The sequence below is a fragment of the Balaenoptera musculus genome, chromosome 18 (assembly GCF_009873245.2).
Source record: "Balaenoptera musculus isolate JJ_BM4_2016_0621 chromosome 18, mBalMus1.pri.v3, whole genome shotgun sequence".
Lineage (NCBI taxonomy): Eukaryota > Metazoa > Chordata > Mammalia > Artiodactyla > Balaenopteridae > Balaenoptera > Balaenoptera musculus.
The window spans coordinates 17998834-18070922 of record NC_045802.1 but is presented as its reverse complement, the minus strand read 5'-3'; the positions used below and the strand labels follow the sequence as shown (position 1 = coordinate 18070922).

Sequence of the window (72089 nt, the reverse complement as noted above, 5' to 3'; positions counted from 1 at the left end):
GGGATATTTATGTTACTGGAAGGGAATATTACATGTTGTAAATTAATAAATCGATGTTCTGGTTGGTTAGTGAGTGGCTTCGAGTCCTGACAAAGTACTGCAAAGCAATTTAGACAGCTGACAAACTGAACACAATCTTGCAATGAATTCTCAAGGAGTTAATACTCTAATATTTAAAGAGCTCCTAAAAATTGAGAGGAAAGAGACTAACAATTCTTAGAAAAATAAGGAACAGACATGAACAGTCAGTCCACAGATACAGAAAAGCCAATGGTCTTAAACATGTGAAAAGATACTTAACCTTACTTATGATAAGAGAAATGCAAATTAAAGTTACTTGGAGGAAATACTATGTTTCATATTAATGATATTTTATACTTAAAACATTTTTCAGAATAGCTTACAAAAAAAGGATAAAAAATCAATATGCCATTTCTTAACAACTAGATTGTCAAAAGCCCAAAACTTCGATGATACACTCTGTTGGAGAAGCAGTTACTCTCATACACTGCTGATGTATTGATAAATGCAGAATGATATAATCACCACGGAAGGGAATTTGGCCAAATCTAGCAAACGTAAATATGCATTTACCCTTTAACTCAGCAATCCCACTTGTGGGAATCTAGCCCAAAGGTACACCAGCAAAAATGCAAATGATGTTTATATAAAACTCTTTGTTGTGACTTTTTTTGGCCGCTCTACGTGGCATGCGGGATCTTAGTTCCCCAACCAGGGATCGAACCCATGCTCCCTGCAGTGGAAGCGCTGGAGTCCTAACCACTGGACGGCCAGGAAATTCCCTGTTGTGACATTATTTGTAAGAGTAAAAAAGCAGAAACAACCCACATGTCCATCAATAAGGGAATTGATTGAATAAACCATGATATGTTCACATAATGAAATGCTATGCAACTCTAAAAAGGAGTGAGAAACATTCCTATATATTGAAATGAAGTAAACTCCAGGATATATTGTTAAGAGAAAAAAATCAAGCTGAAGGATAATAAAGTATGCTGCCTTTGGTGTAAGAAATAGCAGATGAGAATAAGAATATATAAATGTATATGACTGCATTTTTTGAAGGAAATAATGAAAGGATAAACAACAACAACAAAAAAATAATTACTTATAGCAGGAGGGAAGAAACAGGGTGGAGGGGATGACATGGAAGAAAGTGAGGCTTCTGTGAATGTGCCTTAGTATACAGTTTTGACTTGGGGACCATGTTAATATTTTACATATTTAAAAACAAAATTAAAACAAAAGAAAAAAAGTAATCCCTAAACAAAACAAAACAAAAACTTGAAACTAATGAACCCAAGTTTATGACCAAACCATGTCCCATTCTGGGTTTGGGGCACCTCACCTGGTTGGCCCTGCTAACCCTGGCTGGTTCCAGGTATAAGAGAGAGACTTAGAAAAGTTGGAAGAAGGAACTCCAAAGTGTGAGGTTCCCTGAAACAAGGGGCCCAGAGAAGAGGCTTAAAGGGATGAACTGATTTTAGGGCAACCAAATAGTCAATGATAGAAAGTTCTCCCTTACCGAAGAATCACAGAGGGTAAATGGAAGAAGAATGATACCATTTAAATGTTACCCTTAAAAAAAACACAAATGAAATAAGGGATCAGGGCAATGATCATCAATGAATGCTAAAATTATTAGACGAAATGCTGATGGAGAACTTTATACTGTACTGAAAGCAACTGAATCCACTGGCTAGGCTGAGCATCACTAACACTGGAAAACCTGATGTTACGTCTCCTAACGTGGTGTAATAAAAAGGACACATCACCAATGCAAAGTGTTTCTGCCATAAAGGCTGAGCTTGAATCTGATGAAACTTCTAGATTTGGCTTCCAATTTATAGGCGTAGAGAACAAGTTAAATGACTCCACTAGAGCACCATCAGCCAAATCCAAATATAGGACTGTCAGGATCTGTGCAAGGCCTTGGATTGTACCCTGCTTACAAGCGGTCCTGTTTTGTGGATGCTGGCAGAAGACCCAAAATTCCTGAGTCACAGACAAAGGACTTTATTGCTCACAGCAAAAGTAGTATTCAGAGCTTTATGTTGATTTGTGTTGGTTCTCCATGTCCCACAAGCCCCACAAAGGTGACACAAAGGGTCCATGATGGATGTCTGGGAATGCAGTGGGTTGTACTAGAGGAAAGAATCATGGAGCTGGGGAGATTCTCTGTATAGTAAGTGAAAGCCAGCCTGCTCTTTGTCTGGGAGAGACATTACCCCTTCTTCAAGGTTGCTTGCTACAAATACAGCTCTGAAAAATGGCCCCGGGAAAGAAAGGTCAGGGGTTTGCATTCATGGCATACCCAGCAGGAACATGCAGAGACACCCAGGGCCCATGGCAGATTCCTCTCCACCCCTCAGCCCGGAATAATGCAGTCTTGGCCGAACTTGAGTTTTTACTCAAAGTGTGCCACTCCACCAGCTACTCTGATTAATCTGACCACAGAGACTGGGAGCAAATTCATTTAATTTGTCTCATTCAACATTTAATCAAAACTACTATCAACAGGACTCCAAGCAGCAGGATGGGACCATCTTGCAGTCTTTACCTCAGTCACACTCTTCCCCGCCAAGGGTGCAGACTCAGCCAACTATGAGTAAGTTCCATAGGGGATCAGTAGGTCTTATTTCAGACAGCCAGGATGAGGTCCAAGGTGAAGCTATAATCCATTATGATCCACACAAGGGGGTTTAGACTGACCTTCTGGTCTACAGTGTCATTGCAATAATTACAGAGTGCAGTAGTTGGGCCAAAAGGCAATCCCATCCCCAAAAGAGAGATTGTGGCCCACACTTTCCCACATACAAAAATATAACCTGAGCACTCCACTTTGAGATTTGTCACTCAGCATGGTTTGTATTACCATTACTTTGGTTAAGCCAGCAAACCAGTGTCACTAAGTAGTTATAGTCTTGATCACCATATATGACATAACCAAGGCCACTTGGGCATCAGGAGAAGCATATGATTTTCTTTTTTTTCTTTTGGTTTGCTGGCAGTTTAATCAATGGATTCCTCAAGTACAGTTGAGTAAAAATAGGTAACAAAGGATCATTTGATCTACATTTTTATTTGTCTTCTGATTACTTTAATGGTCTTTCATTATGAGAAAATGGAGAAACTCCCTGAAAAAACAAAAAAAGTACAGTTATCTTGCTCCATTTTACTCATCATTCTGTTTTAGTGAAGAGAATAACTTATTCTAATTGAGTTTGGGAATGGGGGTTCCTGAGGCCTAATTAATGTAATTCTGGAATTCAGAAAGAAAAACTCCCTTTTCCCAGACAAGTCGGACCAAGCTATTCAAGTCATATGCAAGATTAAATGTGTTGAAAATGGCCTGGAGTCTGAAGGGGCGAATCACCATCACCATTGTACTCAGTATTTTGGAGGACCTACTGTGTGCTAAGCACAGTGCCGAGTGCGCCACAGGCCTTCTCCCCAGTCCTCCCACCGATCCTGTAAGGGGAGGTACCAGTGTCCCCATTTACAAATAGATTTCAGAGAGATCGGTGGCTGTCCAAGGTCAAACAGCTAGAGAACAGCAGTGGCAGCCTCATGACTCTGACGACGCCATCTCAGTGCCTCTCAATACTTCTCATACACATGAGAAAGTGTTTGTTTTTCAGTCCCCAAAGATGACCTGAGTCATGGTAGAAATTATGATTTGGGTTATTGAGTAGGGAATTATGACAAATGCTTCATAGCAGTTTCCCTAAGGACTATGTCTCTCTTGCTCATAAGACTTCTGGGCTTAAAACACTTTTGCCTAGTAACTGCATCTGTTTATGGAAAATACAATGTGGTGGTAAAATTGTACCTTAAGCGTCCTCCAAGCTTCTGTGCAAACCCAGTTCCTAGGTACCACCATATATATATAAACAGAAAATTTACCATCTTAACCATTTTTAAGTGTATAGTACAGTAGTGTTAACTATCTGCACTTTGTGGTGTAACAGATCTCTAGAAGGTTTTCATCTTGTAAAACTGAAACTCTATATCCACTGAAAAACAACTCCCCTTTTCCCCTCCCCCAGCCCCTAGCAATCACCATTCTACTTTCTGTTGCCAAGAGTTTGACTATTTTAGATACCTCATGTAAGTGGAATCATGCAGTATTTGTCTTTTTGTGACTGGCTTATTTCACTTAGTGTAATGTCCTCAAGGTTATCCATGTTGTAGCATACAACAGGATTTCCTTTTTTGTTAAGGCGAAATAGTATATATATGAATAATTATACATATACATATATTCATATATATACATATCTATATATATATACACATTATATATACACACACACCCACATTTGCTTTATTCATTCATCCATTGATGTACATTTAAGTTGCTTCCACCTCTTGGCTACTGAGAATGCTCCAGTGAACACGGGTGTGCAAATATCTCTTTGAGATCATGCTTTAATTCTTTTGGAATATATATACCCAGAAAGGAATTGCTGAATCATATGGTGATACTACGTTTAATTTTTTGAGGAAACTCCATATTGTTTTCTATAGTAGTTGCACCATTTTAACTTCCCACCAATAGGGCACAAGGGTTCCAATTTCTCTGCATCCTCACCAACACTTACTCTGTTTCTTTGATAGTGGCCATCCTAATGGGTGTAAGTTGATATCTCATTGTTTTGATTTGCATTTCCCTGATGATTAGTGATGTTAAGCATATGAAAAGATGCTTGCCCATTTTTTAATCTTTTTTTTTTTTTTTTTTGCTGTTGTAGGAGTTCTTTATATATTCTAAATATTAACCCCTTATTAGATATATGGTTTGCAAATATTTTCTCCCATTCTTAGGTTGCCTCTTTACTCTGTTGACAGTTTCTTTTACTGTACGGAAGTTTTAAAGTTTGATGCAGTCCCATTTGCCTATTCTTGCTGTTGTTGTCTGTGTTTTTGGTGTCATAGCCAATAAATCACTGCCAAACCCAACATCATAAAGCTTTCCTTCTAAGAGTTCCATAGTTTCATACCTCATACTGCATACAAAAATTAACTCAAATGGATCACAGACCTAAATATAAAATGCAAAACTGTTAAGACTTGTAGGAAAAAAAAAACCGAGACCTTGGATCTGGTGATTAGTTTTTAGACATGACATCAAAAACACAATCATAAAAGAAAAAGTTGAGAAATTGAATTTTATCAAAATTAAAAACTTTTCTTCTGCAAAAGAATAAAGAGAATGAAATGACAAGCCATAGGTGGGGATAAAATATATGTAAATCACATATCCAATAAAGAACTTGTATCCAGAATATATAAAGAACTTTTACTCAATAATAATAAAACAAATAACTCAATTTTAAAATGGGCAAAATATCTGAAAAGAAACTTCTCCAGAGAAGATATATGGATGACAAATAAACATATGGAATGGTGCTTAACATCGTTAGTCATTAGGAATACGTAAATTAAAATCACAATGGGAGGAACTTCCCTGATGGCGCAGTGGTTATGAATCCGCCTGCCAGTGCAGGGGACATGGGTTCAATCCCTGGTCTGGGAAGATCCCATACATGCCGCAGAGCTACTAAACCCATGCGCCACAACTACTGAGCCCATGCGCCCTAGAGTCCGCGCACCAAAACTACTGAGTCCGTGTGCTACAACTACTGAAGCCTGTGGGCCTAGAGCCCGTGCTCTGCAACAAGAGAAGCCACCGCAATGAGAAGCCCGTGCACCACAACCAAGAGTAGCCCCTGCTCGCCGCAACTAGAGAGAAAGCCTACACGCAGCAATGAAGACCCAATACAGACAAAAAGAAACAAAAAATAAAATAAACAAATAAATTTTAAAAAAATCACAATGGGAACTACTACACACCTATTAGAATGGCTAAAATAAAGAAAAATAAAGAACTGAATACAAAATGCTGCCCATGATGTAGAGCAACAGGAACTTTCATTCATAGCTGCTGGAAATGCAAAATGGTTCAGACAGTTTAGGAAAAAAAATTGGCAGTTTCTTATAAAGTTAAGCATATATTTATCATATGACTCAGCAGCAATCCCACTGTTAGGTATTTATCCAAGTAAAATGAAAACTTATGTTCACACAAAAACCTATATGGGAATATTTATTCTTAATTGCCCCAAAACAAGCAATCAAGGTGGAATGAATAAACTGTGGTAACCCATACAATGGGATACTGCTCAGCAATAAAAAGAAACAGACTACTGATTCATGAAACAACATGTGTGAATTTTTAATGCATTTTACTAAGAAGATAATTGTTGGTGCTGGGTGATGGGTACATGGAGATTCATTATTATTCTCTCTATTTTTGTGTATGATTGAAAATTTCCATAATAAAATTTTTAAAGGATATTTTAATGACATCATAATGTCCAGGTACTACAAAGTTCTGTATTCTGATGCCATAAGCTGCACCTGAAATGTTGTACAGCAAACTGCAAAGTTAAATGAAGATCAAATCTGGTAATGTAAATAATTATATTTTATTATCTTAAGACATATAATAAGAAGCTTTTTGAATGGTTTTCAACACACAATTTTGAGGGGAAATAAGACGTACTGGCTTATTGGTTTTAAGAATTTAACCTGTCTGGGTATTAGAGAAAGTGCAGAAAGCCACCCAGCATAGTCTGGGTCATAGCAATGAGACTCAGGCCGTCTGAGCTCCAGGACACAGGCTGGGGATGTGAACTAGCTCTGTTCCTTCTGTGTGTGTGTCAGTGGAGGATGTGAAAGTAGAAAGGTTTGCTACAAGCTGTATGTTTATATTGGTCTTTTCTTTAACTTGAGGCTGTCTGAAGTTTGAGAATAGCAAGTAATCAATTATTCTCATGGATCTCATTACTGGAGATCATTTCTGAAGGTGATGCTCACGGAGTTCCATTTACTCTTTTTTTTTTTACTTCTGAGATAAACATTTTAAAGTAATAACTAGAATTATGACTTATAACATTATACCCATTTACTCTTGATATAGGACCACCACTAAGTTTTTTTTTTAATTTTAGAATTTCACTTATTTTTGTATACAGCAGGTTCTTATTAGTTATCCATTTTATACATATTAGTGTATATATGTCAATCCCAATCTCCCAATTCATCACACCACCACCGCCACCACTTTCCCCCCTTGGTGTAGGACCACCACTAAGTTTTTTCTAGCTATTTTAAGCTGTAATCAGCCCACACTGAAGTGTCAACACTTCTATTATCCTCCCCTCACCAAAAAAACCCCACAAAAAACAAAAAACCAAAACAAACAACAACAACAACAACAACAAAAAACCTCTTAAAAATTATGAGAAGTGTCTCAGGGGACAGTAGTGTTTTATATATTGAGAGGGATTTGGGTTATGAAGGTGTAAGCATTTGTTAAAACTGGGTTATTTACACTTATGATTTTGTACTTCATTGTATATAAATTTCATTCAAAAATTTTAAAAAATCAGCAAATCTTTAGCTCTAGTTAATGATATGCCAGCTGAACTATTTAGGGGGACATCTCATGATGTCCCCTTTTTAATGCATAAAAAATAAGAAGGATTGATGATTGGATAGAGAAATGAATATACATGTGATAAACCAAGTATAGTATAATATTAATGGTAGAATCCAGATGGTAATTACACAGTATTCACTATAAAATTCTCTCAACTTTACTGTATATTTGTAAATTTTCATAATAAAATGTTTGAAAAAAATATCTAGAAATTTAATCCCATCCTAGTTCAGCAGGAAATGCAAAAGAGGCCACTGTCATGATTAGACCTGTATTCTGATTTCCAGGTTCTATAGCCTTTTAGACGGAATCTAATTTCCTGGATTCTGATCTCTCAGGGTTTTTATTACTTAAAACTAGTTACCTCATCATCCTTCTATTTCGATTTTCTGGTTTATCTTTTTGTTTATTCATTTCAAAAACCAGGCCCTGTTAGGTGCTGGGGATATGGTTTTGTCCCTGTTCCCCTGGAGCTTCCATCCGTGGCTTATTTCCAGCAAACAGTACCTTCGGTCTCTTAATTCTATCAGGAATGCTGGTTCTTTCATCTCTGGCTGAGGCTAAAGCTGACAGAACCATTTTATCCATTGAATACTACAGACTCCATGCCTAGGGCCTAGAAGGTTTTTTGTTTTTTGTTTTTTTTTTGGTGGGGAGGTCATATCTCCAATTTACAAGAAAGAAACTGCAAAATCTTCTATACTCCCTAGGTGGCAGAAACAATTCTTAGTCCCCTTGATTCTCCCTTTTTCACAACTCTGGATCCCAAAGGACTGTCAACCAGCATTTTTGGTCCCAGTGACAAATCCAGCTCTATTGTAGATTCTGTAGGGGAATAAGATACTCCAACAGTAAGATGGGTGCCTAAACTATCACAGCCTTGTGCCACTGTAGCTTTATGCCTCGGACTCACTTGGGCTGACTCCTTGTTCACCGGGCTACCTTCTAATTCCCATGTAGGTCTGAAGAGAGAATGGAGTATTTCTTTGAGTATTTCTGGTCCTTGTGACAGTGATTTCTCAGGTAAACCAGAAAAGTAGCTTTTGATTAAGAGCTGTTGCATCACATGTGCAGAATTCAGGGAGAAAATACACCAGTCATTCCTTCATCATCATCATCATCATCATCATCATTATTTTGGTTGCTTGTGGGCATAGATTCCTCAGTGTAAATTAAACTGGTAATATAGTGACTAAAAAAGGGGGATGGGGAATATTCTGACCCACCTTGTCATCCAGAGCCTTAGTTTTGAACTGTTCTGGTTGATTCAGTTCTCATAAAGCCTTGCTTTATCTTTTCTCAACTTCCAGGTTCTAATCACTACTGTTTTCCCACTGTTGACTTTACTTGCCCTCTGACCTCATGCAAGGCCCATCTTATCAGCTGAGATCTTAACTTCTGTTTCTCCGCTTTTAGCTGTGTTACGTCAGGGTCCCTTGGGAAAGGCCCAGCCTATCCAGGCCCTTGGGCCACAAGGATGCTCCCGTGGCCGGTGCACACTGCACACCCAGAGCTGGGACCTGTCTGGGCAGCTTTTTACACATAAAATTCCATGATTATAAAGATTTCCACCTAGTACATGTTGACAAATAAAGGATATTGGTTTTAAAGACTTTGTTTTAACCAAAGCAAACAATAGAACAATGACTTATAAACCAATATCTAGTGAAAACTGAGAGTATATGTAATATTTTATTTTTATTGGTTGGTAATTATGCCTGGATGATTCACAAAATTATTACAACATTCTTGATTTTATGGTCCCCCCAGGAAATCCTTCCCTATTTTAAATAAAGTGCATTTTATCTATTGAATGCATTTGATACCTCTATCCTGTTATACAATTACAACACTGTAAATAAATATAAAGAGCTATTTGGTTTGACTACTTCAATTATATAGAATTAGCTCCCTGGGAAGAACAGTGTTTTTATCCTTTTCCCTTTAGAATCAAAAGGCGTCTGATGACAGCTCTTTGAAAGGATGATGCTGAGATGACTGAATCTTCTCAAGCCTTCATATCTCTATTCTGTTGTGTTAATTTGTATAACTATGAACAGACTGAAATCTATGTCTCTGCTAGGGACCCCAAAGAGCTCACTGCATAGGACCTACCCCAGCTTGGCTTTATATTTTCTGCATTTTTCTTCTGTTGCTGTTCAGAAAAGCTATGGGGTTAAAAAAAAAAAAAAAAGTGTGTGTTTGTGTGTGTGTATGTGTGAGAAACCATTTTAGTTACCACGTGTTTTAGTATTTAGTATTATTCAAATATATTCATCTAATATTATGACTGCTCTAACTGGCACACAATTTTTATATATACTTATATACAGCCTAATAGCATACAGCTGAAGACTACTTAGCACCTCTGATGTGAAAGGCACTGGGCAATCTTAAATCTCTTGTGCAACAAAGTAGGGTATAAATCAACCAACTAACAAAGTATACAGAAATACAATCTGGGCAATGCAATGAGAGCTGTTCTAGTCCTAACCTTGCTAGAACGTGGTAGATATTCTAGTTAAAGGCCAAACTCATACTTTAATAATTCATAAAGAATTATTATATAAGGGATTATTACTAAAACAACAACTAGAGCTCCCTTTATAACTGCATGAAGGAGAATCTATGTTTACTATAAATATCTATCATTCATTATTTATTACATAAATAGTATTTATCATTATTTCTATAATAGGTAAAGTACTATATGTTACCCATTCTTCGGGATTAACTATTTTATGTTAAAGCTATATGAGAAAATGCTATTTTAACCTCTCTACAGGATGTGTGAAATTCTAACATACCTGTGGAAATTCAACATTTTCATTTATCACCAGGCACACAACATTAGCCTAACACCTTCTCCTCTCCATCCTCATCCTCATTCCCACTGCCACCTCCTGTGAGTTAGGACAGAGGAGAGAGATACTGTATAAATACGACACAACTGGGTGAATCTTCCGGTCTGCTTTTATTACCATACACCAGCTGACCCAGGTCCAGAGAGAGACGTTTGTATATTTGTTGTACACACTTTCACTCAGTTTACTTCACAAAGCTTAATGCGCTCTGTTCAAATTTGCTACAGGTACATTCTTAACATTTCAGGCATGCATAAAAATAGAGGGTTTTTTTTTTTTTGCCAATTAAATCAAATAGGGAGGTGGCTGTTGTTTTTGGCAATAGGTCTCACATTTGCTGAGAATTAGGTGAGGATTTTTAGGGGTGGGAAGCCTGTGTATGGGCTTCCTGTGAAGCCATTAGCTGAAAACCTTTGGTTTAAACCACAGTGTCCAGGGCTGGCCTCCAGCGGGTCAGCGTGCAGCCACTGTCTCAGGGGCACACGGCCTCCCACCTGTCCCCACCCCCTGCACCTCTCCCACCCCTGTTAGTGGCTATGCGCTGAGGGCAGGGAAGAGGCTTTCACTTCGACATTATGCTCTCTGCACTGTCCGCATTTTCACGTATTTACTGTGTGTGTGTGTGTGTGTGTGTGTGTGTGTGTGTGTGTGAGAACACTGAAGTTCTACTTACTTTGCCTGCTTTTTTACAAAGCCACGCATTTCTTACATTGAATTACAAATGTGAGACGCTCACCCTGGTGCAGCCCAACACCCACACTTGCCCCTTTCCACCTCCCACCTCCTCCTCTCTCCCTTCTCACCTTTTGCTTTTTCTCTGCTCTCATGAGGTTCCACTTTTGTCTTTCTTCTTTTGCATAGATTTTTCTGAACTGCACTCTTTGTAGGAACCGTTCTAGAGATTCTTCCAAGGTCCTTATTTGTAATTACATCCACCTTTGGTTGTCATGATGGCTGTCCTTTAGGACTTGATTCCAAGACACTTGTCCAGAGTGACTCCTGCATCGAGTGGCATATTTCTCCACTTCTTATATTTTTTTCCCCCTCATATATTTTGAAAAGAATTTTGAAAAATGTGTTCTTCCTCTTCCTTCAAGTCCTTTTTCCTCTTGGCGTGTAGAGCAGGTTTTGTTACCGGCAGAACTTTCTCTAAAGTGAAAGGAGACAGAGAGTTAACTAAAAGACACAATGAATTGCTGGGTGTGTCCAGAGTCTGATTAGGTTTGAGAAGAGGAACAGAAAGAATTTTTGTGTTTTAGAAATTGAGGAGGCCTCCTGGCCTAGTGTGAAAAACTCAAACAGATAAAATTCTATTTTAAAAAATCCAACAAAGTCTAGTTGGGAAGCTAAGTTAGCATCTTGTTACTAAAAGCATCAGAGGTCTTGGTTATATATTTTTAATGCACTTGTTACTTATTAATTTAATATCAAAATGCTTAGATCTCCTTCTGGCCCCGTTCTTAACCTCTGTTCTTTCCCTGTTAAATCGTGACCTTTCCTTGCAGCCCCTCACCCTGAAGAGCCGGCTTTCAGGACTACTCCCAGGTAGCCTGGGGCTTCAGGGGAGCACCGATTAGACTTGTCGCTCCCGAGCAGGCCGTAGTTTCTGCGCACAGAGAAAATGCTGGCGTGAATCATACTTCTCCTTTCCTAACAAAAGGGCATTGTACTGTGCTGTTTGGTTCAGGCTCTTCCGTGCCACTTGTGGTTGCAAACGTATGGGACAGGAGGCTGGTTCCAGAGACGCACCGCTCCAGTTGTATTCTAGTGCGCTGCTTTGGGCGTGCCCCGATAGACAGTGAGATCCTTTAAAGCTGCGACGCTTTGATTTATCTTCGATCCCCAGCCCTAAATGCACTTGTGCCTAGCTCAGGGAATGCTAAGCAAGTGTGGCTTGGTTGGAACCCTGCAGGAGAAGGGGGAGGGAGAAAGTTTGCTCTGTGGCCCAGGAGCAGAAGTGGCGCCCTTAGGAAGCCTGCTCACCTGCACATAGCCGGCAGGGGGCGCAATTGCACCAGTACTAGATAGAACGTGTTTCTTCGGCCCCACTTGTTAACTTAAGCCTTACCTGTCTGGCGAACCCAAAGGCCTGAGTCCCTAGAAATTTAAACTTAAACCTGCACATACGCATTAGAATATCACCTGTTGTACAGAACAAACCCGCATTATATTTAGTCCAAAAGGCACAAGAATAGTCCAGAGTTAGCTTACAGAATACTGAGTCAGGACATCTCACAGAGTCAGATGTAAAGAGGAAAAGTACCTGGTCAGTCTTCCAGGAAATTTCAATAATTTTGAAGTTGGAGGCTTCTTACACTCACTTGACCAACCTGTTCCTCTAATCTAGCCACCTCATTTCTTAGATGAGAAGCCGAGGTTTATGAAACCAGTTATCTAGGCTCCTCAAGAAGATGTAGCTACAGAAAAAGTATACAGTATTTTTCTGGGTTTTAGGCATGTGTTGAAAACATGCGGAAAGGTGGCCATTTGGAAAAATTGCACCTACAATCCTCCTTTCTCTCTCTCTCTCTCATATTTACATATGTACATACATATACATGTATAAAACATGTAACATTTACACACAAAAATATATGTATATAATATGTATTTTATATATAATAAATACATATTAAAGTATCTATCTATCGATCTATCTATATATTTTTTCAGGGCTTTTACAGAGGCAGCATAGCCTAGTGACCTCAGCATATGGCTGTGACCCACCCAGACTGTCTCAGTTTGAATTCTTAGTTCTGTCACTTAGCTGTGTGACCTTGGGCAAGTTACTTAACCTCTCTGTGACTTAATTTCCTTGTCTATAAATGAGGTTAATAACAGTATCCGTTTCATTAGGTTACTTTAAGGATTTAAAAAGTTAATCTTTGTAAAGCTCTTAGAACGGTACTTGGTACATAAAAAAGTACTATAATAATTTTTAAATAGAATTCATATAATTTTTAAAACACCATTTTAATAATGAATGTAGATAACACTGCAAGGGTACTTTTTAAATGGTTGGAAGTTGGCTTTTAATATATCTTTTTTAGGGAAAATTGATTGTGTCGTAAATGATAGAGGTGTGAGAAAGAATGTGTAGCTAGTGAACCTGCCCACCAGATTGAGTCTGAAGCTTTACATTATGATTCCAGGCGAGGCTCTGGTTTCCAGTGTGCAGAAAAGTATCTGACTTTTTTTTTTCTCATTTTGGAAAGCTTAAAAAACAACCACCCCAAATTCAAATGCCCAAATCTTCAAAGAATTGTGTGCTTGGAGCATTTTAAATGTACCTGCCCGTTGCAGTCTACTGTTTCAGAGAAATCATGACTATTTCTGAAGCTGGCTCTTAATCAGCTTCCTCTCCTTTTCCTGAGTGTCTCCATCTGAGCCCGCCATTGCTGTATTCTGCTTGTCTGTTGGGGCCGCAGGGAGTGGCTGGCAAGAAAGATGAGCAAGGATAGTCTGTCCAGGCCACGTGGGACATCTCGACTCCAGGGTCGGCCGTGGGAAAGGTGGGTCCCTGCCCTGCGATAGGCCACTAGGATCCAGCTGAGGACCAGGTCGGGGCAGTCGGGCCCAGCTCTAAGGGGCTGTCACTGGATAGGTCAAAGCAGCTCTAAGAGGGCAGAAGAGGCAGCTCTTGGATAGGAATTAGAGGCCCTACTTGGGGAGAAGCACAGCAGAAGAAATGCCCTAGGGTCTCGCCTGAGGAGAGGAGTGGGGGGAGGTCTCCAGGAAGAGAAAAGGGTCCATAAAAGAGGTCCTTGCTGTGAGGGGTCAGGGCAGAGAGGGTGTCTGGGAAGAAGAATGGCTGGTCTTCAGTTGGGTGGGGGGCTCAGATCACCAATAATCAGGGAGATCTGGTGAAGCAGAAGAAGATGCTAGCAGGAAAGTCCCTGAAGGGCCCGAAGCAGCCCCTAAATTCCCCACAGGCAGCTCTTCACATGCTACTTGGAGGCCACCACTGGGAGGCTTTGAAAGAAGATACCGGGTTACCCATACAAGCACTCGCCAAGCCAGGGGACCCATTGAGAGAAGCTGCTAATGGTAATAGAGGCAAAATGTTATCTGTACTAAGTTCAAAAGAGTTTTCCAGGGGGAAATGAGGACAGGCCAATGCAGCCAAAAAGAGCTGGGTGTTGGCTTTGCAGAAAGCTAAGTTACACTGACCAAGAGGGTTGCCAGGTGTCCTGTATTGAACCAGACAGCATGGTATTTTAGTTTCTGGTGTATTAAAATGCAGCAAATACCTGTTTTTTAAAAAAATCACTATTATTTCAGATATACTTTTTCTTACATTTTGATTGATTTTTAATCAGCAGAGGTTTGTAATTTCAGCTTTTATTTACTCCTTCTGCTAACTATTAAATGGACAAGCACTACTTAAAGGAGGCTTATGACCCTTTTGAAATGTGAGGAATTCTCTTAGGTATCTGTGTGCAAGTAAACTGTGCCAAGACTAATGTTAAGTATTCTGTTAAATAAAGTAAATGTCTGTCCCTTAGGAGGGGAGGGTACACTCTACAAAACAATTTTTTCCCTCAGTCTCTGTGGTGTGGATATTTTTGTAATCCTAGGAAATAGTTATCTTTAGGGCAATAAGAAGAGCTAACATTTATTGAGTGTTTAGCATGTGCCTGACACTGTGTGAGCAACGGTCGTCCTCTACCCTCTTTCTCACAACAATCCCGAGAGAGATGCTCTAAATATCCTCATTTTACAGAAGAGGAAACAGGCTCAGAGAGATTAAGTATTGAGGCCAAAAACCTAGATGTTATTCTCTCTTTTTTTTTGTTTATTATTTTTTAAAATTTATTTTTGGCTGCATTGGGTTTTCATTTCTGCGTGCGGGCTTTCTCTAGTTGCAGCGAGCGGGGGCTACTCTTCGTCATGGTGCGCGGGCTTCTCATCGCAGTGGCTTCTCTTGTTGTGGAGCACGGGCTCTAGGCACACCCGCTTCAGTAGTTGTGGCTCTTGGGTTCTAGGACGCAGGCTCAGTAGTTGTGGCGCACGGGCTTAGTTGCTCTGCAGCATGTAGGATCTTCCCAGAGCAGGGCTCGAACCCGTGTCCCCTGCATTGGCAGGCAGATTCTTAACCACTGGGCCACCAGGGAAGCCGTAGATGTTATTCTCAGGTCCTCTTTTTTTTTCCTCAGACGCCTCATTATTAACAAGTTCTGTCAGCTGTAACACCAAAATATATCTAAAAATCTGACCTTTCTTCACCCTAGCTCAAGTCCTCATTATCTTTCTTGATTGGATGTTGCATTAACCTCCAACTGCCCCCGAGGCCACTCTTACCCCCGGTACAATCTTCCCTCCACACTACAGCCGGAGTGGTCTTTTTAAACAGTTAAGTCAGACCACGTACTCTCCAACGACTGTCCTTCACATATAAAATAAAGTGGGGGACTTACAAGGCCCTACATGAGCTGGTTCCTGGTTGCTGTGTGCAGTCTTCATTCATTTAACAAAAAATTATTGATGGCCTACTATGTCCCAGGCACTGTTCTACATGCTGGGCATATTGTTCCTGTCCAGAGCTTACATTCTAGTGGGAGGAGACAATAATCAAAGAAGTATGTAGGATGATACCCATTATCTTGTAATAACCTATAATGGAGCATAATCTACAAAAATACTAAATCACGATGCTTTACACCTGAAGCTAGCACAATATTGTAACTCAACTATACTTCAAATAAGAAAAAAAGAAATATGTAGGCTATCAGATGGTGGTGAGTGCTATGGACAAAAGTGAAGTGGGAAAGGAGAATAGGAAGTGTGAGTGGCCCCAGTGAGGGGCCACAGGGGTGGCTGAGCAGATGACCAGGAAGGCCTCCTGAGAAGGTGACAAGGGAGCAGACACTGGAAGAAGAGGAGTGAGTCAAATGGATTCTGGGGGAACATTCCAGGCAGTGGGGATGGCAAGTGCAAAGGCCCCAAGGAAGAGGTGTGCTTGGCATGTTTGAGTAACGGCAAGGGGGCCGATGTGGCGAGAGCAGAGAGAGTAATGCAGGGGGTAAGCGGAGGTCAGAGAGGTCCCGGGCGTGGTCGGGGAAAGGGCAGACCATGTAGGAACTTGTAGGTCCCTCCCCTGCTCCAGTGTAGGCATGGGACTTTGAGTGGGTGGCTGGGCAGCCCCGGGAGGAATATGAGCAGTGCAGTGATGTGACTGGGTAGCAGGGCAGCAGTGGCTGCAGGGAGACTTGCTCAGAGTCAGAGGTGGGAGCGATAAGGGTGGCGTGGGCCAGGATGGTGGCAGTGGAGGAAAAGGGCTCAAAAGTTGGTGATGCGCCTGTAAGTGAGAAGCGAGAATTAACCGTTGGATTTACCACGGTGAAAGATTTAGCAATGGAGGCAGGTTCAGTGGAATGGTGGCTCAAGCTGGGCTGCAGAGGGTTCAGAGGAAATGGGGGGAGAGGAAGTGAAGACAGTGAGTGAAAGTGGTTGTGCTGTAAAGAATGTCAGAAAATGGGTGGTGGCTAGAGGTGCAAGTTGGGTCAAGAGAAGCCTTTATTGAAATGGAAGAAATTACAGTGATTTCTTATGCTGATGGGACTGATGGAAGAGGAGGAAAGAAACTTGCTAGAGCAGGAGAGGAGGTGAGTTTGTGTACCTGTAGGAAGGCCTTCAGCCCCCATGATAGGAGGGGAGGTGGGGATATGGGCACAAGCACGGGTGGGTGGGCAGGTGTCGGGGTGGGAGCTTGAGGACCTCCTTTATTGTTTGCTTCTACATTCTCAGTGAAATAGGAAGCTCATCAGTGAAGATAAGGGTTGGGGAGGAAGTGTTGGAAGTTTGAGGAAAGAGAAAATGGTATGAAGCTAAAAGGAGTTGAATGTTTATGCAGGGGAGTGATTATAATAATGGACCTCATATCTAAGCTGGTTAAAGAGGGAAGTGAGGACATGAGGGAGGAGGGGAGCAAGCAAAAGGTAGTGAAACAGTAGACTATAGGATCGAATGGAGTTGGGGAATTTTTGGAGTTGGGATTGGAAGACAGGAGGTGATGGTGAAAAGTGGGAGCCTTCACGTGCCACCATTCTCTCTCTTACACTCTGTGTCAGCTCACTAGGCTTCTTCGGTTCTTCCAACACTTCACGTTTGTTTCTGCCTCAGGGCCTTTGCACTTGCTCTTCCCTTCACATCTTTGCATGATTTGCTCCCTAACTATGCTCAGCTTTCTGCTCTGTTGTCACATCCTCAGGGAGGTTTTCTCTGCTCATCTAGGTAAAAGGCAGTCTCTGTCCCCTGACCCTGTTTCATTTTTCCTTGTGGCATTTCTTGCCACCTGAAGTTATGCTATATTCATTCATATGTTTACATTCTGTGTCTCCCACTAGAATGTAAGTTCCACAAGGGTAGGAACATTGCCTTGTATACCATTGTATCCCTGATATGTAAAAGGCACTCAGTAAATAAATACATTTAAATGAATAGTGAATACTTGAACTTCCCAAGGTCACTCAGCTAATAGGTGATGCAGTTAAGATTCCCACCCAGCACTCTGGCTCTAGAGCTTTTGCTCTTAAACACTCAACAGAGAGAAAGAAGAACTAGAAGGAGAGAGAAGCTGCTGTAGCCCTCTTGGAGCTTTCAATCTCTGAGATTTTAGGAGCTTCCCTATGGATCGAGTTTGAGGGGAAGAAGGAAAATACTCCTCTACTGGAAGCTTTATTGGAAAAGGCAGAAGGTAGAAAAATAATTTCCTGGATAGAAAAACAGAAGGACAGAAACAAACCAGTAACAATGTACAGGTCTGAGACTGGGGTATTGATCGAAGGCCACTTAAGCCTTATTTATGATTTTTTTTTCCCAAAGAAAATGCATTAAGGCAGTGCTTTTGGAATTAAAAATTAAAATTAAAAAATTACCCATTTTTTAAAAGAAAGAAAACTGCAGTCAATCTGGTGGTGAAAGCAAAGGGTGAAACTTTAAGTTCATCTTTCCTGGGAGAGCAACTGGTTTAGAAGATAAAGCTATGCAGATGTAAAGCAAAGACTTTGAACCATCCATTTTCTGGGTTGCACTTACGTCTTTAGTTTCATGAGAGATGACTTGAAGCAACCACACTTGTGATGCAAAACTTACTCCTCCGTGTTATTTTCCATTTGCAAATTGGTTGGATCCACTTGAGTCAAACTGTGCTTTTGTAGACTTCATTGCTTCTTTTGGAAGTGTTCTTTCAAATTAGGTTACAGAAACAAGAGCTGAATTATGTACACAGCTGCAGAAATAGACTCTACTTTCAAATGTAAGATGAAAAATATGAAAATTGAGAGAGTTCCTTTAGTGTTGAAACTGACCAACGTTCTTGGTAAAGTTCTGTTTCTTAACACAGTCAGAAATTGGTGGGTGGGGTGGCCACATGGCCTGAGGAGTCAGGCAGGCCCCCTTTAGAGCAGAAGTTGCGGTCACTCAGATGCATGTTTGAATCCAGTTCTGCTCCTCATAGGTGGATGACCCTGGTCAAGTCATTTAACCCGGTTACTTTCCTTACCAGCAAGAATCCATGTGCCCAGAGCTCCCTCATGGGGTTGCTGTGAGAATTAATTGAAACGATGTATGCAGTGTCACAGAGTGATTTGCTTGATAATTGGAAGTCATTGTGTAAATTGCTGGCAGACTACTTCTTGCTTTTGTGCACTTGTGTTTTTGTTCTCACTCTGTTCATAGACAGCATGACGATAGGATTTATGCTCCACACTGGGACCCTTTTGAGAATGAAAGGGGACACCAAACCAGAGAGAACTCTGGAAGTCAAGACTCTCCCCCAGGCAAACCAAGATGTAGGGTCACCCTCCCGAAGACTGAGAAGGCTGTAGGAAGGAGGGGGCTGCCACCTCCAGGTGCCTGCCTGAGGGACAGAGAAGAAGGGGATGAGGTGGGCAAAGATGGGTCTTGTCTGTATTGGCATGCTGGTTAGGAACTAGTAGTCAGTTTGAAACATATTAAGAACAGAAGAAGCCCTCTTTCCCTTCTCTCCTGCCACCTAATAATTTGGCGACGGACCTCCCTCTATTGTGCCCAGATTGGGCTGGAGATTAAGCCAGCACATGCCAAGATGGCATCAAATCACAGGGGTAGGCTGGGGACCCCAGCATGGTTATGAGTAGGCCGTTTCTTTTGAGTCAAACTACGGGGATTTATGCTACTGTGTTTATTTCTCTTTGTTACTTGCCAGCACAGTGATACCCAACCCTGCAGGAATTTAAGGATAACTGGCATTACTTTAAAATACCCATTCCCAGGCCCCCACCAGAGAACTGAATCCAAATCTCCTGACATTCCGTATATTTAAATGAGTGTCTGGGGCAGTCTCTGTGACCGGCAAGGTTAGGAAACATTGCCCTTGCCTTGAGAAAGGCTGTTTACCAGTGGTCCCCAACTTTTTTGGCGGCAGGGACCAGTTTTATGGAAGACAATTTTTCCACAGACTGGGTGGGGGGAGGGTGGCTCAGGCGGTAATGGGAGCGATGGGGAGCGGCAGATGAAGCTTTGCTCGCTTGCCCGCTGCTCACCTCCTGCTGTGCGGCCTGGCTCCTAACAGGCCACAGACCGGTACTGGTCTGCGGACTCGGGGTGGGGGACCCCTGGGTTAAACTTTCTGGCTTTGACTTGATTGTGCCACGGGATATTAAGAAATGTCTTTTGTCATCTCACATATGGGCCTCAAGTATGAAAGGAAGAATGGATCCGAGGAGGCTCTGATGGAGCAAAGATAATGAGTGTCCCAAAATACAGACAAATCTCCAGGACAGGGTTTAGGGTTCTGTGGTCTGTCTGCTTCTGGCCCTGCACTCACTGGGGCCTTTTTCAATGTCAACTTTGGAGGAGCTGAGCCTTATATTTATTATAGAAGCAGTGATTCCATGTCCTCATACTTTATTTAGTCATTGCTCTTTCTCTTCTTTCCCCATCATGCTTCCGGAAAGAATTGCTCATACCTCCTGTCTCCATTTCCTTAATTCTCATTCACTCCTGACTATAGTGGAATGAAGCCTGGCCTGGGTGATCTGCCCTGTGTGATCCTGAGCAGCTTAATGAATCACTCCAGCCTTAGTTTCTCCAGTTGACTTCTACACGAGGTAATGCATTTCACGCCCCCTACCCACCTCTGCCCCGCGTAAGGAGATGAACTTTCTCTTCCTGAAAGCATTAGAGACCTAATTGTAAGATTCAATTATTCAGTTATTTTTCAGGGCTCAATTTACTTTTCTCATCAACAGCTAAGACCATACTCAGTTTTTGAAATTATTATTTTTTTCTTACATTTATGTCATTTTTCCCAGTTTTTGCCTCCTGGTTCTTTTTCCTTTACATATACCTGATACTTAGGTGTATTAATGGAATTATGCAGCCATTAGAAAGTATCTATAAAGACTGTGGAAAGATGATTACTTGAACGTCTTAAGTAGAAATAGTGCAGTGCAAAATGCTACATGTTAAAAATAGGTAAGGTGCTGTTGGTCTTAAGAAGGCATTATGGCCACATGACCAAAGATAACAGAATCTTACCCTAGACTGTGGTCACACCCACACTCACACCTAAGATCCCTCAGGGACACAAAGGGAACTAACAAATGAGAATTAAAGTATCCCTTGCTATGTGTACTCTGGTAAGCTGCGCATGAGCACTGCTTTGGGCTTCAGATCTGAAGACTTCCTCTATCTTCCAGGCATAAATAAACTCTTACCTCAGCAGGAGCACATCAGATATGTATGCCTGGTCCTCTGCCTGAGAGGGAACAGATCCTGGTTTCAGCAGTGAACAAAGAGGCAGCAAAAAAGACAAATTCTCGCTTGAGTGTGCTGGAGCAGGCTCACATGACTTGAGAGCTGATTCTGATAACTCTTCCCAACTCTGCAGTCAGCATTCAGTGAACTCAAGCTGACAGCTTGCAGTCAGCCATGGTGGGAGAATTTACAACGTGGAAACTGGTGAACACTGCAAAGTGTGGCTCCCTATCCCCCACCCTTGCCCAAAGCTGCGTGTTAACTGTTGATTAGCACACCACTGGGAGAGGGCAGAAAACATTTTACTCCCCTATCTGAGCTGGCTCTGGTTATGTGCACCACTCTTTCATTACAGGAAGAGAGAGCAACATCTAGATTCATTCTCTGCAATAATAAAGATGATGACAGGGCTTCCCTGGTGGCACAGTGGTTGAGAGCCTGCCTGCCAATGCAGGGGACACAGGTTCGAGCCCTGGTCTGGGAAGATCCCACATGCCGCGTAGCAACTGGGCCCGTGAGCCACAATTACTGAGCCTGCGCGTCTGGAGCCTGTGCTCCGCAACAAGAGAGGCCGCCATAGTGAGAGGCCTGCGCACCACGATGAAGAGCGGCCCCCGCTTGCTGCAACTAGAGAAAGCCCTCGCACAGAAACGAAGACCCAACACAGCCATAAAAAATAAAATAAATAAATAAATAAATAAATAAATAGCATTCCCTTTAAAAAAAAAAGAGATGATGACAATGATGATAAACACTTAGTGAGCACATCTAGATGCTGTGCTTCACTGTACCAAGTGCTTCCCCTGCATAGCCTTAATTTATACTCAAATGACTTTATGAAATAGGGACTGTCATTACCTCTATTTTACATATGAGGAAATTGAAGACCAGAGTAAGTAATTTGTCAAATGTTCCACTGCTGCTGAATAGAAGATTCTGGATTCCAGTCCAGGCAAGTCCTCTCTAGAGTCTCAGCTCTGATCTCCATGATAACCCCTTCCTGGGGAAAGTAGGAAGAGAGGTTGGAAAGTTTCATCCCCAACTAGCAGTTGACAGCATGTATTACTATGATAGAAACATTAGATGTTACGGAAAAACCTGAACGAACTTTCTGACCAACCCAATATTTAAAAGATGCATCCTTGTGTATTGTGATACAACTTTTATATAAGATTTTCAAACTTGCAAAATAATACAACATATTTTCATGGATATTTACATATGTGGTAAAAGTGTAAAAACATACATGGAGATAATGTGGGTACCTGGCTATTTTTTATGTTACCACTTTTTTGTATATTTAAACTATTTTGTAATAAAAATTTAATGAATTTCTATATAAGGTAATCAGATTGGTTTTAATGTGAGATTATAGGAAGTTCTACTCATTTATTTTATGAAAAAAAATTTTTTTAAGATGTTTATTTATTTATTTATTTGCTGTGCTGCACAGCTTGCGGGATCTTAGTTCCCTGACCAGGGATTGAACCCGTGCCCCCTGCAATGGAAGCACGAAGTCCCAACCACTGGACCGTCAGGGAATTCCCTCTAATCATTTATATAAAATTTTTTAATATTGTTGTATTGTCCTTTCTTTTTTTTTTTTTCTTGGCTGCATGGCGTGGCATGTGGGCTCTTAGTTCCCCCAACCAGGGATCGAACCCATGCCCCCTGCATTGGGAGTGTGGAGTCTTAACTGCTGGACTGCCAGGGAAGTCCCAGTATCGTCCTTTCAATTACAAAAAGTTTTAAAAGAGTGACTGCATGCTAAAACTGGTAAAACCTGAATAGCCTGTAGTCTATTTAGTTGTCAATGTTAATTTCCTAGTTTTGGTACTGTACTATGGTTATATAAGATGTCATCATTGAGAGGAATGAGTAATGCAATGGATCATTATTATTTTAAATGGATTAATAAATAAAGGTTATTTTATTTATTATTCTCAAAAAGTTCAAGAATCTCTGTTTTAATGGAAACTTCCTCTAACCCCCAGGTACTGTTAGATTTTTTTTTTTTATGTTCCATCCCTCTATCATAGCGCTAACCATATTGTAGGTTGTTTATATATAAAGTTCTCTATACATTTAAATGCTATTCTTTTTTTCCAGGAAACTTTGATGGGCCGTAAAATTTTTCCATATTTAAGAATTGAGATATAATTCATATACCATAAAATTCACCTTTTAAAAGTGTATAATTCAGTGGGTTTTAGTACACTCACAAGGTTGTGTGACCATCACCACTATTTAATTCCAGAATTTTTTCATCACCCCAAAAAAAATCCTTGTAACCACTAGCAGTAACTTACCATTCTTCCCTCTCCCCAGTCCTGGAAATCACTAGCTAACTTTCTGTTTATATGGTTTTGCTTCTTCTGGACAATTCATCTGAATGGAGTCACACAATATGTGGCCTTTTTGTCAGTTTCCTTTCACTTAGCATGATGTATTCAAGGTTCATCCATGTTGTAGCATGAATCAGTATTTTGTTCCTTTTTTATGGCTAAATAATATTCCATTGTATGTATATACCACATTCTGCTCATCCATTGATGGACATTTGAGTTGCTTCCTTTTTTTTTTTTTTTTTGCTATTCTGAATAATGCTGTTATGAACATTCAGGTTAAAGTTATTGCGTGAACATATACTTTCAGTTCTCTTGGGTATACATCTAGGTGTAGATTTGCTGGATCATACAGTAACTCTATGTTTAATCTTTACAGGAACGGTCAAACTTTTTTCCAAAGCATGGGCCAGCAACTTTAAAAGAACTTCTTTTTTATTACTATAAAAGTAATACATTATATAACCATTATAGAAATGTTCAAAAATTCATGAAAGAATCAGGACAAAATAAAAATCATTCTCACTTTTTACTACTTATGGATAACAACTGTTAATACTGTGATGGCTTTTTAATATGTGCATATGCAATCACACACATACACACAAATAATCAGTATCATGCTACATATAGTTTTGAAATTTGCTTTTCTTCACATAATAAAAGAATTTTTCAAGTTGTTAAATAGCCTTCTAAAACATGATTTTTAAATGGCTACATATTATTATTTTGTTTGAATGTACCAGGATTCATATAACTCATGTCCTTTAATGGATAATTAGGATATTTCTAATTTTCCCTTGAAAGTTCCATAACAATATCCTTGTTATATAAATTATGTTTTTGATTCTTTTCTTAGTATACATTTCTAGAAGTTGAATTAAGTATATATATTTTGAGTGTTTTTGATACAGATTACCTAACTGTCCTCCAAAATGTTGTATCCATCTATGTTGGTTTCCAGCAGCAAACAGGATGGCCTGTACCACTCAATGCTGGCCTACTTGTCATTAAAAAAAGGCTGTATAAGTGTTTTGCTTGGTATTTCTTTATCAATGAGAATGAAATTTTTTTCACATGCTTGTCAGTCATTTGCATTTCTTCTTTTTGTGTCCTGTTTTTCGTGTTCTTGGCTTGTTTTTCTACCTTTTGTTTGATTTGTTATTCATTTGGAAGAGAACATAGTTATATATATTGCATGTATTTGTTCTAACTGAGTTTGTGTTTTTTACAAATTTATCTTTTTTCTTTTTTATACAGTATAAAAGTAATAGACGCTCGATGTAAAAATACAAAAAAATTATAATAATATAAAACATACGTACTGAAAATTTCCCATTTCCATCTTCTCAAATTGATAACTTGGTGTATATTCCTCCAAATGTTTTTTCCTATCAATATATTATGAATTACATTTCCTTTCAAAATTGGAATCATAGTATATATACTGTTTTTAACTTGATTTTTCACTTACTATATCTTATACATATCTCATTGTTAATACGTACTGCTTTATATCTTCTTTTAATAGTTATATACTACTATCACTATATTGTATTTTTAACATAAAAGGTTTTTTTTACATTTTTATTTAGTCATATCATTAAGTCTTTTTTTAATGGCATATTGCTTAATTTTTATGCTTAAAAAGAAGGTTCCCAATTTTTTATAAGAATTCTCTGATGGACTATTCAAGAAATTATCCTTTTAAAAAATTTTTTCTCTATTTTTTTTGGCTGTGCTGCACAGCTTGCAGGATCTCAGTTCCCTGACGGGGGATTGAGCCCAGGCCACGGCAGAGAAAGCACCGAATTATAACCAATAGACCACCAGGGAACTCCCAAATTATCCTCATTTTTAAGAGACAAGCTCTACCGTAAAAGACTAAAGACTACTGACACATCTGTGTAAGCTATAGGAGGAGTCTGGAAAACTTTGCTTTGCAGATAAAGAGGGAAAATATTGTTTTGATAAAATAAAATATATTAGAGTGCCTATTTTAAGTGAATAAAATTCAGAATACATTACCATTTCAGCTGGTCTTAACAGGTAATTTTTAGAAGTTTGAAATATACCACTAATCTCTGAAAAAGAGAATTCTTACTTCCCTAAAACATTCATGAAAAAATAATTATTATCACTGGGTTAGGAGCTAGGGCTGCAACGATGAGAAAACACAGATAAACACACTCACACAAACGCACACAATCTCTGACGTTATGGACTTTACAGTCAAGTGGGGAGAGAAACATTATTAAATTATTACACAAATAAATATATAATAACAAACTGCAGCGTGTGCAATGGAAGAAGAGCATAGGATGGTATGAGATGATCATGAGGGATCTGACCTTGGCCTGGAACTTCTTGGAAAGCTTGACATACCTGGGATGTGTCAGTTGTGCTGTGCTTGGGGGATGAGGATGAGGAGGAGGAATCTGGTGGCCGGTGAGGGGGTTCCTTCGGGAGAGAAGGGACTTCGGGAGCAGGAATCCTGAATCTGGAAGGAGCAGGGGCCTCGAGCAACAACACAATGGCTAACACTAATGCCTGCAGAGAGGGAGGACTGTGGGAGAGGAAGAAGGAGCATGCCTCGCTAAAGTGTATTTAAATTTAAAGATGGTGTAACTACGGGCTAACAGTTTGTGATCCCTGCTTTACAGGGAATGTGAGAGTCATTAAATGTTAGCTGAAGTCCTGACAGTGTCTTGAACCTGAGTGTTTAAAGAATTACAGAACTTAAATGCTGGGTACAACCCAGCAAGAGTCCCTGAAAGAGTTGGAAAAAGAAAAGCCCGGTGTGAGCGTGATGTTACTAAACGCCAGGGAAAGAGGGCCTTTTAAGGAGGAGGCAGTGAGAGCTGCTAAGAGATCAAAGCAAACGAGAACTGAAAAAATGTCCACTGAATTTCACAACACAGAGGTCAATGACCTTCACAAAATGCCTAACCTGTGTTCATATTGTATAACGGGTCTCACACATCTTCTGGGTTGTCTGTGTCTTTTGCCTGACTGGGAGGGGTGTGGGCTGCTTTAGATCCAGCGCAAGTTCCCAGAGATCCGGCCACATTCTAGCAACAATTAGCATAGTGTTATAAACAACAAGACCATTATAAGATAAATACATTTTTGACAAGGCATTTATTACCATATGTTTTGATACCAGAGAGACTCAATTGGACTCATGAAAAAAACAGAAGCATGTATTTCTTGTGCAATGCTGTATAGGTAGGTATCTGATAAATTTAGACCTTCAGAACCAAAGTTCTATGAGATATACTACTGCCTTTACTTAAGATAAAGAAAGTACAGGAATCTACTAGTTACTGAAAACTATAATAGAAAACTGTTGTACCCTTATTTGTAGAAGAAATGTTCTAAAAATGTCTCATAGAGCAGGGTGAGAGTAGTTTTCTAAATTGAAATTATAGAATTTATTATTATAACTGACATTTTTCAAGATAAAACTAGAGCACATAATGATTAGTGAACGCTACAAAAAGATTCCAAAATAAACCGTTTCTACAAATCAAGTTCTCTTAAACAACTGCAAATATTTATACAACAGTAGTCTTTACCTGAATGAGTCATTTCTTAAGGCCCTCATGAAGTGACTTTCATCAAGAATAAAATTCTACATGTATGGGAATTAAGTTTAGAGAAAAAATTATTAACATAATTGAGTGTAATCATTGTTAAAAATATCAAAACAGAACACTACATTTCAGAGTATATGTAATGATTTTTAAAGCTCTAGTGAGGCGTACTCTAAAATGTAGTTAATATTTAAGCAACATACTAACTTTAGTCATACAATATAGTTAAGATCATTATATTAAGATAAATTATATAGGACTGATATATAAATATATATATACACACATAATTTCCTCTCAGAGGACTTTAGGAGTATTTGTCATCGTTAATTCTTTCTACATTCATTACATTTTATTTACAAATTGAAAATTTTAGTAAACAATACACTTGAAATTAAATGGTTCAATGGAATTTAACCTAGGCACATATGTTGTACTTTTATATACATTACTGCATTTAAAAAAATCTATAATTTTCAATAACCTCAAAACTATTAAAATAAAGGAAATTTCTTCTCCCTTAAATCTTGGACCCTGTTATCAGATTAGTCTTCCCCAAATTCTGTTTTCATCTTGTTAGTGCCATATACATAATTATTCAGTGGCTTCCCATTTCCTACAGAATGAAGTTCAACTCTTTATTCTGACATCAAAACATTCCACAATTTGGCCTCAAACTTTTTTTCCAAACTAGGCCATGCTCTTCCCTGACTCAGTATCAGTGAAGCTCATTCCCACCCTGAACTTGTGTTCCTCACCTCCAATGCTCTTCCTCTTACCTTCAAATCCTATGATCTTTAATTCTGTTTGACTCCCACCTCCCCTGTGAAATCTTCGTGATGCTTCCATGCCTTCCTCTGATCTTGTCTTCACCACACCACTCACATTGACTCTTAAACAATCACTATTACTGAACTAGTTCATGCTGTTAAGACTCGTCTCTTCAACCAAATGGGAAATTCCTCAGTTAGTGTCTTTGGTGCCTAGCACAATCCTGAGTATATAATTATAAGCATATGTTAATATCATCTTAATTAACTCTGACATTTTATTCTTATAACTTACTTTTCCATCTAAACAAACGGCACAACTAAAGGCCAAGTTTACTGTTGTTTAAGCATCTCTCTTTCTCTCCCAAAGCTAACTGATCTTGCTGTTTGCTCCATCTAATGCACGATCTTCACTGTGCAATTGAAATATATGCAATCTGTAATTTTCTTCAAACCAAGGACTAATTCCTTTAATTTCATCAAGTCTTAGGTAAGTTTCTGTCTTTTGTGATAAATGTATTTTTACAGGTAGATTCTTTTCCTTTTAATGGAATGTTTTGGATGTTCCAACAATTTCACTGAAATTGTAAAGCTTTAAAAAACACTGCAGAGTCTTCCTTTCATTAAGTGAGATTTTTTTCCTTTTCCTCTCCTTTCCCTAAGCACAAGGAAGGAGGTACAGCAGTGGAAAGATACGTGCTTTTAAAAGGCCACCCTGGGGACTTCCCTGGTGGTGCAGTGGTTAAGAATCTGCCTGCCAATGCAGGGGACACGGGTTCAAGCCCTGGTCCAGGATGTGGAGGAACTAAGCCCATGCGCCATGACTACTGAGCCTGCACTCTAGAGCCTGCGAGCCACAACTACTGAAGCCTGTGTGCCCGGAGCCTGTGCTCCTCAACAAGCAGAAGCCACCGCGATGTAACAAAGAGTAGCCCCCACTCTCAGCAACTAGAGAAAGTGTGCGCGCAGCAACGAAGATCCAACGCTGCCAAAAATAAATAAATAAATAAATAAATAAATAAATAAATTTATAAAATAAAATAAAAGGCCACCCTGGGCTGGGTGTAAAAAAAGCAGAAATTATGGTGCTAGCTTCCTCTACTGCATAGGCAGTTTAGCTCTGCTTAAGACTATCGTGCTTAAGCCTCACATTACAAATCCAAAACAACTGTTATTCAAAACCAGCATGGTTTTCTTCTCCCATATAGCAGTAGCAACCGTTTATTAAGTACCTCCTATATGTCAGATACCATGTTGTTTGCTTTGTATGTTATCTGATTTTCACAATCAAGTGAAACATGATCCCCAGTTTACAGAAGAGAAAACTGAGGCTTAGAGATGCTTAGTAACTTGAACAACTTGTATATGGCAGAGCTAGAGTTTGGATGCAGAATTCATTCCAAAGTGTCTGCTCTTTTTGCTACACCTTGCAATGTCAGTGCCTTGTATTGCCAGGAATTCTCGTTGGGGAATGTTGGGGCTTGCATTCATGACTTTGGCAGCTATTGGGAAGGGAAGGACAGAATAGTAATGAAATGTTCCAGTATATCTAAGGAGGCTCACCAGCACCCCTCTCCTGCACATAACTGCTCCAGTCTTAATTATTAGACGTTCCCCATTCTGATAATTTACATTTCAGTGTACACCAAATTTGGCACTGTCCCTTTTGTTATGGAACATCTGATCATGTCTTGGTAGGTGGAAGGAAAGCTGGTGGATTTCACCTTTGTCAAGGCTCAGGAGAAAAACAACACCATGAAATAAATCACAAAAATAAGAATATATATGTGTGTATATATATATATATTTCAAATATATAACATTAGAAATTCTACCTGTAAAAATATATTTTTCACAAAAGACAAACTTACATAAGACTACATCTTATTGCTGTGGTGACATATGAATTCCAATCTTAAGCTTATTCTGCTTATTTGAAGAACAGTCAATAAAAGGAAATTCCAGTGTGATAAGAATTTTGACAGTCCCTCGGTATGGGATCTAGTTATAGTGTGCTCTTCCAGGAAGGAGGTAGCTGTGTGGGTGGGTTTTAATCCGTGTATGTAGGGTTTTTTAATTTTTAAATTTATTTTATTTTTGGTTGCGTTGGGTCTTTGTTGCTGCGCGCAGGCTTTTCTCTGGTTGCGGCGAGCAGGGGCCACTCTTCGTTGCAGTGCGCTGGATTCTCATTGTCGTGGCTTCTCTTGTTGCGGAGCTCGGGCTCTAGGCACGCAAGCTTCAGTAGTCGTGGCACAGGGGCTCAGTAGTTGTGGCACACAGGCTCAGTAGTTGTGGTGCACAGGCTTAGCTGCTCCGCGGCATGTGGGATCTTCTTGGACCAGGGCTCAAACCTGTGTCCTCTTCACTGGCAGGCGGATTCTTAACCACTGCGCCACCAGGGAAGCCCCGTGTATGCAGGTTTTAATCTCTTTTTCTAGTCACACTATATGTGGTGATTCCCTGATTGGCTGATTTATTAGGACCATGGGAGGGAAAATAGGTTATTCTTCCTTCCCTATTTTTCTACACTTAAGAGAGTTTAATATACGATGGTCACTTAGTAGTTAATTTTTTTTTAAACAATCTAGGGATTTCTATGCAGATTTAACCAATGTTTTACATTTAGTTGGTTAGAAGTTAATTGCTATCTACCAACAACCAGATACACATATGTATTATATAATTACATAAGGACAATTTCTGATTTATGAGTTAATAACCTTTCACTCTTGTATCATTTTAATATTAGGGTATTCAAAATGTTTCTACAAATCAGGTGTTTGATTTTCTTTTAATAACACTTATTTAGTAGGAGACTGGGGTGCAGTTTTCGTTGGCACTGACAGTTACCGTGCCGTAGAAAGACCGTGTACCTGGAATCTGACTTGAGAGTCTCAGCGCTGCCTCTTGTTTTTTGCCTTGGAGAAATCACTTCATCCGTTTCCTCATCTATAGGATGAAGATCATAATTTCCATTCCACAGTGTTCTTATGAAGACAAAATGACATAAATATAGGAACTGTTCTTCAAAGGCAAAATTGGGTTTAAGGAAGACACACACAAAACTGGATTTAAGGGACCCCGGGCATGGTGAGGAACTGGACATCTCAGAAGGGAGTGGGGAGGAGCTTTTTATGGGGTTTGAGCTAGCATTATTAGTCACCGGGTCCAAGGACTGTAAATAGACCTCGAATACCTTTTCCCCCAATTCTACTTCCAAATCCCAGACTTCCCCAAGTGGGGCGGGGGAGGGGGGGCGAACTCAACCCCAGGGCATATTCTGTGATTTTTGTCCTTGCTTCACATCCCCCAAGATGGCAAGTTTTGGAGAAGCCATTCTTTCATCTTTGCAATCTTCTTGCAACCGCTCCTTGGTAAGTGCTTAATGCGTTTGCTATTAGAGAAGGTCCCTATACAGAGCGCCGGACGTCAGAAGAGTGAGTCAGGCTAGCGGCTGACAATTTAGAGCCATACTTGAGTTTTTCCTTCTCTCCAAAGAAAAGGGCGGTGGTGTTTTTCCTAAAAAGAAACCTTGAATTGGGTGGCTAGTGTTCGGCCTAAAGCCTGCAAAGAAATACATAGATGCAAGGTGTGGGTGGGTGCAGTAGTTAACTATTTTGATTGTGCTGCGGCTGGAGCAGCGCGGGCGCCCGTCCCACCCACCCCGGGTTGTGGGGTGCGGGGCGGACAGTCGTCTCCGTCCCCCCAAGCCGCTGTGGCCGGGCCTCTGGTCCTGAGAGATGCAGATGAAGCGGTGTGAAGGGTTGGGCTTTTTTTTTTGTTCCTAAAAATTCAACGAACAAAAAAAAAAGTACAACAATCCAAACCCAACCATCTTGTTGCGCGCCGGCTTTCTTCCCAGGCGGCTCCACCGGGGACAACGCCGCCTCCCGTCGCCCGCGCTCTGTCCAGGCCGAGCCCGCGGGTCTGCGCGATCCACGTCCCCTTCTCGGCGCCCGGGGCACGGCGCTTCGCGGGCGCGCGCAGCCCCTCTGGAAAGGAGAGAAGCCAGCAGCCAGGAACCCTCCCCTCTCCCAGGCGCACTGCGGCCAGCGGCGGTCGTCGGTGGCGGTTAGAGATACCGGAAGGACTCCCGCCTCCCCTCACCCACTCCCTCCCCGGGGGAAAGGGGAGGCCCGGCCTGGGAGGCGGACCGAGGTGCCGGGGGAGGAGGGCCTTGGGGCGGGGCCCGTCGGCGCCGCGAATCCATTTTGCAGCCGTTCCGGCGCGTAGCGCGCGGTTCCCGCGGCTGGAGGACTGGTCGCTGCGCGGCTCCCGGCGGGTCCTCTCCAGCGGTCCCGGAGGTCCGAGATAAGTACCCGCCGCCCGGGTCCTTAGGGGGAAGGGGGGTGGGGATTTGCCCTGGCCGGGCAGGCACCTGCGTGAGTGGTGGGGTGGGGGGGGCCTGGCGGAGAGCTCAGTCGGCGCTCCAGTCCCGGCAGCACAGCCGAAAGCAGCCAGGCCCCGGAACGGGGGGATGGGGAGCAACGGCGTGCGGGTGGGCGGCGGGGGCAGCGCGCCCGGGCTGCTGAAAACCAGCTCCGCTACCCAACACGCCTGGCTTCACTTCCAGCGCCTCGGAATCGCCTACAAAAGAAAAGGCGACCATGAACCGGAGTCAGAGCACGCGACCATCCCCTGGCACTGAACCTGGGGAGGCTGCTTGGCCCCGTGGGAGGGCGCCCTAACCGAGAAGCTCCTTAGCACAGAGATGGCCAGCCTCTCCCATGCTCCTGGCTTTTTCATCAGGTCCTAGCAGGCTGGCTTTATTTGTGGGGAATGATTGAAAAAATTGAGGGTGAAGACTTAAGGACCCTGTGCACATAAATGCATAATACCCTCGTTCTTTGTTCTTTCTTTACAGTAGCCTCCTTTGATTACCAGTCACGACGTGCAAAAAAAAAAAAAAAAACCAAACAAACAAAACCAAAACCTGATTGCTCTGCCCTGGGAAATAGTAACCCTGACCAATACACCTGCTTGCAGGGGACAGAGGTAAACTACAATACTTTTCCCTACGTTAAAAACAAATAAACAAACAAACAAAAACCAACAAAAAAAGAAAGCATCCAATTTCGTCAGGCCCAGAAGCTTTCAAAATTGAACTGTGTGTAGAATGTATGTGTTCCCACCCTCATGGATGGTCTTTGTTCTTTTCATATTTTGTCAAAACTCAGAAAAATTGATTCCATACTTGGAAATTCTTTATGTGACAATTATTTGAAACATACTATAATCCAAAGATTCATACTGCAAAGGAAAAGAGGCTACAGCAGCTTTTCTTTCTTTTTTTTTTAATAGGTTTTTTTTTCCTTCTGTGTCACTGCTGCTAGGGCTTATACAACAGGGCTTCAGTTTTCTTACTCTAGAGACCTTTATATAAAAGGTATTTTAAAAGCAGAATTTCTTTTACATAGCCACTCCCTCTGGTAGAACTTGATGGAGCTATTGATTAATTGGTTATACTTCTGTCTTGCACAATAAGCACATATGTTTCTTCCTGCTCTCCTATCTTTCCCTAAAAATACCATCTTTTTTGCACCAGCTGATGTACTAAACCTCTCTGGCAAGTCCTTCCATAACACCAGGTTATTTTCATTCTCTACATTTATTGGTTACCTGGCCCTACTTATGCCATAGCTGTTGTTCAGCTATGCCCATTTCCACGAACATGCTTTGTACCTGCTATGCTATGTAATACTTACTTTGTCCTCCCTTGAAATTACAGTTCAAGGGAGTCCAGCTCTCCTTTAGGACCTTTCTTGGTTAATACACTCATCCTCTAACATAACACTGTAAATGAGTATTTACAGTTTTCACAGTATCTGTAGACATATGTAATTAAATTACCTTACACTGATGTAGCTCAGTAGTTTACAAAATTGTCACACATTACTTAGTCTTTCCAAGAACATTATGAGGTAGGTACTGTAAAAATCCTCATTCCATGAAGGGTAAAACTAGTGCTTAAAGCTAGGTATTCAGATGCAGGTTTAGTGCTCTTTACCCTTCACTGGAGAACCTGTTACAACCTACTTTGTAAAAATTATAGAATTTTAGAAGGGATTTAGAGAGCTCATGATTAAATTTCTCCATTTGATGGATGAGGATACTGAATTCCTGACCCACTTTCTGGATAGTGCTAAGGTCTGAGAATTGGGAAACTCAGGTCCTATGCCTTGCTTGCTGTGTACAATTTGGGGGAGCAGGGGAGGCTCAGTATTTTCACTTGTAAAGTTAGGTGTTTAGCTAAATGATCTCTAAGATGTTTTTAAGCCCAGTACTTCTGTTTTATTCCTACCCCATAACTTTTAGCAGCATATATTTCTTATATATTGGTAATACGTAGACACATACTAATATTAACTGCCTTAAACTGTTTTATATGTTAAACTTAGGTAGGTATGGTAAAAAAGTGTATGGTAAAAAAGTATGCCTTTTTCTTATTTTTTTACTAAGCTCTATAAAAGTATGATTCTGTTGTAAGGTTGGGAATTGCATGGAGAGGTGGAGCAGTGTCATACATCATTGGTCAGAGTTCAGAAAGTGGTATGCCCTTTCTAGAGGGAAACTTGGCAGTCTTTTCAAGAGCCTTAAGAATGTTCCTACTCTTTGACCCACCTAACAATTGGACTAAGACTTTTCTACAGAGTGTTCATTAAAATGTTATAATCCCCCCAAAACAAACAGTCAATAAGAAACAGCATATCCATAAGATAGACTGTCATGTTTTAGAAGAATTTATAACAATAGGAGAAATGCATATGATAAAACAAGTGAAAAAAGTGGATACAAAGTTGTGTTATGCTTCCAGTTTTGTTAAAATATGTGTGTGTGCAAACACACAGGATTGGGAGGAATGTGCCAAAATAATGTTAGAAGAAATATACCAAATAATGATAATGGTTATTCCTTGCCGATGTAACTATGGGTAATTTTTTTCCTGTATTTTCTGAATTTTCTATAATCACAAATTACTTTTATAATTTTAGAAAAACAAAGTCCACTTGCCTGGATAACCTCTCCAACTTCGGTATGGTGTCAGCTTTCTATGTCCTTTTGTAAGGCAGTTATCACACCTTTTATAGTAACAATACCTTTTTAAATGTGCTATATTTCTGAATTTAGGGCAGGAATTTTGGCTTATATTTCATATTTTAAAATATCATTAGATCATTGGATTATCCATTTTTGTTATTCGTGAAAGACATTGCCATTGTCATTACCTTGCCTTGGGACTCTTAGATACTAGAATGGTGCTAGAGGAATAGTACTCATAACAGTTAACCAAAAACAGGTGTCCTTTGACATACAGAATAGTTACATTCCAGTTAAGCCTTCTGTAAATATAAAGCAAATTCCCATAATGTGAACGCTTTCTAATTCATTTGCATTATAGATGTAAATATATTTCTAAGGAAATGTTGAACTGAAAATTTTTGCCAATAGTTTAAATTATTGTCTTTCCTGTGGCATAAGCACCACAAGTATATCTCCTTGGCAGTAACCTGGCTCCCCATTTAAAAGTCCCAGAGGAGCTCTTCCTTTCTTCCCCTGCATATGTGCAGTATTGAATATGAGTGAGGAGTGCCAACATAGTATATAGAATATAGCCAACCTAAAAATTGCTTAAAGTTTAGCATAATTAGCTTTCTACTTGAAATATTTTCTAGATCAGTTTTACTTAGAATAAAATGCGTATGTAATTCTACACTGAGCAAAAGGAACTTTGTTCAGACCAATTACATTTCCATCTCAGAAGTTCTTATTAGCAGGTAGGTAGTACTTATTAGTTATCCACTAAATACTTGTTTTCACTTGGCACAGTATTACATACTATGTAAATAATTTCACTTATCTACGTAGATCTAGCTTACTGTGTACTGAATGCTAGACTTTGACAGTACTTTCTGAAAGCTGGAATTAACCTCAAATGCAGAGCTACATGATGAAAACTTTTAATAGATACCAACCTGTTGGGGATAATAATTTAGGTTAATGATTGCCAAGTTTATTGTTGTGAAAGAAGACAATTTGTTCTAGGGGTAGAATTTTGCCACCTTCATTTAAACCTGTTTATATTTATTTGGGAGAAAAGAAACCAGACATTTCTAGTTTGTAAAACCTTTGCAGAAGTCAGTAGTTCCAATTTAAGTTAATTTTAACTCTTAACAGGTAAAGATAAGTAGTCTGGGTTTGGTTCGTACCAGACCAGGAGAATAATTTGGGCTATATGTATGTTTCCTTCAAATTCAGACCCTCATTATATTCAAATTGATTTCATCTGGGTGGGAGAGAATGGGATTCAACACCATTCGGTGTCCTTTTAGATTTCTCAGTAGTTGTACAAAAATGGGATAGGGATATCTGATCTAGCTGGTATCCTAAAACTATTGATTTAATGCTGCTGATTTACAGGATTACAGAATAATATCTTGGGTGATTATCAGGTGATACAGGGAAAAGAAAATAGGGAAAGAAACATAAGAAGTAAGGTAAAGAGGAGGTGTGAGATAAGGAAGGAATAAGAGGAAATCAAAAGATTGCATTCCTTGAAATAGAATGGGGAAGATGAGTTAAAAGAAGAATAAACAAAGGAAAAGTCGAGGCAAAATAGTGGCACAGAGAAGAGAAAGAAGGAAAGGAAAAAACTAATTTTTTCCAAGTTTTTCTGGACTATGAAGGTAATGACCTAGTTTTTTGTTTTTGAGACTGTCACCTTAGTCCAAAAACTTGTGAATTTTCTGAGTAGGTAGGCCTTCCAAGCTGCTGGACCTTCTGTACTAGGTTTATTTTGCCCTACTTATCAGGAATTCTACTAGAAATACCTTGGAGGAAATTTTGACTACTACTTATTCTAGGATAATGCCAGAAAAGGTAAGTTACTTATGTCTTATATGGACACAAAGGTAAATTATATTGTGTTTGCAAGGGCCACATAAAAATTAGATAAGCTATTTTAGATGCTATATGTGGTATATTTATTTTATTTTATTTTTTATGGCTTCTTAAATTTCTTTTTAAACATCTTTATTGGAGTATATGGTATATTAATTTTAATATTCCTTTTTTAAGTTTTCAGAAATTTTGTCTTTTTCTTAAATCTCACTTTATCCTGTTTGGATCATACAAGTTTTGGAACAGTCTAAAAGCCAGAATGAGGTGTTAATAACACATTGATACAGAGTATTAAAAAAAAAACTTGGTAAATAATTTTCATATATTGTTAGATACCTTTCAAAACACTTATTCAATGAGGAGAAAGACTAATATGTATAAGTGGTTTGTCAAAGGTCATAGCCTGAGAGCAAAACAAGTACGTCAGTCTCATCACAGGCCTTGATCCAGAGATTCCAATAATATATTTTTTATTTTATAAAAGATAAAACAATATTACAGCAGATTAAGCTCTCTCTGAAGCTTATCATAGTTAGCTAATGTTTTTGAAGTTTTACTTTTTTAGCTCAATATGGTTTTCTTATTATTGGTCCCCTCTTTAGTTTTTTTTTCCAACTTTTTATTGTGAAAAATTTCAAATATACTGAAAATTAAAAATATATTACAATAGATATCCTTACATCCTCTACCTAGATTCAGTAGTTGTTAATAGATTCTTAGTAAGTTTCAAGAAACGATTATTAGTGGATCTCATACTAAAATATCAGTATACTACTTGAAAATACAGTATACAACTTGAAAATAAGATTAACTAGTGGGATGAGAGGAAGTGATACTTTTTAAAGGTGAGCTCTTTTATTCTAAGCTTTGTTCCAAGATAAGGTTGATTGGTGGCTGTCTGTTTAGTAGAGCTCACATAATTTAGTTTTGTCTATGAAGTGAGTTTCAGAATTTGCTATCTAGTTACTTGTTAGGTATTTAGATACTGCTTTAAAATTCCTGAATTCAGAGATGCCTCAAAGCAGGATGGAAATTTGATTTAAATCTCTCAGATATAAGGTATAATATATGGGCTTTTCTTTTTCTTCTGTAATGGGATTTGGAAAAGAAATCATGGGTATTATTTTGAACTTTATATTGCTATCAGCTAATGAAGTTCAAAGATTTAATAGGAAAGTTTCTTTTAATTAAAAGGTTTTATTTATTTTTAAAATAAATTTATTTATTTTTGGCTGCGTTGGGTCTTCATTTTTGCACATAGGCTTTCTCTAGTTGCGGCGGGTGGGGGCTACTCTTTGTTGCGGTGCACGGGCTTCTCATTGTGGTGGCTTCTCTTGTTGCAGAGCACGGGCTCTAGGCGCGCGGGCTTCAGTAGTTGTGGCGCACGGGCTTAGTTGCTCCGCGGCATGTGGGATCTTCCCGGACCAGGGCTCAAACCCGTGTCCTGTGCATTGGCAGGTGGATTCTTAACCACTGCACCACCAGGGAAGCCCAAAAGGTTTTATTAAAATTACCTTTTAAGAGTGAATAAAATGAGTACCTGTTCAATTGTAATCATTTTGGGTTGATCATATAAAAACAAAAGGGCTTCCAGGAGGGAGAAGTCATATATATTAGCTTTTACTTCTATTTTATGACTCCTTTGTAAGTGTTGGCTTTTCCATTTTTAATATTCTGGTTATTGTGTTACTGTTTTCATTTGCAGAGACTGTTGTTGCTATATACCCACTCAAGGTAGTATTGATCAAACAGTTTTCATAGTCTTCCTTAAGTGTGGATATCTTGAATGTTTGCTTAAAAATAAATCTGTGGTGGTGTTATACAACTGTGCATTTGTCAAAACTCATAGAACGGCGTACTGAAAGGAGTGAGTTTTATTCTACATAAATTAAAAAGTATATTTTAAAGTATAAATATGGTAGGAAAATAAAGTTGAAAACCAGAGAGGTGGTAGATAACTAGGTATGTATTTGGCTACTTTCTTTGTTGGTATAAAACTTGGGAAATTGTTGGGAATTCCCTGGTGGTGCAGTAGTTAGGACTCCACACTTTCACTGCTGAGGGCATGGGTTCAATCCTTGGTTGGGGAACTAACATCCCAGAAGTTGCATGGCGTGGCCTAAATAAGTAAATACATAAATACATAAATAAGTAAGTAAGTAAATAAATAAATCTTGGGAAATTCTTAATTCAAAAGAAGAAATGAATCTTGGAAAACTTATTTGCCTTTATATACTTAATTTGACATCGGTTAAGTTGAAATTTTATCACTGGTGAACAGTAATTCTGTTCACATAAAATTTCTTGATATCTGTATTTGTCCCCCAGAAGGGGGGGATATGTACTTTGGTTTCGTCAAAGGAGTAAGCTCAATTGATTTATTTAGATTTTTATGTGTTAGCCACACTTTAAGAAAAGGATCTATAAGTTCCTTTACTGTGAAAAGCATACCCTTCACTTAGTGAGACTAAAAACCTTATTATGTATTTTCCTTTAAAACTTTTAAGGCAACAAACTTGCCATGGTTTCTTGGGTTGTTAGGCTATATGTCTCAGTTTTCTCTAAAAATCAACTGTGGAAGTGGTCACATAGTTTTGTGATTGTAGTTTTGAGTATAAAGCTAAGAAAAGAAAATAGTGTTTAGTTTTAATGTGGATTAAAATGAGAATCTTTAAATTATAAACCAAAATTCTTAAGTTATATCACTAAAAGTGGAACAATAGGATCTACCATGATTTTGATGCAATTTTCTTAAAAAAGGGACTTTCCAAATACCAACTTTTTTCCTCTGGTTCATTTTAAGAGCTGTAAATTGATTGTGGCTTTGGGATGACTGTTTATTATTTCTAAATTTTCCTGTGTGTGACATTTTCCTTTTGATCATACTTGATCGCCTTAAAATTCTTCTTGGTCCCTCAGTTTTCTTAAAAGTTTCTCTTTGTCTTGTGTGCCCTTTTTCTCCTTCTCATTACAAAACTTGGTATCCTTTGTTTTTCCTTTTATTTATTTAATATGCTTGGATAGGATTCTCTGGAAGTATTAACCTTGCAAGGATGAGTAAATTAGGTTTACTTTATTGAATGCTGCTGCCACTACTTTCCTGTTTCTACAGTTTACCCCAGAATCTAGCCTTAGCATAGAATTCTTAGGTGAAAGATGACAGAGATCAATGGAGGTGATAAAGTGTAGAACCCCAGGACTAGTGATGGAAGATCATCAAAAGTTTTCCTTCTTTGCTCTAAAGAGAATGTTTTATAGCTGCTTGATAACTTCTTAGAGAGCACACTAACCTCAGTCTCTGTAGCCGTTCTCTTCTCAATGCTTTTCAAAGGTTGTATGATTTGCCATGTCACAAAAGATTTTTCAGAAAAATAAGCTTCACCATTTTTGCCGTGTAACACTAAATTTGACAGAATACTCTTTGCTTTAATTCTACATATATATGTATTATATATTTGTTATACATATATCTCTCACAACCTAATAGAAAACCATAAACTAATTAGTCTTGCAAGGTCAGCTTATCTTTTAAATACTACTTCTAGATTGTAGCTCCAATTGTGATTCTTAAAATTACTGTTAAAATTTATTTACTTACTGGGACTTCCCTGGTGGCGCAGTGGTTAAGACTCCGTGCTCCCAATGCAGGGGGCCCAGGTTCTATCCCCGGTCAGGGAAATAGGCCCCACATGCATGCTGCAACTAAGGAGCCCACGTGCCGCAACTAAGCTGGCAAGCTGCAACTAAGGAGCCCGCAAGCCGCAACTAAGGAGCCCGCGAACCGCAACTAAGGAGCCCACCTGCCGCAACTAAGACCCGGCACAAGCAAGTAAATAAATAAATAAATAAATATGTTTTTAAAAAAGTATATAATAAAAAAAATTATTTACTTTTGGTTATAAGATGGCATAGAGATTAGTAGACCCTATTTTGTTACTTTGGTGGTAATGTGATATGTGTGTGTGTATATATCAGTAAACTGAATGAGGACATATTTAGCACTATTTTTGGTTCTAAAACTTCAGGGATAAAAGTTTTAAAATGTACATTTTAAAAGAATAAACTTGTATTGAGAATTGGTATTCTCTATGGTATTCTCTAGGTCAGAGATCTCAAATATTTTGGTCACAGGACCCCTTTACACTTAAAAACTAAGGCTCCCAAGAGCTTTTATTTACATGTGTATTATATATAGATATTTAACTGTATTAGAATGTATGATTTATAACATACATTGGTGATTTGAACCAATTAGTTCACTGTGTAATGTAGATCTCCAAATAGTGACATATTTCATTATACATGATCTCTCCTCTAAAAAAGCCAAAACCCACATGTTAATTTCACCACTTGTTTCATTACAAGCTCTTAAGTGGCAAATATGTTTTCCAAAATCCAATTTTCACTCAAAAATTCAACTTTTTATCATTGGTGAGAAATACTGTCATTTGTTTCCCTTGAAGTGATGGGTTCATTTTGTTCATTTTCAAAAAAATATCTGCCAGATACCTAAGTCTGCACAGCCATAGTTCGTCATTTGTTGTTTCAAGTAAAAATGGTGTTCCATGAAAAAAGCAGCTGATTTAGCTTGTAGCTCAATCAGCTAATTGCTTTTCCTCCAGACAGTATCTGCTGGTATGCAGTAGAAATGCTTTGTGGTTACTTCATATTTTGTCACACAAAATATTAAAAAGACATGTCCACAAGGATCAAGATTTAGTAAAATGAATAATTTTTACTGCTTCATCTAGAACATTCTAAAATGAAACTGGCTGCCCTCACCCCTGCCCCCACCATGGGTACGTGGTGGTGAAGAATACAATAACCAGGAATCCAGTTTGGTGCTACCTGTTGCCTTGTTTGATTCCTGCTAAGGCTCCAGCAGTGTCTACTCACCACTGCTTTTTTTACAGTGCACTGTCAACATTGTGCCAAAAGTAAATAACATCTCAGTATTACTATGAAAATAGTATTGTCCTCACAGATGCCCTGGAAGAGTCTTAGGGACGCCCAGGTTTGTCCCCACTGGCTTTGATTACTGTTCCAGTGGTTTGAAAAAATATTCACTTAATTATCTAGGGAAGAATGAATTGCAGCGCTCTCATTTTATGTTTTTACCTCTGATTTTAATAATTGTAATCTTGCCTTTGAAATAGAAAAATATGCCAGTTTTTAATAAAAGTCTACGTGACAGTGCATGCTTGGATTTATATTTCTGTGCTGCTTTCTTTAAATAGCATACCATTTTATAATTGTGGGCCCAGACTAAAGAGCTCATTCTCTTCAGACACTGAGTGGCTTTGTTTCTGACAGCTAGTAGTCAGCTCTGTTTTAAAACAAGCAGTTGGGTCCTGCTGGCTCAACTTGCAGTTGTCCTAGTCCTAACCCTGTCTCAGCCAAAGACTGTTGTTGGAAAGCCCACACAAAGGCCTTGTGTACAGGGAGCCCTACTAATAAGGAGCGTGTTCTAGTCCCAGCAGATTAAATCTGCTTTGGTGTGCATTCCCTTCACAAATTTCTCACTTATTTCCTTTGTTTGGTTATTTCAGTGAAAAATCATTTTTAATGGCTATGAAGATAGTTTCTTCTAACTAGTCCATAGTCCAAATGAAGGGGTTACAGGAGTAAAATAAAATGTTTCTTTCTCTCTGGTAGGAGATGTGATGGAGCTGCTTGAAGAAGATCTCACGTGCCCAATTTGTTGCAGTCTGTTTGACGATCCTCGAGTTTTGCCTTGCTCGCACAACTTTTGCAAAAAATGCTTAGAAGGGATCTTAGAGGGGAACGTGCGGAATTCATTGTGGAGATCATCTCCATTCAAGTGCCCCACATGCCGCAAGGAAACTTCAGCCACCGGGGTCAGTAGCCTGCAGGTTAATTACTCCCTGAAGGGTATTGTGGAAAAGTATAACAAGATCAAGATCTCTCCCAAAATGCCAGTGTGCAAAGGACACTTGGGGCAGCCTCTCAACATTTTCTGCCTGACTGATATGCAGCTGATCTGTGGGATCTGTGCTACTCGTGGTGACCACACCAAGCATGTCTTCTGTTCTATCGAAGATGCCTATGCTCAGGAAAGGGATGCCTTTGAGTCCCTCTTCCAGAGCTTTGAGACCTGGCGTCGGGGAGATGCTCTTTCTCGCTTGGATACCTTGGAAACTAGCAAAAGGAAATCTCTACAGTTGCTGACTAAAGATTCAGATAAAGTGAAGGAGTTTTTTGAGAAGTTACAACACACATTAGATCAAAAGAAGAATGAAATCCTTTCTGACTTTGAGACCATGAAACTTGCAGTTATGCAGGCCTATGACCCAGAGATCAACAAACTCAACACCATCTTGCAGGAACAACGAATGGCCTTTAACATTGCTGAGGCTTTCAAAGATGTGTCAGAACCCATCATATTTCTGCAACAGATGCAGGAGTTCAGGGAGAAAATAAAAGTCATCAAGGAAACTCCTTTGCCTCCCTCTAATTTGCCCTCAAGCCCTTTAATGAAGAACTTTGATACCAGTCAGTGGGAAGACATAAAACTAGTAGATGTGGATAAACTTTCTTTGCCTCAAGACACTGGCACATTCATTAGCAAGATTCCTTGGAGCTTTTATCTGTTATTTGTGGTAATCATTCTGCTTGGCCTTCTCATTTTCTTCAGTCCTACCATATTCCTAGAATGGTCTTTATTTGATGAAATCACAACTTGGAAAGACAATCTTTCAAACTTTAGTTCCTACCTGACTAAATCAGCTGATTTTGTAGAACAATCAGTTTTTTACTGGGAACAGTTGGCAGATGGGTTTTTCATTTTCAGTGAAAGATTAAAGAATTTTACTTTGGTGGTGCTGAACAATGTGGCAGAATTTGTGTGCAAATATAAACTGTTATAAAACCTGTTTAAAGTACATAGTTCTGTGTCTTTTGTTAGAAATTTGTCAGAGTACAGAGTGGTAGTTCAGATTTGGTCAAGATTCCAGTCAGATATTTTCCTCTACAAGTACTCCTTTCAAAAACAATGTCCTACACATGTTGTTGAAATTAGGTAGTATAAAGATAAAAGTGAAATTTAATAGTGTAGTCCTGAACCCTCCTTCCTTTTTTAAGTGCTTTTGAAATAAGCATCCTACCCCTAATACTGGTTGTGTTTATGCTATGAAAAAAGGGGATGTGAGAGAGTACATGATTTAATATTGATGAGGTAGTGTAATAATGATTGTTCTTAAGCATGTAATAAAGACTACTCTTGTAAAGCAACTTTTTTGTTTTGAGTGAACATTCTTTAAAAAAGGAATAAGATATGGATTGAATTTCCAACTTTTTCTGCAGAGGGTTGATTTCTTTTTTTGGTACAATGTAAATCTCATGTAAACAAAAACTGGCATTACCTTGTGCGAAGTTTACGTTTTAAGGAGGGTGGAGATTTATTTCAGCTTGCCTTTTATCTGCTTAGGTTTTGTAAATTTACCACCAAAGGAGTTTGGAGGTAAACTACAAAACTGTTAGGTGACTGTGCAAGCAAAGGCATGGCTAAAAACAAACAAAAAAACACATTGCAAGAGCAGGAAATGGAAAAGCCACCTTTTTACTGGCAGCTAAGTGTTGTTCCAAAGTATCATGGCAATCTTAAGAGTAGTAAGATTAATTTAACGATAGATGAAACTATCAGCTATTATAAAGTACAAAATAATCAGCTAAACAATAAGGCTGTCCTATCTGCTCACATGAGATAAAGATGCCCTGTCTCCCACAGAACAAAAATATTTAATTTTTTCACCTTGTTTAGAATTCAGATGAAAACAAGAAGTGACTTTATCTTAGAACTGCTTTCAGTCAACCTTATTTCTGTCATGGGACAAGACATTCCTTGACAGTCCAGAGGGTCTTTACCCCAGTCTATTAATTTGGTTGAGAGGAGGTAATACAAGCAGGGACAGGAAAAGAAGGTGGCAACTAAATTTCAAGTACAGAAGAATCATTCTAGTTATGAGAAGAGTTGTCAAAATAAGCTGCTAGTTGAGGTAATGACTGCCTTATCCCCAACTGACAATACAAGATTAGCCACTAAATTGCTAAAGGGATAGAAAAAATTAAGACAATGTTTATCTATAAATATTACCTCTGCCATGAGGACTCATAGTAGATAAGAGGTTTGGAGAGGGGGAATGCTTTTCTGCTCCCAGTATATATATATATATATATTTTTTTTTAAATATAGATTTACAAGAGGTTTTTATGAAGGTTCTTTTTTTTTTTTTTTTTAATGGGATACAGTAAAGGGATCTATTTGACACATGTCCTCAGACATATTGGCAGTTTTCCTTAAACTATGGAGTTCCTCATCTGTTACTTTTTCATTCTGTATACTGTACGTTCCCAGGCAACTCTCAAATTTGTAAACACAGCTATGGACACACTATTTGCTTTAACAGTAGTTACCTGGAAATCGAGGTCTCTGTTTCTGTCAAATTCCCCTCCCCTACATTTCTTAATCATATGTAACATTTGTGGTTACAGGTTGATTTTCAAGTTCCTAAGTCTGTGCCTGATGGTTTGTAGCCTCTAGTGTGAAGCAAGAGGAAAATGAGTAGTCAGGAACTGGTCACTTTGAACGTGGGAGGGAAGATATTCACCACAAGGTCTTCAACCTTAAAGCAGTTTCCTGCCTCTCGGTTGACACGTATGTTAGATGGCAGAGACCAAGAATTCAAGATGGTTGGTGGCCAGATTTTTGTGGACAGAGATGGTGTTTTATTTAGTTTCATCTTAGATTTTTTGAGAACTCACCAGCTTTTATTACCCACTGACTTTTCAGACTATCTCAGGCTTCAGAGGGAGGCTCTATTCTATGAACTTTATCCTCTGGTGGATCTCTTAAACCAAGAACACCTGCTACAGCCAAGACCTGCTCTTGTGGAGGTACATTTCCTAAGCCGAAACACTCAAGCTTTTTTCAGGGTGTTTGGCTCTTGCAGCAAAACAATCGAGATGTTAACTGGGAGAATTACAGTGTTTATAGAGCAACCTTCAGCACGGACCTGGAGTAGTAACTCTTTCCCTCCTCAGATGACCTTACTTCCACTGCCTCCACAAAGACCTTCTTACCATGACCTGGTTTTCCAGTGCGGCTCTGACAGCACGACTGATAACCAAACTGGAATCAGGTATTTTGTATTTTGAAGCCTCTATTCTACACTGGTTCCTGATGTTTCCCCTCAAAATTGAAATTTTCTCATTTCAGTTTTGGAAAAGAATGATTACTCAAAATGATTTTTTGGGGGGAGTAACCAGCAGAGTTGGGTGGAATGACCAGATAATTATTGTCCAAACTGAGATACTTTTCAGAGTGAAAGAAGGAGTTGTTATTATGTGGGACAATAGGAATAAATCAAAATTGTCCAGGGAAAACTGGGACTATGGTCATTCAAGTTGTAGGAGGAAACAATTTTATAGATTATGTTCCATTTCTATGGAATGAGAAGCCTTTTTCTCCCCAAGGGTTTCTTTTCGTTGCTGGTATATAGTAAAGGCTCAACAGTTTGTCATGATTTCCTTACACTATGTACAGTTCTTTCAGTCCTTCTGATTTGGCTACTGATTTTTCTCCATTCCACTTTATTTTTAAACACCATTAAGGCAGATATATCTCATGGCAAATCTGGTCTTCTGTTACATTATTGGCACTCTTACACAACTCAAAATATTGGGATAGGCTGTCAGTATATTAAGGATAGTTGCTTCTGAGTCAGTCACTTTCTACCCCTGTTATTCTTGGCTGGACCCTAAGGTGGATTTCCACTCTACTGTCACGGACACTTTTTTTTCGCCCCTTAGAAATGTCTTAATGCTGTCCCACTATTATTTTACTGTGAAAGCTGGCTTTAATTTTCAGGAAGGGAAAAAAAAAAAGTCTGCATATGTTCTTTACTGACAGTATTTAAATAAGATACACGTTTTTGGGGTCAAGGTAGACAGACATATTTTGGGATATTTTCTTAACTTTTGCAGTAACCATCAGAAACGATCAATGTTTACCCCTCCCACAACATACCCCTTGGTCCTGCATACCAGCTGAAGAACCCTGGGCAGTAGGACAATTCTTAAGTTTTTACGCTTTATAATTTCCTGCCTTTCCAAAGAGGCATGAAATGTCATTTTGGGGAAAGAGATCCAGCTAACAGGCTGATTGTGGAGAAAACCTAAGACCCTATCTTCACCTCAAAATGTTTTAAGATACCTCTGGTCACAGTTGGTGGGGTACTAACATAAATAGAAGGGAAATTACCAGTTTTTTGTTTTTTGTTTTAAATTTGTGTGATTAAGATCTTTGGGGATCCCTTTCTAAAAAGTTAAAAAACTAAGAAAAAATGGTGTCATTGATTTCAAGAAGGAACATGCAAGATAAAAAGGTATCCTGGAAATACTAAATGCTCTTTAAAAGCTATGCATTTGGAGAAAATGACTATAATCTTGAAAAACATTAGAAACTCAAGTTGGGATATTCTTTGTGTGTACACAGTGACAGTAGTTTTCCCTTTGCTGTTAAGTGTTTGTGTTTTACAAATAGTACAAAAAAGTTTTTTCATCTTAATGAGAGAATGACATATTTAAATTCCAAAATAGATAATTCCAAATCCAGAAGCTATTTTTAAAACTGACTTTTTCTTGCATCACTAAAGAGTATTCTTTTCAGTTGTTTGAAGTTTAGAATTTTTTTCAGCCTATAAGTGGTCGTGATTTTTTTCTATAGTTCCAATTTCAAAGTAGAGGTAGATAACCCAAATAAGGTGACATTATTGGGAGTTCAGGTGATCGGATGAAAACTCTTGGTCTTAAGAGGCCCACCTTAGGTATATAATTATTTAGCTAGCAATCATTTTTATTTCTTGCTCACTCCTTGTGGTCTGAATCTGTCCATTCAGATGTTTTTTTTGAAGGTGGAAAGTGGAGGAGTAAGCTTGAATGGCTCCTCAGAGTCTGGTGTATCATCCAGCTGTTCAGTATGTTCTACTAATATGATTTATCACTCTGAGGTCTTGGTAACCTAGCAAGTTGCTCAGTTATTATCTCTCAAGTTCACAGTACTAGAAATACTTGGCGTGCATATTGCAGAGGGCCATTCCACATTATCAAGTCAAGTTATGGTCACAGGATTCTAGAGTCTCTTCGGTAGCCATCTTCTATCTGACCTTTCCTTTATAAGCTAGCTCAAATGGAAAAGTGTACTTGCCTTTTAAGTTTTTAAAATAAGTTTTGATTTTCCATTTCCCATTAGTTTCTTTTATCTTTTTCTTATGCCTTGAAATCTTCCATTTTTCATTTTGGCCTCTTAGGGAATCAAATATTTAGGCCAAGTGATTTCTTGCAAGTACATTCCACTTTGTTATCACCTACTATATACTATTTGCATCTTAATTTTGTGAGATGTTCTGTAACATTTTTTCTCTTTGACAAAAGTTTCTAGGCTATAAAATCAAGATCTGGGGTTTGCGGGTAGATGAAATGATTTACTAATGTTAAAAATTTGCTGTATTAAACATAAATGTGCTTTTGATATGTACTTTGTAGTTTTATAATTCTTACATTTTATTATTGAATTTTTTTCTTTGCCTAGAATGAGTTTCTAAATGTGAGCTACAATAACCACTCTATCAATCATAATTAAAAGGAGGCCAGGGATGACCCCAAGGCTCTTTTTATCCCATAAAACCACAGATAGTTTAGGTTGCTGCCTGGAACTAAAGCCTTTTTTTTTTTTCACATCTCATAAACAAATGGTGGGAGGACACAAAGGATATAAAAATATCCTGATGGTAGATAAAGAAGGGGCAATATAGCTATATCTTTATGGACATGTTATGTTGACATTATTAAAGCAACATATAGTCAATCTGAAAAGTTCAGGTATATTTTTCTTGAATAATGTGTATCAAGTTTTCCAGAAAGTTTTGTCATTTTGACTCCAGAAGCCTTTTGACCCCATGTTTTGCTCTTCAACAATGGACAGTTATTGAGAAAAATTGACAATAAAATCTTCTTGACATTTAACATCTGCAAAATTTCACCTGAAAAATGCATTTGATAGGAGAAAGTCACAAAAGAAAATCTGTAATGTCAGTGCTGGTAATGGGTAAAATTAGATCTAGGGGGAAACTGTAAATGTATCAGATGTTCATTAAAATGATTGAATCAATTAATTAAATTGATTAAAACAATATTTAGTAAGTTGAAAACAAAATTTGGAAATAGTTAAATTACATTATATGAAAATTAAGCTAATTTAATTGTTTGATCAAATTGTTTGCTCCAGAAAATAATTTCTCAATGAAAATTCATCAATGTTAGCTATATTCCTAAATGTGGAATTAAAATGACTTTGGAGATCACAGCAAGGTCTCTGTTTTCAGTAGCCTGAAAGTACTGGCTTGGATTTATAAATGAAGTCTTTAAAAGTATCTGATCAAAAAATGGTTTGATACCTTTATTTGAGGTTATAAATCAAATATTTCTGTTTAGTTTTGCTGGTTATTAAAGGGCTGTTTTATAATTGAACATTTTTGTGTGTCCTAGGTATGTTTCTATAAAACCTGATAACCGAAAACTGGCCAACGGAACTAATGTCCTCGGCTTACTGATTGACACTTTATTAATGGAAGGCTTCCATCTGGTCAGCACCAGAACAGTATCCTCTGAAGACAAAACTGAATGCTATAGCTTTGAAAGGATAAAAAAGCCTGAAGCTCTTGCCATGAACAAAACACTGAAACCAGAGACTACCCTCATGCCAGAGCAATCTCAGAAAAAGAAATGAGGTTCTCTGTTCTCTTTTAGAGTAAAAAGAAATTGCCATTTTCTTGTTTGGAAATTCCATATTTAGGGCATATATGTTAGTCAAATATGTACTCACCCTAACTTTCTGGCCTTCTACCATGCCATCTTTGGGCAACCACAGCTTAACAGTGCTTAAGCCACACTGACTACTTGCTGCTCTAAACAACACCGTGCACTTGGTGCTTTGGCGCACGTTCCTTCTACCTTCAATGCCTCTTTCCCTTTCTCTTCTTCATGAACACTTATAAAGCGTTCAAGAATGGACTGTGGAATCAGACTGCTTGATTTCTAATCCCAACTAAGTCACTTACTAGCTATATGGCTTGGGCAAGTCATTTAACTTCTCTCTGCCTCAACTTTTTCATCTATCAAATGAGGGTAATAAATATATCTCCCTTATAGGATATATGAGGATTAAAGGAGATAATGTAAAGCACTCAACACACTGCCTGGCACATGGTAGGCACTCAGTAACTATCAGTGGTGATAATGATGAAGAAGATGGGTGACCCACTTTCAACTGTACCTCTTCTGTAAGGCCTTGTTTTCCTTCTTTCCTAGGCATAGTAATCAGCCCTTTCCTCTATCTAGACTTACGTGCCATCATAAAAACAAATTTTTCTCACTTGAATGTGAGCTCAATCCACTCAACAGTTTTAACTCTACTATGTGTAAAGCACTGTGCTGAACACTTGGTGAGAAATACCTTTGTTACCAATTAGCACCTACTCTGGTAAAAAGCTTTTGCATATAACTTCTACTAACATTTCAAATACACATATTACTTTTTAAAAAATATTTATTTATTTGGCTGCGCTGGGTCTTAGTTGCAGCATGTGGGATCTTTTAGTTGCGGCATGCAGAATCTTTTAGTTGTGGCACGTGAACTCTTAGTTGCGGCATGTGGGATCTAGCTCCCTGACCAGGGATCGAACCTGGGCCCCCTGCATTGGGAGTGCAGAGTCTTAGCCACTGGACCACCAGGGAAGTCCCCTACACATATTACTTTGACTTAGTGAGTCCTCTTGTAGGAATTTCTCTTATATACATGTCTTTAAAATATTAGGATAGGGCTTCCCTGGTGGCGCAGTGTTTGACAATCTGCCTGCTACTGCAGGGGACACGGGTTCGAGCCCTGGTCTGGGAAGATCCCACATGCCACGGAGCAGCTGGGCCCGTGAGCCACACCTACTGAGCCTGCGTGTCTGGAGCCTGTGCTCTGCAACAAGAGAGGCCACAATAGTGAGAGGCCTGCGCACTGCGATGAAGAGTGGCCCCCCACTTGCCGCAACTGGAGGAAGCCCTCGCACAGAAACGAAGACCCAACAGAGCCATAATTAATTAATTAATTAATTAATTAATTAATTAAAAGGTGCTAATAATTAAAAAATGATGTTTTAAAAAAATATTAGGATAAATATCTAGAAAGGGAATCATTAGATCAAAGAGTACCAAGTACTCTGCACATAGTAGGGTTAAAAAACATTGAGTGGAAGCAGTTGAGCAGCATTTTAAAAAGTACCATTCATTCATTCAAAAACATCTGTTAAACATTTGTTGAACACTATACTAAGTTTTCAGAATTAAAACATTTACTCATGACAAAAATCCTTATTCTGGGCTTCCCTGGTGGCGCAGTGGTTGAGAATCTGCCTGCCAATGCTGGGGACACGGGTTCGAGCCCTGGTCTGGGAAGATCCCACATGCCGCGGAGCAACTAGGCCCGTGAGCCACAACTACTGAGCCTGCGCGTCTGGAGCCTGTGCTCCGCAACAAGAGAGGCCGCGATAGTGAGAGGCCCGCGCACCGCGATGAAGAGTGGCCCCCGCTTGCCTTAACTGGAGAAAGCCCTCGCACAGAAACGAAGACCCAACACAACCAAAAATAAAAATAAATAAAAATAAAAATAAATCCTTATTCTCAAGGAACTCACATTCAAGAGAGACAGTGTATCATCATAACAGCAAAAATTGGAAGTAAACTCAAAGTTCATCAACAGGGAATGGGTATAAATTATGGTTCATACAGTGAAATACCGTGCAGCCTTTCAAAAGAATGAGACAGCAGTTTATAAACTAAGAAGGAAGGATTGTCAAATATATATCAGTTGAAAAAAAGCAAGGTGTAAGACAATGTATAAAGTGGAAAAATATACTTCCACTTTATATGCGGTACCTAGTTTCCATTTGCGGAAAGATATATAATACTCATATATCTATATTCATGGAATTTTCAGCAAAGATATGTGTCACCTGTAGAGAGGAAACTGGGTGAGTGGGGTTTGGTTGTGGGAGGAAGATTTACTTTTCATCAGACCAGGTAGGTCTTTTTTAAAAAAGAAAGAAAAAGCCATACCTGAAAGATTGTGTGTGTGTGCCAGGGTTGGGGGCATGTTATGGCACAGTATGGCCTATTAGCTCATACTGACATAAATTTTACTCTTCCATCCTTTCTGTGAAACCCCTACACTTAGTAAAGAAATTACACTCCAGAAATTTATAGTAGTTACTTATAGATTTGTGTACTAAGTTGCAGGGAAGAAAGATTAAAAAAAAAAAATTTCCTAATAGTACCTCAAAAGATTATGTATAATGGAAAAGTGCAAAATACTTCAAGATTAGTAACGTTAAGGTTAGCAACGGAAAATAATGACCCAAATAAGAAAAAAAAGCCTTATGAATGAGTGTTTTGTTTTTGGTGGCACACATCCTCTCTTTACTGCAGAAAAAACCAACTTAGTTGTTTTAGTCTGTCATCTTAGTTTTGGGGATGATGTGTCTGGCCTGGTTCCCTTGCGAGCATCATATTCGAGGGCACAATATTTCTATTCTGCTAAGTTTTGGGCACGCGTGTGATTTAACTAGTTGGGTGTAGTTGGCATGGTTATATATGTTACACTGTTTAATTCCGTATAGGGCTTTGCTGATAAGATGATTCAAAACTGATAACTGGTTAAAAGAATAGTGAAGCAAAAAATACTGTAACTACAGGTTGGCAAGGAATAAGACAGGAAATGTTTAAACTGCTATTATGTGTTCTTAGTCATTCACACTTGCCGGAAATTAGCTTGAGATGAGAAATAAAATGTTCTTTTTAATGTGCTAATAGAAACATTACCCTATGGAAACATGTAATATATATACGTTTAATTAATTCAGTCAGAAAATATTTATTGACATCTACTGTGTGCCAAATACTGTCTAGACACTGGGGAGCAAGGAGCTGCAAGGAGCAAAATAAGGTCTTCCCTTCTAGAGCTTACTACAATTACAATTCATAACATTGACAATGGGTTTAAATTAAAATAACTTAAGCCTTTAATTAAACAATTCCTCAAAAGTCATGGGTTTACAATCCAGAGGTCTTTAGAAGGAGATAGATTACCAAAATTTAAAAATGTATATTATTCATTAGGAAAAGTGTACTTTCAGAGTGGATTGAGTTTCTTATTTTAGTAAATATTTTAGAGATGATATTATCTGGAGACACATCTGTCAAGATTATCTAAGTAATAAGCCTCTTGTCTTCACTCCAACACAGAGTGGGGCACTGTAACGGGGATGTCAAGACGTGCAAAAAAGAGTCTTGTTTTAGAAAGGGAGGCAGGCATATGGTTGGAAGAAAACAGGCTTATGTTAGATGCACCACAGGCAAATTTAAACTCTTGCCTGCTTTAGAAAAAAAAAAAAAGACTTTAACATCTTCATATGAGCATCACTTAACTTCTCGACTGAAGTGATTATAAGAAAATCATAAGAAATTATAAGAAAATAATGGCAGAAGCTTGTCTTGGCCAGCCAAACTGAAAACTTTGGTCTATCAAATCATATATTTCTATCAATCCATCTCAGATACACAGGTATGAGTCATCACAAAGCATGGTTTGTCAGTCTTAACAATACCAGTGATAGTTGGGCCTCCCCTATTCTCCCACTTATGTTTGTTTCAGCCTCTTTCCATCACCTACAGTTTCATTTCTGATAAGGCACTAAAGATTTTAGCTTATTCTTGAACCTCAACAATGTAACCTTATAAGTTGTTGGAAGTTCTCCCTACAAAGATTTTCTGAAAAAGAGCCCTAGTGTTGAATTTTACTCTCGAATTTAATATACAAGTCATAATTACAAAGAATCTTTAGGTTATGTTAAAGTCGAAATTAATTTGGGCTGCTTTCAAAATATATCTGAATTCAGGAGCCTGAAGTAATATAAAATGGTCAAGGGAAAGCAGCTTGAGAAATATATGATTTAGGGAATTGTAAGCTGTTTCTATTTGTCTTGTATTCTGTTTATATCTGACAAATGTCAGCTTAGTTTTATAAGTCTTTGTATTGGTTCTCTATCATAAATAACAGAAATGGTCACATTAACAGAGACCTTGCTGGAATAACAAAAGACTTGCTAAGACTTCTAACTATCCCGTATTCTACTTTTATTTTTCCTCTGTGCTGGGGAAGTTGACTCTGTAATAGCACACTTAGCAATGTAAAAGCCACTAAGAGGAAATTTTTAAAAAGAAATTTGGGAAATTTTATTACCTTCCTGGAGCCAGTGAACCCGTGGAAAACACCAGTGTGACATCAAACTTAGTGTTTTAAACAAAAGTTCAAGAAGTATAGAGATGAGATGAAAATATATTACTTAAAATACTTAGATTTCTGGAAAATCAACAACATCATAGAAACCATAATTACTCACCAGCTTGGTCCCAGAACAGTTTTGTCATGAATTGTTCGGCCTTCTATTGGATCTATCTGAGATGAAAAGTTATGTGCAAATTTCACCAAAAGACTCATCATCTCAATATTTCTGAGCTCAGAAAATGCCTTAATATATATCTAAGCTATGAGGTCGATCCAACTCCCAAAATATTTTAATAGATAAAGAGCTAACACCTTACATGGTGAAGGGGAAATGAGTATTAAGCATGGCACAGAATAAATAAGCAACAAAATACAGCAAAATAAATAGGAATTTGCTCCCAAAACTGAAATGTGCCTAAGACTTATTTAATCATACAGAGCTTTCTGCACCTTCAGATTTCACACCAACACCTCAAATCTAGAAATCATTGTTTTAAAGTGGTTTTTTTACTCTATCAGTTGAGTAAAACACACCAACTACCAAGTGTTTCTATTTCATGTTACTTTTCTCATTTCACAATCTGGTAAGAATTTGAATGTCTTTGAGTTCCCAAGTTGGAAGCCAAACAGGAGAGGTTTATCTTACCCTTCTTGTAATAAGAGACCCCAAGAAAGTCTGGCTGCAATGTCTGAGGTTCCATGAGTTCTTCTAAGATGAGGACTGGGATTGAGCTTTATATTGGTCTTTATATTCCCCCACAGTGCTGGACATCTAACAGTCTTAACTGAACTGAACTGAACAATTTGGAACACTATAGTCTCAGTAAACAGGCACTTGGAAAAACAAGAATTATAGTAGATTCAAAGATAGATGAGGATACTTTACATAAAGAGTCTGAAAGAGTTGATTCAAGTTAAAGACTACAGAAAAAAACCCATGGTATTTTCTACTAGAAGTTTATGTGGGTAATCACACAAAAAATGAGATGAAAGTCTAGATGTATATAGAAATACTAAGTAATTGAAAGTTATGCAAAATTGGACTTTCCTGGTGGGGCAGTGGTTAAGAATCCGCCTGCCAATGCAGGGGACACGGTTTCGAGCCCTGGTTCAGGAAGATCCCACATGCCGCGGAGCAACTAAGCCCGTGCGCCACAACTACTGAGCCTGCGCTCTAGAGCTTGTGAGCCTCAACTACTGAGCCTGTGTGCCACAACTACTGAAGCCTGCACGCCTGGAGCCCGTGCTCCACAACAAGAGAAGCCACCTCAGTGAGAAGCCCGTGCACCACAACGAAGAGTAGCCCTCACTTGCTGCAACTAGAGAAAGCCCGCACACAGCAATGAAGACCCAACGCTACCAAAAATAAATAAATTAAAAAAAAAAAGTTATGCAAAATTATACATTTAATCAGAGTAAAATAGCTCAGCCAAAACTGGAATATACCATAATTTGCTAATAAAAATGCAATGCTACAAGAGTGCTTAGTAATTAAATAAATATTACAGGAATACAAATTCAGAATGAATGTTACCTGACTATAATCAATATTAAATCTTGACTTACCTCCATAATTTAGGAGTCATGAAAAGATAGTTGAAGTCATCAGACCAGGCACATAAGTCAGATGCAACTAGGATGGAAATACAGAAACAAATGTTCCCAGTTCTGGATAACCTGCCTTGAAGACATAGGTTCACTGAATTCGGATTAATCAGATGGTTCAAGGATTTAGGTAAAATGGTATAAAAGACTCTGGTATATTCAGAAGACATGTTACTGAGTTTTTTAAAGGCTATTTTGGAGGCATAGATTAACATTTTAGGTTTCCTTACATATCATTAAAGCAGAACATATTAGAAATTTAAAATGTAGAGTAATGTGGTATTTCTGTCTCATGATGGGCATGTAATTACTAGGTAAACAGATCAAGATACTTTGACTTTCTAAATAGGAATCCTATAAAACAAGGTTTAGCTCCTAGAAAATCAAAATACTTGCTTTCAATTAATTTAAAAAAAATTTTTTTTTTTGCTTTGGTCACTTTTTAAACTTCTGGCTACAATTTAAGCAGTACTGAATTCCTATTTGATTTTTTTTGGCTAACACTTTTCTTCAGACGCAAACCCAATTTAGGGTGAAAAGGAGAAAATGTTTTAGACCTCTTAGACAGAAGCTTCATTTCCTCTTAACTGTATTTCTCCATCAAAAACAAGTATTCAAATAAGGAATCTCAATTATCTAAACCTATTTTTGGACATCTTCCGGAATTTCTTGTTATATCTCTTTTGAAATGCCACAGTTGCACTCTTGGAAAACTTGTCTTCCTGGTTTTCAAATTTCTGTTTATTATTACAACTCTTCAGCCAGAATGCCAGGTCTTTGTGCTGTACTGTGTCTTGAAACTGGAGACCAGCACATTTCCCACAGTTCAATTACTTGCTTTTCCATTTGAGAAATTAAAGCCATGTCAATTTTACAGTTTTAACTGACTGAATTATTTGGACTTTAAGTTCTCAATTTCATTCCTTCAATGTAATAACTGGGAAAGATCTTTGTTTAATGAATAGAAGCAAAGGGAAGGTTCCAGAATAATTAGGGGCTTCCCTGGTGGCACAGTGGTTAAGAATCCGCCTGCTAATGCAGGGGACGCGGGTCCGAGCCCTGGTCCGGGAAGATCCCACATGCTGCGGAGCAACTAAGCCCGTGTGCCATAGCTACTGAGCCTGTGCTCTAGAGACCACGAGCCACAACTACTGAGCCCATGCGCCACATCTACCGAAGCCCGCGTGCCCTAGAGCCCGTGTTCCACAATAAGAGAAGCCACCGCACTGAGAAGCCCATGCACCCGCAACGAAGAGTAGCCCCCGCTCGCCACAACTAGAGAAAGCCAGCGCACAGCAATTAAGACCCAACGCAGCCAAAAATAAATAAATAAAATAAATAAATTTATAAAATAAAAGAATAATTAACACATTTTAGTCACTGACCTTCATAACTGATACCAGTGCAGGATTTTCCTATAGGCACAAGCTTGAGATATGACACTCTAAGAAAAAAAGGAGAGTTTTAATTCCATTTTGGAAATGTTTATTTAAGACTACATACCCAATCAAATAATTTTTTTATGTAAATGTATGTGTTTATGTACTTCTTTTTAAAAGAAAGGGATATACTGTCTTTAATAAAGAACTTCAGTTAGCTTGTCTACCCTTATCAGTTTTGAGTGGATAACTGACGAATTTACCTCTCCAGCCAGACTTTTACATTGAATTCCAGTTCTGTATATTCAGCGACTTTTAATCAAAGCATTTCAAAAGGAACGCCTGGATATCATCTTAAATTCAATATTACAAAAATGGGACTCAAAATCTTTCCTTCTCAAACTAGCTTCTCTTAACTCTCTCCTTTCAGTGATACTATCATTGTCTTCCAGTACAGAAAATGTGTAATTTTGGACACCCCCCTTTTATCCAACTCATCATGATGTTCTACAATTTTTTCTTTTGAAATATCTTAAATTTATTCTCTTATCTCCATTCTCATTGCCACTATTCTGTTCAGGTTTTCTTCACTCCTAGATCACCACAGTAGTCACATGCCCAGTTTCTTTGCCAATAGACTTTCTTAGAATCCTTCTATATATAGTATAGCCACATTTAATTTCCAAAAATTCCATTATTTTGTAAGTTTTCATTATTTTGTTTCAAGAGGCCATAATACCTCCCTATTCCTTGCTATATCAAGACTAAAAGTCCTCTAATTGGTTATCTAGGCAAAGGCCCAATAACTTAGTTCTAACCTGGTTATCTAAATTCATGTAACCTTTGTCTTAGGTCTTAAGGCAAAGGTCCCAAGTTACTTTTGGGGGAATACTGCATTCTATTTTGGCTGCATTCTATTTCTCACCCACAAACCAGAAAAGTCCACTACTTGACAATCCAGTGCATCTTATTTACAAGCATACAGGCCACAAATTACAAAATGAAGACATTTTTTTATTGAGTCAGCAGAGACAACTGTCTAATCCCCCTGCAATTCCCTGAAGTTACTTACAGTTTTGAACTGAGGAGACCATCTCATGTGGCATTTATCGCCCTTTACTAGAGTGAGCTGTTGTCTGGCACTTTGCTCTGTACGGACAATGTGTTTTCTGCTTCCGGTCTCAGTCCTTTCTCCACATGGTCTAGGTACCCGTGATATAGTCAGTTCTCACTTTTTTTTTTTTTTTTTTTGTGGGGGCAGTGGTGATGTCAAAATAAGTGCCTAGAAAACAGGTCATAAAGCAAATCAGTGTAGAGGGGAAAATGCTTCACCGTGGGAACCATTATTTAATTGCTGGTTGAATTCCTGACTTCTGGCTAAATGTTAAGTATAACAAATACGTCAACCTCCCTCAAAGCCAAACCCAACCCAACAGCAACATTAGACTTTTCAAAAAAATGTAATTTATATATATATAGGTTCTGGAAATCAGACATAAATGTCCTATAGATATTATTTAAAAGCTCTTAAGGATACATAAAAATAAATCCTTATCACATTATAAATATGACTTAAATGTCCTAGCAGAAAACAAATGCTACATATTTGATCCACAATTTTCTTTGCCTTCTGAGATTTCTGAAAGCTTTTTCGTGTGACTTGGATACTGTCTTACAAAATTGTCCAAGAAAGTTTATAAGAAAACCCATTTCACTCAATAAGGTAGCTCTAGTAAGCGGAGGGATTCAGAAGCATACAATTAACTTTAGAGAGTCACTTTAAAGAATTGCAGCAGATGTTCAATACATTTATTTTTGTGATTATGGTAACGATGCTTCTTGAAAAAAATTTTTTTGAAAAGTATTTTTTAATGTAAGGACTTTTCATTCTACTACCATCTCCCATCTCCTCAGAGAGACAACAAATAAAAGCCAATAGGAAACAGTTAAATTATACTTTGTTGGAAAGTTTTAGATGATCAATCAGATCATTTATAACCCTCAAAATTTCATAGGCTTTCCAGCTATTCATACCCCCACCCACAGGTTTCTGGCTTTGATTAAGTTTTTTTAAAAAAACTTTAAGGTAGCTAAGACTTGAATGTTAATAGGTAGCATAGAATGAGAGGAGCCCTGAGCCCTGGTAAGTGAAACAGTAAAAGGTGGAGGACTTCTAAATTACCAGGCAAGAGCTTGGGCATTTCTATATTTATCTGGCTGGTATTCAGTCTTTCCAGAACATATTAATTTATCACCAAATCACTACTGATTTTCAGCAATCAACTGCCATTTATCAAGCACCCACTATGTTAGACTTGTAGAGTATACAATAAAAAATAAAATAGCCTCTGCCCATAAAGCAGGATGTGTTAATTGTTCTAGATCAGGAATAGGAGCACAAAAGAGAGAAATGGTATTTCTGGGAGAGGAAGAAAAGTGAACTGGGAAAATTACATGCAGGGGCTAGATAGCCTAAGAATATTTAGACAGCTGAAGATGAGGGAAAGGACATAACTTGAGCTAAGGCTTGTATGCAAATTAGAGGTTTGGAAAAGGAGTACAGTGTTTTTATTTGGCTTAACAACAGTACTGTGGTATTTGCGATCAGTCCCATAGTGATAAGGTCAATCTCACCTGGGCAAAAAATATCCCTGAGAGTAGACTTTTGGCTATGCAACGCCTGCCTCTCAAGATTTCTCACTTGATTTGCTCAGTTAAAGGCTATAGACCCCCAGTGTTTCAGGTAAACTCATCTAATTTAAGCCAAGATTCCTTCCAACATTTCTTACAAATCGTGATTTTTCTTCAAATCATCACACCTTGATTTTCGAAGGGCTGCAGGCAATCCGAATATACTCTCATTTTCTTCAATTAGAAATTAGGGCATTTTATGCAAAGGAAGGAAAACAATCTCAACCATGGTTACACTCATTTCCCTACCTACTCCCCAGTACCAATCTGTTTTCAACCCAGTAACTCTACTTTACTCCTTCCTACTTGATCATGCTTTGGTTCATGTTTTCTGCACTTGTAAGTCTCCAATTCCTTCATTTCACTGAATTAATCCTATCTATTCTTTAAGCCCAGCTCATTTTCAACCTCCTCTAAGAAGTCTTCTCTGTTGTCCAAATCCACATTTCCTTTGAGCTTCTATTGCACTTCAGGTCAGCAAGACAGACTTTACACTCCACTCTTCTCTAGTTGTTTCCTGTAAGTTAGTATAATATTACCATCTAGGCCAGAAGTTCTTTGCCGACAGTGACCATCTTTTTTAGACTACAGTGAAGTACTGGGCATAGAATAGGTCTTTAATAATAAAAGATTATCTCACTTGAAAAATGCAAAAAGAAAACTTTCAAGGCATTTTAAGTATTATTATAATAAATATTCTTGATGAGATGAAATTATATTCACTCTCATTTACGGAATATGACACCTCAAATTATCACCACCTCAGATTTTTCACACTATTCAAAAATAGATTTGCATATGAATAAAACTGTGCTACTCTACTTCGGTAGAGTATATAACATACATTTATGTACATAACCATGATCAAAACCAGTAGCCATTCTTGGGACTTCCCTGATGGTTCAGCGGTTGAGACTCTGTGTTTCCACGGCAGGCGGCACGGGTTTGACCACTGGTCGGGGAAATAAGATCCCCCATGCCACAGAGCCAAAAACAAAACAAAACAAAACAAAACACCAGTAGCCATTCTTGATAATTTAGTCCCTTCTGATACAATTTCTGGCAGTAGGAGAAATTTACAAGTACATGGCCTTGCTTACAACCAACAGATTATAACTGAAAGGTTTGTAATTTGAATCCTTTATAGTGTACACCTTTCAAGTGTGTTGTCAAATTATGAATACAACATAATTTTGTTCAGTTTGAAATAAAGTAAAATTTTGCTGAAAGGAAACTGGAATTCTTCAAATTGAATCCTTAGTTAACCTGAATTTGTCTCTTGCACTCTACTTCAAGAAAAAAGAAGTTAACTTTAAGAAAAATTATAATCAAACACCCTCTGGATGTTATGGCTTAAAATACATTAAACACTACTCTTGAAACTTCTATACTTATTATTACATAATACTTTATATGACTTGATCCTTACATAAAATTTAATAATATTCAGCATACTGTTTAAGAAAATATACTGAAATATTGTAATTTTTATTAATATTTTACAAAATATTCAAACAAGGTTCAAGATCATTGTAAACGTCAGTTAACTAAATCATCTGGTACTCCATAGTGTCCCATTAATTCAATTAAATGCTTTCAATGAAATGCTTTCTTTATCTGATAAACATTAAAAGATTTCTTATTTTTCATTTACAGTGCCTCTCCTTCTTCAAGTTTCTATGGGGGTTGTTTTCCTTTTGTTGGCCACGTCTCATACAGTCAAGGTGACAATCTGACAAAAGGGTAGGAAAAAAAATCTAATTTTTTTTTCTAGAATGGAAAACTTAAATATATAATATCTAAAATTCTAAGGTGATAACTAAGGTTTCCACATAAATCTACAAGATTATTTAACTTTTTTTCCTTTGCTTTAATGAGTAATATGTCAGTGTACAGAATTATTCATAAAATAAATACATTGGAGGCTGACTCTGTTCTAGGATTATAAAAATTTGGGACAAAACAGATCCAAGTTCAACCTCTTACTTAAAATTTACAGCTGAGGTTTGGAGAGAGCACTTTGCTTAAGGTCACACAAATTTAAGTCGAGCCAATTTTTAAGTATTTGAATAGGACCACATTTAACTTCTCTAGGATAGGAACAGTTTAAGCTTCTGTTTACATTGTCATTCCTCTGGCAAAGTAACCAAGCTACCTGAACACTTCTTTAGGATAATATTCACAAATTTTATTATACTGAATTATAACTTTTCATTCTGCTTCATTTCATGGTCTTCTAAACCAGTGGGAAAGCTTAAGCTTCTCCTACATGCTCAATTGTCATCTTAATAAAATGCATTTTGATGACATTGAAGATACTAGTATCAGAGGCAAATGCCTCTGAACAAAGTGACTTGTTGAATGAATGAATAGCTGTATACACATTACTGAATGAGATTCAAGTGATGGAAGCTGCATTGTCTGAGACTTTAAAAATGAGAACAAAATGATAGAAAATAACTTACAGATTCTCATGTCTAGAATCATCAAATTAATCTAATGGACATTTTCACTTCTAATTTATATTACTTGATTTTCTACAGTGTTCTTAATTCTTGTATGAATTCTTGAAGGAATCCTAATCCTAAGTTATTTCTTTAGAAATGCCTATTTTATTGCAATTTCTTTTCCCTAGGAGCCAGTAACAGAACCAAAAACATAGTCTAAAAAGGATTATTTAATCTAAAAAAATTATTTTGTTTCTATGAGAAGCTTCATCTTTTCAACTGTGGGAAATTAAATACAAAAATATTGAGTATTAAAAGTAAACACTTTGAAAACACAGAGAAGTTTGAAAAGTTATGACTATTTGTCGATAACAGAATTCTAAAAATTCTGACTTACTACCATGTTAAATAAATTAATTTATTAATTCATTCAATATTAATTTAAATGTTTATTGGATATCTACTTGTGTCAGTTTAATTTTAATGTTGTTCTTATATGTGTAAGGAAATTGTTACTTGAAATACATCAGGTATCACAAATTATAAAATTACACATTCTACACATGAATGAATTAAAAGTATGAAAATTTAAACAGCACAATTTCATATAAAAAGATTATCATACTAAGACAGGAAATGAAACAAGATGAAAAGTAAACTTAGCCAAAAAAAGGAATTTCCAACAATTTTAGACTTCTCCGTGGCAAGCAATTAGGCAGGCCTGGATTGAAGATGAGGTTATAAGATGATTTCATCATTCTCATGCTTCCTTTCGTAGGTCTCTGGATAAATTCTACTGAGCAATTATCTATTTAAAGCTAACTAACTGTTGACACTGTGCCATGTGTTGTATTTAGAATCTTGATGCCAAAATCCTATACTAATGCAACAGTATCTTAGGCTTTTTCCTTATTTAAAAATGAGGGTAATGAGTATTACTGGCAGTGAGCAATTGATTTTCGAAAACATCTTAAAGATTAAAAACAATCTTAGAGTAGCAGACATATCAGGTATATTATCAATGCATACATTTATTAATTATAAAACACCCAAATATTTTATTGACAGGTAGGCCATACCTAGTTTGGAAGGCATTAACTATGAAGAGCAACAGAGGCCACCATGTGAAATCGATCTGAGAGCAAGCAGAGTATTAAGGCTAGAGCTTCAGTTAATTTGGGAATATACTTGGGTCCTCCAAACACAAGTAGAGCCCGGAAGCCAGATGATTTCCCAATGCAGGACAAAGCATCTGAATGACATGGATTTAGGCAGGTAGGATTTAGAGGCTGGGTACTGTGGGTTCAGGAAGCTGGTAAAGTTCAGAGTCTGGGAGAGAGCAAGAAAAGAACACAAATACAGTGCTAGGAAAAAAGGTCACACCCTATGACCTCAGTGTGAAAGATTAAAGTGAAAACTATTTCTTGATGAGGTAGAAACAGAGGCAGTCACAAATGGTTGTTCTGGTTGGATTCTTACATACAAGCTGGTATGAATTCATTGGCCTAAGCAAGGTTGACTTGGATTTTAAAGCTGTCTTAAGCAATCAACTGTAGGGTCAGTCAGATGATGAAGTGGGAAAAACAGCCATTAAATAATTTTAATACTTTTAAAAGCACTTAATATTTTTTAAAAACCTTGAATCTTGAGATGGTAGCAAAGCTAAATGGAATTCCTGACCTCCATAGTGTTCTTGTGACACTTCAGGAAGAACATCTGGGAAACAATTTCAATCTGCTAGAGACAGTTTTCCTAAGACTTACATAAAGCATATTGTCAGTTTCTTTTGTCTGTTACCTAGGAGATAAAACATACTCTGTGAAATTTTTTATTCCTTAACTAATGCATCATCTCAGTAAGAGATAAAGAGCCTTCACAAAGACTTATTTCACATATAAAACTTGCTATTACCTGGCAAGAACTATTTCATGTTTCTCATTTCTCTTTCCTTGTGATCCTTCAATGAAACTGTGATATTTGTGATCTGGAAATTTCACCTAATTGATCCTAGGAGGATTCCACTGAAAAGATCTATCTTCTGGCTATCTAACAAGTGAGTTGTTTTGAGTAGCCATACTAATATTGGTATCAATGTATTCCATGATAAGGAAGGGAAGTAACATAATACTGAGTGCTATGTGCGATCATGGGCTCTATTTACTACATCAGTCACCAAATGAGCTGAGTTAAGATACAGTCTGGGCATAAGCCTATTAAGCTTGCAGGTTAGTCATAGAGAAATAAGAAAAATAATCACAATATGATGTAACATAAGCAATAATGAAACTACTATAGGGATGATAGAACAGAAAAGGGAACTATTAATTTTCTGTGTATGTGAAGGGGGTGGGAGGAGGTTGCCCTTCTGAGGCAATACCCGAGAATATTTCTGAAGGCTCAGTAAGAACTTGCTATACTGCCTGCAATTGCTCTATAAGACAGAATGAAGTTAATGATTTTTAAGCCTGCCAGAAGTCCAATTCTTTAAATTAACATGAAATACAAATAAAATGGTATGTCTCATAGCTTAGGAATAGGTAACCTGCAAAATAAGTTTACAATTCAAATGTATAATTTGTCTGCAGCCTTTTAGTTACAAAAGGTTTATTTTCTCTTAGATTTTGATTAGCTTCCAAAGAGACATGTGAAGTGAGATAACAATGCTGTTTGATGCTTTGACACCTTAAAAACAGTACAACCAAGTATGACCTATAGATTGTGTAGACTTACTCTGGACAATTAGGTGGGGCAGTTTTCTCAGGGGAGGACAATGCTACTAAGGGCTGACTGAATTCATATAGCTGCATGTATATTCATGGACTACACATACATACAGAAGGACATGGACACATAAACACCCACGTCCAGTGTTACCAAAACACACTTCTCAGAGCATGCCTCCTTGCAGTGGGATAGTAGCACCATCATGGAATATTTGAGAAGATAATTTGTGCTTAGTATAGTACTCCCACATACAAACCTATTTTAAAGTCTTAACATTCTTTGGAAGGTATCACTATCATTTTCAGCATTTTAGGGCTTAATATTTAGTTTTCTCTCCCCTACCTTTTGTTAACTATAGGACAGAGGTTGTAGATATATTAAGAGCATGAGCTCTGCAATGAAACTACCTGAGCTTGAATCCTGACTCCCCCACTTACTAGTTATGTGACATCAGGCATGCTATTTCCCTGTGACTGTTTCCTTACCTTATAACATGGGAATAATGACGTACCTCCCCCATAAGGTGGTTATGAGAATTGAAAGGATTTTTAAATGTAAAAGTTTCTGGCAAAGGACAATGTGTCAGCAGTTATTTCTGTCACTAATAGTGCCTAAAGCTTGAGTGGTTTCCATATGTACTTAAAAAAAATTCATCCACAACCCAAGGGGTGGTATTTAAATGTTTTGATTTGATTGATTTGGGTCACTTTCACTAAAATAAGCACTCAAAATAAATAATAAAAATTTACAGGCCTATTTTCCAGAGGGGCAAATAAACATTAACAAATGTGCCAGACATTTCTCCAAAGAAGACATACAGATGGCCACGAAGCACATGAAAAGATGCTCAACATCACTAATTAGAGAAATGCAAATCAAAACTACAATGAGGTATCACCTCACACCAGTTAGAATGGGCATCATCAGAAAATCTACAAACAACAAATGCTGGAGAGGGTGTGGCGAAAAGGGAACCCTCTTGCACTGTTGGTGGGAATGTAAATTGATACAGACACTATGGAGAACAATATGGAGGTTCCTTAAAAAACTAAAAGTAGAATTACCATATGACCCAGCAATCCCACTACTGGGCATATACCCAGAGAAAACCATAATTCAAAAAGACACATGCACCCCAATGTTCATTGCAGCACTATTTACAATAGCCAGGTCATGGAAGCAACCTAAATGCCCATTGACAGACGAATGGATAAAGAAGTTGTGGTACATATATACAATGGAATATTACTCAGCCATAAAAAGGAACGAAATTGAGTCATTTGTTGAGATGTGGATGGATCTAGAGACTGTCATACAGAGTGAAGTAAGTCAGAAAGAGAAAAACAAATATCGTATATTAATGCATGTATATGGAACCTAGAAAAATGGTACAGATGAACTGGGTTGCAGGGCAGAAGTTGAGACACAGATGTAGAGAACAAACGTATGGACACCAAGGGGGGAAAACTGTGGTGGGGTGGGGATGGTGGTGTGCTGAATTGGGCGATTGGGATTGACATGTATACAGTGATGTGTATAAAATTGATGACTGATTAAAAAACAACAACAACAAAAAAACAACAAAAAACCCCCCCCCCAAAAACCCCCAAATGTGCCAGGGCTGATGTTCCTTACTGTATTAACAATTCTCTCCTATCAAGAATCTCTATATAAAATTGAAAGAGAACCAGAGTAATCTGAAAAGTACTTGAACTGTAAAAACTAAGAAGCCTGCATTAAAAGATGTCATAAAAACTATCTTCTCAGCCAAGGCGTAACACTTCTTAATCAAGTCTCAACTATGATTTAGGCTCAAAAGACTGGCAAAGAATATACAGAATGATTATTTCCTGTATATGTGATGACAGAATCAACTAGACCCAGTGCCAATTTCAGAGTGAGATTGATCTTCCTAGGAACACTCCACTTAATAACTGAGCACCTACTATGTGTCTAGTAAGGTAAGAAAAGCTCCAATTGAAGCTGAATCCCCCTATATTTAACTACAGAAAGAGAATTCCAAAAGTGGCAAGTCCAAGCTATGGCGCAGCAGTCTTCTGAAAAATCCAAGCACCCTGGAATATAAATATCAGAGAATGTCACATTGACACTATGATTCAACTCTCTTCAAATCAAAACGGTATTATTAAGAATTTCTCTGGCATTGGTTCCTTCCTGTTAGTTTATCCAAATTCTTCAACTTTTTTCTCCTTTGAAGTCTTAAGAGGAAAATGAAAACTTAATGATCCAGTTCTATACTGGATTTACCCAACAGCCTTGATAAAGTAATCTTTCTTGAAAACAAATGCCAACTTATAAGTTTTTAGTATTCAAAAACTATGTTCCAATTTCAGTAACTCATTAACATTTATTTTCATTATTTCAGTTTTCAGACAAGTGACACATACTTCTTGAAACCGTGATCTTGAACTTCTTAAGGGAGTACCTTCCTTAGATACTGTCAGTTCTGTTAAAATAAGTTTTCAGTAAAAGCTGTGCTAAAACAAAAAATCTAGAAATATCCCTGTAGCTTCCTTTAGTCAAAAATTGTTAGCACAAGTGCCCTCATTTTAAAGGCAAGAATTTGTTCCAGCTGATGTATTGATTTTACTCATCTCAAATGATGTCTTTAAATCTTATTCCCTCCCCCGCCCCCATTTCATCGCTCTGAGGTCCTTGGTAAAGCAGTCCATTTCCATCATGCACACACACATCCATAGTTGGTAGAAATCCCTTGCTTAAGAGTTTATATTTGCATCCCTGAAACTCAATCTCCCCAGTTTTGTCCTTCTGTATTTTGCAATACAGAATAAAAGTCTCAATATTGTTCTTTTTCAAGCAAGCTTCTTAATACCTCCACCCACCCCTGAGGACATTTGACATCTCATATTTTTTCAGTTCTCTGTATGCCCTCTAAAACTGGTTCACATCCATAGTCTGCATGTGTCCTGACATGAACCATACAAACCAAGACTTTCAATCAACAATGATTTGGGAGAACACGTGTTTATTAGCATATAGCAATAGTTTAGCCTAAATAAATGAAGAATTTTCATGCTAGTTTTGAAATCTGTTGAACCTTTACCTAAATTCCAAACTAAATTATCCAATTTGGCTACCCAAAAAACCATCCACAATTCTTTTTTAAAAAAGGAATTTAGTTTAATGAATATAGAAGTATTGTAAACTCATCACAAATTTTTTCCTGAACAATATAACTATAAGGAACTTTTTAGAAAGAGTAAGTCATCAATTTTTAAAGATCCAAATTCCTTGGGTTTTAGGGGTAAATACATCTAAAGAGTTATATTCATAAAACTGGTCTGATAGCTTAACTATTATGGACCTGAGGCTTTACTTTTGGGTCCTTTCCCTATTTTTTCAAAGGATGCAATGCCCACTAAAATGGTGACAAAAGTGGCATAACAGAGGGTCTAACTTGACATCTGTACCATAGGTGAGTTCTGGCGACAAACACCCCTCTGAGTCAGATTTTTAGACTCCCAAATGTTTCTTTGATTAGCCAAGTTGTCAGATTCTAAACCTGCCTGTCTAAAACTGTTAAAGAGTTTTAGTTAAATTATAAAATATTGAAATGTGAGAAAAATAGGTTGAGACACACTATTTTTACATTCTAAATGGGTCACTGTAAGAGACAGGTCATACACTATGAATTTATACATGTGTCGTGTTTACATTTTGATAACCATAGCCATGTGTTTGAACTGAAATGTCCATAATTAGTAAATGTTTTTTGAATATCAAATGTGAATTCCACAGTTTTAGAACACCAGCTCAGCTTTTTGATAAATTTGATGTGAGTATTGGGGTACAAAAGAAGCACATAATTTCTCTAATGGTCTTAGATTTCCTTCAGCAAATCTTGAGCAATACATTTTCAGTAATTATTTTTCTTTCTCTTCCAATGAAAACCCTTTAATGACCTCCCTTGCTTCAGAATGGCTCTCAAACTATGCAAAGGTACACTTGGGGATGACATGCAGGTGTGAAAGAGGAAGCCAGAGGGTCAACAACATGCATCTTCTCATGTACTCAAATTTACTAAAATATCTTGAGAAAAAGAAATTTTAAAATGTACGCATTTTTACAGTAAAACATTATGGAACAAATGATAAAATTAGTGGTATTTTTTGGGTACACAGTTGACCCCTGAACAACAAGGGGGTTAGGGGAACTGACCCACCTTGCAGCTGAAAATCCACGTGTAACTTTAGAGTTTGCCCTCTGTACTCACGGTTCCTCATCCTCAGATGGTGTAGTATTGTAGTATGTACTTATTGAAAAAAATAAGTGGACTCTCACAGTTCAAACCCATGTCGTTTGGGGATCAACTGTACTTTAGATAAATGTAAAGAAAAACTTTCTGAGCCAGGAGCATATCTCATATCTCTTTTCCAGAGGGTGATGTTCTTTCCAGTTTCTGGCATAGTCATGAATTAAGAAATAAATTTGCTAATCCATCTATACAACTAGAAGGAAACAATATACTGCTAATAATAGTTGCCACTGGATGGTAAAAATGTAATTTTTAAATAGAATTTTTTGCCTTTTTCGAGGTTTCTATGCCTATACATTATTTTTATGCTGGGAGAAATTAAAACAAACTTCATTTTAAACAAAAATCCTTTTAAGATCTGAAAGTCAGTTTCACTGTGTTATTAAATATCTGTAACTATAAAATAAACCAGATTTGTTTTTCTTTACAGCTTATTAATATAGTTTCAAAATTAAAATAGATACCTACTCCTTTTCTTATACTTACCTTTTGAGGTTTTGGGGGCTGGAAGACCGGGGAAAAGACAGCAAAACCTCTCAACAGAGAATTCAAGAAGTGATTCTTGACTTCCTTTTCACCATTCCTTTGAGAACACAGAGTAGATTGCTCCCCTGAAGCTGATTTTAAAGTTATCTGATTTTTGAAATTACCTGTTCAGTCCTTCCCATGGTAGTTAATTCTTCATTATCACTTCTAAATTTCCTGAACCCATAGGAACTTAGGGTTTCCATTTACAGATTTCTAAAGGAGGTGATTAAGTGGTGGTAAGGCTGCTGCAAGTAACTGTTGTTATTTTTCAAGGAGCTCTCTCTTCTTTTCAAAAAAACAAACTCCCCCCCTCACTCACAAAAATCATACATGCTTATTTATCATCAAGAATAAGTAAGATTTATCTCACATCCATAGTGAACCAGTAATAGCATTTTAGCATATGTATTCTTTTAATGAGTCTGTTCACACTATTTGGTAACCTTTTTTCACTTAACCATGAAGTTTCTAGCTCATTAAAATACTGATTACATTATTTTAAACAGCTGCACAGTATTCCGCTCAGCATATTATTTAATCAGTTTATTATTGGACACTTTAAAAACTTTCAATCTTTTAATATTATAAACACTATAATAAACACATGGATTACTTCTTAAATGAGTATATTTATTAATCGCTTTTACAGTATTAGAAAATTGAAATAGAGAATCCAGTATTCTTTAAAAAAAATTTTTTTTTTCTCAATCATTCAGCTCTTTATTGAATGCCTTTTTATGTGCTGTGATGCTCTAGGTCACTCAACTTTGGCCAGATACAGATCAACTATAAAGCTTTAAAATCATGATGCCTGGGTCCTACTCACAAAGAATTCTTTTAATTCTTTAATTCTTTTAACGTGCTAAAATCCTAGAAATATATTATGACTGGTCCACACTCTACTGTATGTGATATATATTTTAATACAACCGAGGAAAAAATCAACTATATCACTTGTCAGCATAAAATTAATATTTGAACTTTGGGACCTAATATTTAGGCTGCTGTTTTGAAGTTCTGGATGTCTTAGTCCACTTGCTTTTTGTTGTTTCTTAAATTTAAATTTTTTCTTCACATTGCCAATACATTTATAAAAGGTTAATACACATGAATAAATGAGATACAATTAATGATTAATGATAATGAATGTTCTTCTCTGTTAAGTGAGAGAAAAAGGTTCAGAGCTACAGGTATGAACCGTTCGTAACATGGGAAGGAGGGATAATGCCAGACTGTTAAAGTAAGGAAACACTCAGCACACACAAGAGGTTGGACCTGCTTTTTAAAAATGTACAGGAATTAGTCGGGGGAGAACTGGGGTGGTGAAATGGCATAAATAAGGGCACAGAGATAGAAAAACAGACGGAGCAGGACTAGTTTGCTTGAAGAAAAATGGAAAAACTTAAGGCTGGGGCAAGATCATGAGGTCTAAGTTAAGAAGTCTGAATTTTATCTTATTAGCAAAAGCATGATGAAACAATTACAGGCAAAGAACTCTTCAGCTAAAATGCTAACAGAATAGGAATAAGTGAGAAAAATGGCAGCAATTCCTAGAATGGAGGAGTTGAAGACAACTGTGGTTCGTTTGAGTAAATGACAAATGTGAACAAGTTCAGAGTGTCTCTTGGAGCTATTAGCTTTGACTAGCTAAACTGAGCAAGTAAAAAACAATTTCAGACCAATCAAAGCACAAGTCATAAAAACCTGATCATCACACATACACCTATTAACCATTTAAACATTTTGTTTATGTTCTAAATGGTCTCAGTTCTAACCTTGAGTGAGATCCAAAAAAATATTCTGTTCTATCTACAGAGGTCAAATAGGCTGATGCACATACAACTGTCAAGTTTCTCTTAAGGTAAGGAAAATTAAATCTGTACATTAAGCTAAGAACTTAAACAGCCCTAAGATATGGCTCCTATAAACTTTTTGAGCTATGATTCTCCCTCTTGTATATTTGATCATAGCCATCCAGACCTTTTTGCTGCTCTTTTTGGTACACACCAAAAATGTTTTAGCCTCAAGGTCTCTGTAGTTGTTATTTCACCTGCTTGAAAGGCTCTTCTCCCAGAAACCTAATGGTTTGCTCCCTGTTTTTTAGATCTTTGTTCAAATGTCATGTCTGTGAGGCATTTTTGGACCACACTATTTAAAAACACATCTGCCTGCCTTCCAAACACGTTTAACCCATCCCTCCCACTTCCCTTGCTTTATTTTTCTTCATAGAACTTATCACCATCTGACATACCACATATTAGTACCTATCA

At 38.0% G+C, this 72089-nt stretch overlaps 2 protein-coding genes, 1 long non-coding RNA gene and 1 other non-coding gene across 12 annotated transcripts; 2 read left to right on the top strand and 2 right to left on the bottom strand.

The window, feature by feature from the left end:
• Window positions 1-32013: 32013 nt before the first annotated feature.
• Window positions 32014-43992, top strand: TRIM13 (tripartite motif containing 13). Of its 9 annotated transcripts, none has more exons than XM_036831510.1 (3): window positions 32041-32147; window positions 32708-32838; window positions 42397-43992. In XM_036831510.1, exon 3 carries the CDS (start codon window positions 42405-42407, stop codon window positions 43626-43628), a length of 1224 nt encoding a protein of 407 aa, XP_036687405.1. In that variant the 5' UTR covers window positions 32041-32147; window positions 32708-32838; window positions 42397-42404; the 3' UTR covers window positions 43629-43992. The 9 variants fall into 9 exon arrangements, 6 of the variants coding, with proteins under 6 accessions (XP_036687410.1, XP_036687405.1, XP_036687408.1 ...); XM_036831513.1 differs by having other exon boundaries at window positions 32124-32147; window positions 32711-32838; XR_005017193.1 differs by lacking the exons at window positions 32041-32147; window positions 42397-43992 and adding exons at window positions 34836-34876; window positions 36654-36894 and having other exon boundaries at window positions 32223-32838.
• Window positions 43993-45283: 1291 nt separating this feature from the next.
• KCNRG (potassium channel regulator) lies at window positions 45284-49546 on the top strand. Its single transcript, XM_036831945.1, has 2 exons — window positions 45284-45899; window positions 49306-49546. Exons 1-2 carry the CDS (start codon window positions 45319-45321, stop codon window positions 49544-49546), a joined length of 822 nt encoding a protein of 273 aa, XP_036687840.1. The 5' UTR covers window positions 45284-45318.
• Window positions 49547-50480: 934 nt separating this feature from the next.
• TRNAG-CCC lies at window positions 50481-50553 on the bottom strand. Its single transcript has one exon. It is a non-coding gene; the product is annotated as a tRNA-Gly (tRNA).
• A 3647-nt stretch (window positions 50554-54200) lies between these two features.
• LOC118884449 lies at window positions 54201-58419 on the bottom strand. Its single transcript, XR_005017290.1, has 4 exons — window positions 58205-58419; window positions 57139-57197; window positions 55715-55781; window positions 54201-54319 (listed from the first exon to the last, which is right to left on the bottom strand). It is a non-coding gene; the product is annotated as an uncharacterized LOC118884449 (long non-coding RNA).
• Between the last annotated feature and the right edge of the window lie 13670 nt (window positions 58420-72089).

Excerpts from the sequence above, each read along its gene's own strand:
- KCNRG (XM_036831945.1), top strand. The coding sequence starts at position 45,319 with ATGAGTAGTCAGGAACTGGTCACTTTGAACGTGGGAGGGAAGATATTC. Across the intron at positions 45,900-49,305 it reads GATAACCAAACTGGAATCAG|GTATGTTTCTATAAAACCTG; the intron begins GTATTTTGTATT and ends TGTGTGTCCTAG.
- TRIM13 (XM_036831515.1), top strand. The coding sequence starts at position 42,405 with ATGGAGCTGCTTGAAGAAGATCTCACGTGCCCAATTTGTTGCAGTCTG.